The sequence below is a fragment of the Medicago sativa genome, chromosome 7, assembly GCF_051527215.1.
Source record: "Medicago sativa cultivar Bolivia chromosome 7, Bolivia_mono, whole genome shotgun sequence".
NCBI classification, from domain to species: domain Eukaryota; kingdom Viridiplantae; phylum Streptophyta; class Magnoliopsida; order Fabales; family Fabaceae; genus Medicago; species Medicago sativa.
This window is the reverse complement of record NC_140755.1, coordinates 55,216,881-55,279,812: the sequence shown is the minus strand read 5'-3', so window position 1 is coordinate 55,279,812 and position 62,932 is coordinate 55,216,881. Positions and strand designations below refer to the sequence as shown.

The following is a 62,932-nucleotide window of genomic DNA, read 5'->3' as shown; positions in this document are numbered from 1 at the left end:
TCGAAGGTTATAGGTGCCAATCGACCATGCCTTCATCTAACCTTCTGGAGTGGTGAGTTGAAATTCAAAGAAACCACGACCAAGAGAAATCAACTTTCATTGGCCGAAATTCTTCCAAATTGTGTGCAACTTTAAGAAGGAGATAACGCGAGGTTAATGTCCCCTACTCACAATCAATCGACCATGTAAATTGTTCTTGCAACCTTCCATGTCGCGATCATAAACTTCTTGTGTGAGTTTAATGCAAAATGAATCCCCTCTAATGCAGGGCTTCAATAATTGAGTGAAGGCAAGATCATCATAATTAACTAGGGCTTGTGTGAAGGAATGAGGCAAACCTTCTGGTGGTTTTGTGAGTGGAGTTGTGGTAGTAGAAAGAAACTTCGAAGGACATATTGGTGGCGGCATGGTCCTGTTGGGCACGTAAACCCTAACCCTAGTAGAGCGAAAAGAATAGCACCGATTTTCATATTATATTTTAGTCACTTCTTTCAAAAGTGGTGATTCAAGGAGCTAGACTCACCATGTGTTGTGGACTAGAGGTGCAGCGACATGTAATCCCTCCACTGTTAGGAGTAGGAGGTATTTGTTGCTCTGTGAAACCAACCTAGCATTCTAACCCTCCACTGATAAAAGAAATGTTTCACCCCATTCTAATCCTTTATTTTTTTATAAGCCTGGAGAAAAGACAAACATCAAGAGGTAGCACGACATCCCAACTAGGTTGGCATCCCGATGGACCTCCATATGCCGCCAAACTAAAAAAAAAATTATTAAAAAAAGGGGAATTTGTAAAAAAAAATTCAACACAAGAAAGAAAAAGGAAAAGAAAACCAACAGACTAAAGGACTCTGTAATTAGGCAGACCGCATCTGTCCTAAAAGAAATAAAAATTAATACTGATTTATGAGACCAAAATAAATTTTTTAAAGCAACTCTTGTGTTCGAGTTACCAATACTTCTAATTTTTTTTAGTAACTCTTGGGTCCGAGTTACTAATCCTTTGTCAAAGCTCATATATATTATATTAAAAAAGGGGGTAGTGTATGGACCCATCGTCGAAACGATGTCGAGAGGTTGTGAAAACGGCGAAGGCAATGATATAACAATAGGAACAACCGGAGAGAGCATCTAAATTCGCTGAGGGCGCATTGGACGTCGAATCCAAACTCGATGATTTCTTTACAGCCCCCAAACCTACATCTTTGGACACTATAAATAAAAACCTTATTTTTGCATTATAAAAAAAATATTGTGGAAAGACAGACACATTAGTGTTCATCTTTTTTTTTTTTAAGAACGTTAGTGTTCGTCTGGACGAAATATTTTTTTTTAGGGGAAAGAATAAAATATATTATTAATTATAAAATAAACGACAAATATGTATATTATTCTAAAAATATTATATGACAATAATATATTTTAAAAAAACTTTCTTATAGTTTCTCCATGACTAAAAATGATTAAAAACTCATTAATAATAATTGAAAGTAAAAGGCTTAAATGCATTTGTGACCCCGTAACTGTTAAAAAGTTAAGATTTTGGCCCCTAACAAAAAATAACAATTTTACCTCTTAGTTTTACAAAACGATGCAAAGTTGCTGAGATGACGCCACATGTCCCAAAACAGATAGGCAAGATCTCAATTTTTTAAAAGATAAAGGGCCAAAAGAGCTTATTTCCCTAAAGATAGAGGATCAAAAGATCATATTTCACTAAAGTGAGAGGGTCAAAAGAACATATTTCCTTAAAGATAGAGGGTAAAAATTTAATTTTTTTTTTATTAAGGGTCCGTTTGGTTCGAGAATTAGGAGGGGAGGGGAGGGGAGGGGAGGAATTTTAACGGAGGGGAGGGGAGGGGAGATATTTTGATTAAAAGTGTGTTTGGTTCACAAGGGGAGGGAATAGATTTTAAAATTATTTTACTGTTTTACCCTTAAACTTAATTAAATCAATAGCATATATATAAATTAAGGTTTTTTATGCCACATGTCGCTTCCACATTTATTCTTAATATTTTTTTTAAACTAATATTTTATTTAGCATAAATATCTCAACAAACTTCATATATTACTTTGAGATCTTATCAACTAAATATTTTATTTAAATTTTTAATTTATTTTTAATATTTATGTAGCATAAATATCTCAACAAACTACTCTTTATATTTTATCCTTATCATTTGATACATCAACCTACTTTTACTCTTTGGTAACAAAAAGATTCTATTTACAGGAGAGAGCAAATAAATATCAAAAGATTGAAGTGTTTTTGTACCAAAAAATTCCTTTTATATAATTATATTAAACTAACTCTTTTTTTAATTATTTTTTTACTATAAAAAACATTATATATTTTGATTTTTTTTATATATAAAATGTCAACAAAAAACTAAACTATTAAATATAAAAATTATTTTGATTCCAATCTGTAACAAACAGGCTCTATGAAGTTGTTTGTTATAACTTACACAAAATCAATAGTATATATATAAAGTAAGGTTTTTTATGCCACGTGTCACTTCCACATTGATTCTCAATATTTTTATTATTTCTTCTATACAAATATTTTATTTAACAAAAATATCTCAACAAATTTTTGATCTTATGCACTCAGTATTTTTTTTTAATTTTTATTGAATTTCTAATATTTTATGTTGCAGAAATATCTCAATAAACTACACATCAATCAATTAATAGTATATATATAAAGTAAGGTTTTTTATGCCACGTGTCACTTCCACATTCATTCTCAATATTTTTATTATTTTTTCTAATTTTAAAAACCAATATTTTATTTAACATAAATATCTCAACAACATTTTGATCTTATCCACTCAATATTTTCTTTAAATTTTTAATAATTTCTAATATTTTATGTAGCAGAAATATCTCAACAAACTACTCATTATACTTTCAACAAAGTTTACATTTACGATCTTATTTTATGATTAAAAGACTCCAATTTGTTTATTTGTTTTTAGGAAAAGAAGCTTCAATTAGTTATTACTAAAGGTTCGATTAGTTATTATGTTATCTTTTAGCAGCATATTCTAATGCAAATGTTAACTATCAATAAATAAATTTTTGTTAATCACATATTTACATATTTTGAGCACAAGCAGAAACCCCAAACCTTCTTTTCATCTAACATTTTTTCTTATTCACATTTGCCAAACACCAATTTATTATTTCTCATACATATACTTTGATATATATATATATATATATATATATATATATATATATATATATATATATATATATATATTCAACCACTTTCTTTCCTTTCAATCGATTTTTCTCTCTCATACGCATGGGCCAGGAAACAAACCCATGACCACATGTTTAATAAAGGACCCAAAACTCTTACAACTTGGACTAATTCATTATTAATTTTGTTACACTTTTTATTCTTGCATTGGACATTCATCTCATCATTTATATTTATTTTTACGATATTATTATAATTGTAAATTTAAATAAATTTAATCTAATATACTGACACGTGTATTGGTACACCCAAACTTACTTATAAAACTTATTTAATATCTAATCCGGGCAACGTCGGGTCTCTAAACTAGTTATTTAAAGAGCATTGTATCTATTTAATATAGTTATTTTTTTTAAATCAAAAGTATCAATCAATCAATCAATAATGTGTGTGTGTGTCTATATATATATATGTGTGTGTGTGTGTGTGTGTGTATGTATCAATCAATCAATCAGTAGTATATATATAAAATAAGGTTTTTTATGCCACGTGTCACTTCCACGTTTATTCTCAATATTTTTATTATTTTTTTTATATTTTATTTGACATAAATATCTCAACAAACTTTTAATCTTGTCCACTAAATATTTTATTTAATTTTATATTTAATTTCTAATATTTTATGTAGCCAAAATATCTCAACAAACTATATATAATACTTTCAATATTATCCATTAAATCTTCCTTTTTTCTTCTTCTTTTTTTTAGGAAAAGAAGTTTCAATTAGTTATTATATAATCTTTTAGCACCATATTATTCAATTAGTTTTTTCATTGAGGAAAAAAAGGTTTCGGTTTGTTTTTTTTAACTATAAATAAATGAGATTTTGTTAATCACCAAAATCACATATTTTGAGCAGAAATCGAAACTCAAACCTTCTTTTGATCTAAGCTTTTTTTTCTTCATGTTTGACAAACACCTATACTATCGTTTCTTCTACTTATGCTTAGATTTTTATTTTTATATATATAATATAAGATGGAACTAACATCTACGAGTGAGTTTACTGATTGTTTTTTCTTTCTTTCAGGTCCTTGAACTATTGTTTCTGGTATCCATTACAAACACCTACGAGTTTCAGGTCCTTGAACTAACACTTATACTATTGTTTCTGTTTCAGGTCCTTGAACTAACACCTATACTATTGTTTTCTTTTTCTTTTTCCGATTCAATAGTACCGCTCTTCTCTCCATTCTTATTCATAATTCATAATTGAGTTTGTGGCATCCATTCCTATTTTGTATTATTATTATTATTATTATTTTTTTGAAGACATATTATTATTATTATTATTATTATTATTATTATTATTATTATTATTATTATTATTATTTTATTATTATTATTATTTCACCAGTTCCGTAGTTTAGCAATAGGTATTTTTGCTTATGTTCATCTTTTATGTTGTTTTGTGCGTGAACCTAATATAGCGGATATTTATAATTGGTGTGTGCCGTTATAGCAATATGTATTGGCATCCATTCAAAATTGGTGCATGCCAATATAACGGACACCGTGAACCCAATAGTGTTTAGGAACACACAGTCGTTTCTAAATAACAAACCAATCACAGTCGTTTGTATTTCTAAATCTTGGTGCATGCCAATATAACGGACACCGTGAACCCAATAGTGTATAGGAACACACAGTCGCTTCTAAATAACAAACCAATCACAGTCGTTTGAATTTCTAAATCAATAGTATATATATATATATATATATATATAAAGTAAGGTTTTTTATGCCACATGTCACTTCCACATTCATTCTCAATATTTTTATATTTTTTTCTATTTTTAAAAACCAATATTTTATTTAACATAAATATCTCAACAACATTTTGATCTTATCCACTCAATATTTTCTTTAAATTTTTATTGAATTTCTAATATTTTAATATCTCAACAACATTTTGATCTTATCCACTCAATATTTTCTTTAAATTTTTATTGAATTTCTAATATTTTATGTAGCAGAAATATCTCAACAAACTACTCATAATTCTTTCAACAAAGTTTACATATACGATCTTATTTTATGATTAAAAGACTCAAATTTGTTTATTTGTTTTTAGGAAAAGAAGCTTCAATTAGTTATTACTAATCTTTTAGCACTATATCATTCAATTAGTTTTTATGTTTGAGGGAAAAAAAAGGTTCGATTAGTTTTTTTTTGATAAAAAAAAGATTCGATTAGTTTTTTTTTTTTGATAAAAAAAGGTTCGATTAGTTATTATGTTATCTTTTAGCAGCATATTCTAATGCAAATGTTAACTATAAATAAATAAATTTTCGTTAATTACATATTTACATATTTTGAGTACAAGCAGAAACTCCAAACCTTCTTTTCATCTAACATTTTTCCTTCTTCAGGTTTTCCAAACACCAATTTTATTATTACTCATACATATATTTTGATATATATATATATATATATATATATATATATATATGTATATGTATATATATATTTCAACCACTTTCTTCCCTTTCAGTCGATTTTTCTCTCTCATACGCATGGGCCACGAAACAAACCCATGACCACATGTTTAAAGGGACCCAAAACTATTACCACTTGGACTAATTCATTATTGATTTTGTTACACTTTTTATTCTTGCATTGGACATTCATCTCATCATTTATATTCATTTTTATGATATTATTATAATTGTAAATTTAAATAAATTCAATCTAATATACTGACACGTCTATTCGTGCGCACAAACTTATAAAACTTATTTAATATCTAACCCGGGCAACGCCGGGTCTCTAAACTAGTAAGGATAATAAAGAAACGAAACAATAACGATGTAATCGATAACAACATGATGTAGATGATAGAATAATGGATTAATAATAGGTTGTTACAAGGAGTAATGAAAGTTGTTACAAGGAAAAATTGTTAATAATATGGAATAAAAGTTGTTACAAGAAAAAATTGTTAATAATATGGAATAAAAGTTGTTACAAGATAATATAACCTAATAATAGTAAAAGTTGTTTCAAGGATAATATAACATAATAACAATAAATGTTGTTACAAGGATAATATTGAGATTTTAAATTAATATAAGGATAATTTTGACAGTGCAATAAAATTTGCTCATCTCCCCTCCCCTCCCCTTCTAAAAATTGAACCAAACACGTCAAATTAAAAATCTCCCCTCCCCTCCCCTCCAAAACTCTCGAACCAAACAGACCCTAAGGGGCCAAAATCGCAACGATTTGAAACATAAGGGAGGAAAACCACATTTAAGCCAAAGTAAAATTGTGATTTATTTACCTTAAAATTGTATATTTCCATATTTAACAATAAGATTACATATAACCGAATATTAAATAAAACTCTCCCCAATCTCAATTATAAGCAACATTTCACTTTTTAGATTCATTGTATAAATAATGCATATGGTCTACAATTGAGACTACATACATCATTTATTCAATGGATATAAAAGGTGAAAATTGTTTATAATTGAGACCAAAAAGAGTATATAATTTGGAGTGGGTAGACTATCGTCTACAACATGAGATATTAAGATTTAAGTCCTTTGCAGTGAGGTGCCTAAAATTATTGATCGACTGTACCGTGAATAATATTGCCACTAATGGAACCGTAGAGAGTCCATCAACAATGAAATAAATTATAATTTAAATTATAATGTATATTGTAAAAAACATTATTTTATTGAATTTATATTTTAAATTTAAAAATTTTTGACTAAGATTTTTTATTTTTTTGGCAATTTTCTAATTGTGAAAAGATTTTATTTTCAATATAAAAACTAAATTATTAAAATATAATTAAGATTGAATTCAATTTATTGGGTACTTTACAAATAAATAGTAATGATAAAACTTTCAAAAAAATTGACCAAAAAAAAAACTTTTAAAGAAAAACATTAATGATAAAAGAATATAATTTGACTGATATAAAATTAAAAATTAAAAATATTGACCATAATAATCAATATTGACCTTAATTTTTTTTGAAGAATCTAAACTATCACACTCAAATTGACATCACGGAGTATTGAAGATGAGCAAACTCCAAAGTCCCTGATTAACCCCATTAGGTCAACCCAAGTAGGTTAATATTGACCGTAATTAACCATAATTTTTTTCAATCTTATAGTATTTAGTAAAAAATTTGACCATTATTTCAAAAAAAAAAAGTAATAAATTTGACCATATTATACCTTGTATTTTTTTTTTGAAGGAACCTTCTATTATTTTTTATTTTTCAAAATTAACCTCCTATTTTTTATTTTATTTTATAACTATCATTAAATATCGTTGAATATTTTTTTTTAATATGTGGACCATGTAATATTATTATTTTAAAATATAGTATTTACTAAAATTCATTAATAGGATTATCTTTAGTTTTTTTATTAAATACTACAATTAATAAAATAATATATGTATTGCTTTTTTTTTTTCAAGAGACTAGCGGTGAAAACAAATATTGCTCTCTATAAAAGATGGAATGCATTTTCAAACACAAAGCAAATAAAAAACAGTTGATTCCTTGTCTTTTTCCTTGCAATTACATTGCGAAGCCATGACTAGGAAGAAGGTGAAACTCGCCTTTATCTCCAATGATTCAACAAGAAAGGCTTCCTACAAGAAGAGGAAGAAAAGTATCATCGAGAAGGTGAGAGAACTCACTATTCTTTGTGGTATTCCAGCCTGTGCTATAATTTCCGATCCTTTTGATTCTAAAACAGAGGTGTGGCCAAATCTGGAGGAAGCAAAACAGGTGATTGAGAGGTATCAGAACTCATATATGAAAGATGGGAGAAAAAATGTGAACCAGGAAAGTTTCCTTTTGCAACAGATTACTAAAGCTAGGGACCAACTGAGAAAGCAAAGACAAGACAATCATGAAAATGAGCTGAACATTCGTATGAGCTGGTACCTGCAAAACAACACGGTGCCAGATGATATCACTCTTTCTGATTTGAAAGACTTGGATAAGTTAATTGCAAAAAGTATGAGGGAAATTGATGACAAGATGGCTTCACTTAGTTTATCAAACTGATGTTTTCTATAACTTTATGTTGTGATTTTTGTTGATGTTATTTCAATTGGAAAATTCTAATAAAAAGTAAACTTGTCAAAATAAAAGTTATTATATATCACCAGTTTTTCGCTTGTTCTATTTTGTGTGCTTCAATGATTGATCTAACATCATCAATTTTTCTTGTTGATAAATTAAAGAACTGATCTTGAATCTGATCTAGAATTAGGTAGGAAATTGATCTTCTATTTCATTTAAGGTTATCACTTTCATTTCAAACAAACTGAAAATCTTAGAAGATTTTGGTTGACTTGTAAGGTGAGGGCGCAATCAAGTTACTCACCGGTGTATTTTTAATAATATATCATAAGATCTATTAAAGGGTCTAGGTTTGTTGAACAAAAAAAGAGAGCAAAACATACGCCTTGACCCACCCACCCCATTTTTTCCTTCAACAAAACCTTCCATGTTCGATAGTGCGGTTCATCGATGATTCCGCTGAGAGAGAATATAAACCCATCAAGAGGGGGGATATTAAGAATGTTGGATATAGATTGATGCAAAGACCATTATTTAGGATACAAAATGATGGTTTAGGTGTATGAATTCTTATCATATTTCTCTCCAATGTATAAAAATCGATTTTACTGTACTTAACTTTTGCCTTCAAATTTTCCTATTACATGAAATTCTTAGATTTTGGGGATTTGGATCGGTTTCTTGAATATAATTTACGATGATTGTTGATTCAAGATGGTTTTTAGAACAATATCTCTAAAGTTTTGATGATAACAGTGTCTAGAAGAATAATTGGGTACTCTAAAGTAAATTCAAGTGAGCAGGACCATATAATTAAATTATGACTTTGAAGTCAACATTTTGACCCTAAAACACAATGCTCTGAACAAAGAAGAACAACTTTCATGCTCAAGAGAATCTCTTATGACAAAGCTCTGATATGAAGAGGGTCAATGAAAATTAATGCTCTCATCAAGTATTCATAAAGTTGTGAAGACGAAAGCTCTGATCTAAAGTCAATGTTCAACACTCTAATGAACATATGACCAACTTTTGTCTTCTTTTAAAGAAATGTCTCTGTCTGTAGGATAATAGTACTTTTTGTCCAAAATGAATTAAAAAAAGATAAGTTGCAATAACGTACAAATCTCTGTAAGAGAAACGAAATTATGAAGTACTATTCAACATAGTTATCCTTAAGAGAGAATTATTTGAAATCTTAAGGAAACTTCTCAAGGAAGCTTGATGTGCTCACTCTCTTCAAGAAACGACTCTATAAAAGTTTCCTATAAAATGACCTTGGGTGTTCGAAGAAGGATAAACACCTACATGCTTTCAATTGTCCCAAAAATATGACCAATTTAATTTGTAGAGCAATAACACAGAAAAATTTCTTGCAAAGTCTCGTCGTAGAATTTCTTAAGTGTTTAGAAAACTCTTTAGATACAAAATCATTTGTACTGTGCTAAATTTAGTTTACCAATCTTTGAGTCTGAAGTATGAACAAACAACAAATTTTGTAAACTCTTAATCATGTTGGATTAAAGAAAGTTATCAAAAAGAGGTAGGAAATCTTAGACATGGTGTCTAAAGTGTTAAGGTATGGACGTAATCCTTGATTGTGAGGTGAACCACGATAAATATATGTGTTGATTCTTCTCTCTCTTCTGCTTTCTTTTCTTATCTTGTGATATGTTTTAACTTAGAAAATATTTTCAGAAAACAAAAATACAATTCAATTCCCCCATTTCATGTGTTTTTATCAACTTCAATGGCCATAAGAATCGTCTGGATAATTCTTTTATGAATCCTTAACAAAATCAGATTGAAACTGAATAATATGTGTTGCTATTTTTTGTTTAGACAAATCTAGATCCTCAAATAGATCTTAGAATATATTATTAATATTTTACATCAGTGAGGGGGATGATTGCTCCCTTACCTTAGAAGCCACCGAAATTTTGTTTCATTGTATTGTTAAACGTCTCACAAGATATTTTCCTTGTTTCTCTATACACTTGTCGAATAATAATTGTTCTTTGTTAGTTTAGTTGTTATATGTCTTCTAGTTTATGAACTAACCATGTGCAGTTCAACTAATTTTTAGTTTTTCACCCAAATGAGAAACTCATTCAAAAATAAAGTTGAAATTGCATGAAAAATGAGATGGAATTTCTTTAAAAAGCAAAATATGTTAGTTTGTGTTTTTTGGCAAGAGAGATTTATTTATATTATTATTAATAAATAAAAAAATACCAATGAAAAGTCAAGTACATGTAAGATCCATGTAGACATGGCAACACAACCCTCACTCGCCGGGTCCCACCCGCTCCGCCCCGATTTCAACGGGGAAAAGCCGAATTAACTGGGTTCGGGTCCGGTGCGGGGAAAACCCGGAGTTTTAATGCAGAGCCGGGGTCGGGGGATACTCACCCCCGCCCCGCACCCGTATTGTTTTTCTCCAAAAAAATTGGATTTATTTTCATTAATTTTGATTTCAACCCATATTGTTTGTAACAATTCAAAATTTCAAATTTTGAAAGTCAAATAGTGGACCAAAATCAACATTTATTTTAAGATTTCTTAACATATGTGGTCTTTCCGACACTTTTCAATAAGAATATGGTTTAAATCAACAACAATAAATAACAAAAAACACCATGGTAATACTAGGTGTATATAATTGATTTTGTTAAACCGTTTTTTCAAACTTATCCAATGTTGTAGACTTTTTAAGGTGCAATTAATGCACCATTTTATTCAACATAAACTGTGAATTTTAACAGGCTTACTATCAAATTTTTTTTTATTACTACACTTTTCGCGGGTGGGGGCGGGGCCGGGAAACCCGTCCCCGTTGGAGGCGGGTCTGGGGCTGAAGTTTCTTTCCCCGCCGGGTTTGGGGGCGGGGGCAGGGCTGGATACCGTGAAACAGGGGCGGGGCCGGGTATGTTAAAACCCGCCCCCGCCCCGCCCCGTTGCCATGTCTAGATCCATGAGAAGGCGTATGGACATAGTGAATAAATAAAAGTAACAAACCATACATAAGAAACAACTTCTCAACAACATAGCTTTCATAAATTAAAACACTTGTGTCTCAAATGAAGCCAACCTTACATAGAGAAGTTTCTAAAAGAGTTATTATACAAGGACACACGCGAACACGCATGTCAATGACAATCATCTAGTTTTGTGTAAAAACAGGGGTCAATAGCACTGTAATGAGGGTTACTTAATGCCTTTCATAACTCACATCTAAAACATAAAATATTTGTCAATTATTTGCATTTGATTAATTATGTCATTTATGATGATAAAAGACGTGGTTAAGACTAGCATCTTATCAAAACGGTGGGAGAATCTTTGGAAACACCTCCCTGATCTTAAACTAATTTCATTTGAAATCAACAATCTAATGTTTTTTGTTGCATTTGTATCTGGGATTGTGTCATCTTATAGTAAGGGAAAATATCTCTTACATACTCTTGACTTTGATCATCTTTGTTTCTTTCAACAACATAAGATATTCACTGATCTCATAACACATTATTTTTCAAGGTTTATATTTTCATTATCCCAGCTCTCTAACTTTTAAGGTGGAAGGAATCCTTCTTATAACCAACACTACACTCACAAATTTAACCATCGTGGATATAATTTCTTACCCAACTTATAGATATAATTATGTGATATCCACACCAAAATTAATTCCTTACTTCATGTACCATGAATGATAATATCTTAATTTCGAGAGTAGCTAGGAAGTATATCAACTCATTTTAGTACTGTTGTCTTTTATTGAATAATGGACTTAATTTTTTCCCCTTTATATACATGCAATTAAGTAGCTCACAATCTTGATGAATATTGTATTTGGTCTTTTTCACTTTCAATCTTTGTATCATTATTTCTTATAGATATTTTTTTTTATTTTTTTTCTTCGGGGGAGTTGTGAATCTATGACTTGTGATTTAAATTGGCATACTATAGCATTATTTAATGAACCATCAAACTATATAGTTGTGGTATAGTTGATTGTATGAATGTGTTCAATTTGCTAATTTGAAAATATTTTCCAAATTGAAGTTACATTCAAAGTAGGCTATATACCATGCATTGTTGTTGATGAAATTATACCTTATTATTCATATATTTGTTGTCTGGAGTTTTGCAGGTGATGGAAGAATGAGTTTATTTTAACGAAGAGAAGTCTAAAAGTTTTGTCAAGTCTAGTATGTATTTCTATTCATGTTCAAAAAGTGTTATTACAAAGGAACAGTATTTTAAGGAGTTCTTGTGAAAATAATAATGGTCTAAAGGAGAACGATTAGTTTTTCTTCAAATATATTAAGTCTCTAACCAAAATGCGCACAAGGGCATCAAATATAAACAAGCAATACGATACAAAATGGGTTTAATATAAATCAAGCATAAAGTAAAACCATCAATTTATTTCTATCCTGCCGATTCTACTTTCCCTCCTCATTTAGCTTTGATGGAGAATCTTGATTATTCGTCATTGGTGTGGGAGAGCTACTCACCATCAAAAGTGATAGTTTTCTCTTGATAATTGCTTCAAAAAGCTACCAACTAGGAAGAATATGTCTAACAATTTGTCAAAGTAATGGTGTCTAATGAATGGTTGCGGGTAGAGTGGATTCAAGGTGTGTTTAGAGTGCGAAGAAGTAAATGAGTCGAAATCACGTCTTTTTATAACATATGACCTTGCAAGTGCAATTTGGTATGAGTGTTCAACTGGATAGCTGTGATGGTGGTGTTTCTAGATAATCCTAAAACATTGCTTCAATTTTTTGCGGGTTAGGGAAGAAAAGGGAAAGGGTTAAAAGGTTTTCTGTTGATATGGCACACAATTGTGTGACAGATTTGGAAGGTAAGAAATTATTGAATCTTCAACTTAAAATTGACTTTGGAGGGAGAGGCCCCTGATGCAATTAATACCATATATTCTTCTTCTCCTTCTTCCCCTTCTCCTTCCCCTTCTCATTCTCATCCTCCTTTGTAACACCCACACTAGACGTATCTAGAAAGTCTAGCATGTGCATTAGTTTAGTACTGGATACATTAAAAATTTACAAAAATAACTACTTCGAATGAATATATTATACAACCAATGCGTTCGTACATAACAATACAACTCAGCTTTTCTAAAGTATAATAGATGCATCCTTGAATATCCACCTCATCCTGCAGCAGTACGAACGAACGCTTGTCGCAACATCCATTCGCCTACTAGCTTGCTAATCCTTCCTGATATCTGAAACAAATAAGGATTGGGATGAGACATAATGTCTTAGTGATTTCCACCTAATCCTAGGCTATAGGTAACCTCGGGGAAAACCTACGGTCACCACGTGTCTACAATACAACCTGCCAGTTGATTTTACGTGTGTGGGGACTTGTTTCCTTCGACGGTCGTGCATACTAGGGCCGTCATAGCCTCATCTTAACTTATTATAAGCTTCACTTCTATACGTGTCATGGCGGTCAAGGGGAATCTAAAACCGCAATGCCAAGATACTCTCTACGTATCGAGGCATACACATAACATAATCATGACACGACTCTAAACCGGACGATTAGGGGAAACCTAAGATCGTCACCGGCATAACTTTCTCTACTTGCTTCTACTTACTTGAATACGTTGTATCTAACAACATGTCATATCTTATCACAAAGGTGATTCTTGCTATCTTACTAGTTCTTGACGATCTACGTCAAGGCTCCATGAAATAACACACACATGCGCAATAAATATGCATAGATAAATTCATTGATTATGTTAGCGTTTAACAAACAAACATTATCTGAGTTCATTTTACGGATTAGTCCCGGGTGGAGTAACCCCAGAAGTTAATCCCTTACTACCGGTGAAATGCCTAGCTATGGCGTATCGGACTCCCTCAGTGGCGTGCGGGTCCCTTACGGCTTGCCCGTTCCCCTCAGAGAACCCCTTGAATCCATCCTAGGAAGGATTACAAGAGACACGACACCTACTCTTACTTAATGGTCTTGACCATATATGATTCTTGTCTTAAGACTTGCTTAAACTTTCTTGTGAATATGATATTAATCGCATCACATCTTTAACAAAATCTTGGTCTTATGCATGAATGAAGGTTAAACCTAATCAAACTATCTCTTTTACCTCGGATCCTTAAACGATCCCACTAGAGGTAACTATATGCTTACTTAACTTACTTAACTTACTTTGTGAATAGATATCTAATCGATTCACGTCTTGCCATACTCGTATGACACTTAGCTCCTATACGAAGATAATACTCTAATCACTTTGCATCTTGTCAAGCATATCACTAATGTATAACATTCTATTTCTTGACAAACTATGTCAAGGCTCTACTTTCATTCCCTTGCTTAATGATTAATTTGCTACCCGATACTTGTCGTACTATTCTCTCATTTGCCATGCTATATTAACTTGTCAAATACTTGCTTCTTTCTCAAGAAAACTTTGCTAAATATTATCAAATAGGACCTTGGTTTGAGGGGTTTACTTCTATTAAAAGATTGCTCAAAGAAAACCGTTCGTAAAGATGCCAAAGCTGCCGGAAGCGAGCGAACCGTGTGTGACCACACAGTCTGTTTGCTATGGCGAGCAACTTTACTGGGGAGGCGAGTACTTACTCGCCATGGCGAGTAGGAGGCGAGCAGATCATGTGTTCTGTTGCTTCTGCTCGCTGTGGCGAGTAATAGCTCGCCGTATTACTCGCCACGGCGAGTTATGACAGTCCAGAACACCTAAAAATGATGTTTTTGACCCCAAAACCTCAAAACCAAGTGTCTCTATGCATTTTATGACTCTAGTGGTCATAGAAAACCTATAAAACATCTTTATAGCCAGTATTCACATGGTTATCAAGCATGGCATGAAAAAGGGTAACTAAACTCTTATGTAAAAACCCTAGAAATCATAGTTATCTCACACAAGTAAAACACATAATCCCAAGGGTGGGGAACTAACTAAGGAACTCACCTAATCATGATGTGAACTTGATTCCCAAGCTTCCAAGCCCAAGCAAACAAAACCCTAGCTTAATCCACTTGCATCCTTAGCTCAAACCATTCAATCTTGTTGTTCTTACTTGCAAACCAAGCTCCATGATTCTTGCTAGCTCTTCTCCATTCCAACTCAAAGCTTCCTTCACTAAAACCCTAACTCTTGGTTCTTTCGTTGTGATGATAGAGTTGAAGAACAAGCTAATATGAAGCTTCTACTTGTTCCTTGATCTTAAAAGTACCATAACATAAGCTTAATCTTTGAGAGGAATAAGTTTTGGAAGATTGATGAAGAGGAGATGAGAGATGGAGGCGTGGGAGTAGAGAGAGAAGGGGGAGAAGTTCCCAACTTCAACCCTAGAGAGATTAAGTGAAAAGATTATGAAGATATTTTGGTACCAACATCTATAAATATCTCTTATTCATGCAATTACCAAAATACCCTTGCCTTAAGCGTGTTAAATCTGAAATTGATACTTAATCCGTAATAAACTGACATTACGTAATAAATATTCTCCATACTTACTTTCCTTGAATTTTATCCTTTGGCACGATCGACTGGTAATATTCCGATACCGACTGGCGAGATATTACATTTTACTCCCTTAAAGAAATTTTGTCCTCGAAATTTAGAAATCAACTACCAATCATCGCAACTAAAATCTATTTCCTTTGGTTTCAGTTAAATAAAGTCTGAGCATACTCACTCCAAAGAGTTCGAAGCATACTTCCCTCATCAAACCTGTAACTCATTCTTCTTTCTTAATCCACATAAAAACTAATATGGTCTCTTAAATCTTAATATCTTACTCAAAATCACAGAATTGTCTTAGAACATCCTGATTGAAACTTACCTTTGTTACCTGTGGATTGATCGTCTCAGATCCCTTCCTTCTATGCTTAGCAAAAACCATTCATATAAGTAACCTTTCATTAACTAAAACACTCAGGATTTGCCTTTAAATTGGGGTCCTAATGGAATCCAGGTTTGCCCTGCAGTGCTTACTCGTATCTATAACATCTTATCATGCATACATTATCTTTCTTACCGTACTTTGCGACTTATTCTTATTACTTATGTTACTCATCTTGATGGTTCCACACATCTCTTATCTCTTTCAAACTCTTAAGAAACCTTTCTACTAAGCTCATTTGCACTTGTATTGAACACTCTTAGCACCAATCTGTGCATCCCGTATGCTACTGACATCACACGGACATTGTCGCTTCTACATAAACCTTATTTTCCATAGTTTTTGCATACTTTCTAGCACCGTTTCTTGTTAGTTAATAACGATACTTATTCTAACATTTGCTTCTAGAAATCTCTAAACATTGGTACATAGGTTCTTGGAACGAATAGATACGTGACTAGAAAAATATCATTTTAAAACTAAATCTGTAATGGTACTGCAGAACCACTGAATGAGTCTCTATATTTTGATAAAGGTTTTACAACTCGCCCAAACTTGACTAAAACAAGTTGGCCCTGAAGCATGTACGTCTTAAGTGAGCTTGCTTACTTACGACGCACTCCTTTGTTTCAACCATGTGAAATTTCATGTTTTTAAACAACTTCGTTCTCAAGTTCCTTAATACCAATCTTAACTTTAAAAGTTATAAAATCTTGGCTTGACACTATTCTAGCCAGTACCGTTATCACCTAACAAGTTTGGTATAAGAGGGTATGTACTTCGTGCATATCTCATGAATCGTATTCCTTTATCACAGCACATACTCTTCCTGACTAACCAACGCATTCGACATCACCAACTAGGCAACCCGATTACTTCATTTGTGATAACTCTAGTCTTTCTCGTCTTACTTAAGTAAAGATACATTCTTCATACTTTCACCTTATACATTTCTGACTATATAAGAATCAATACTTACTTATCCTGAACATTCTTCACGAAGATTCTTACCACCCAATGCCCTGTTCCATGGTTACTATTAAGAACTTTACTGATTAACTTCCGTTGCGCTACTCTGATTCCCACCGGCTGACTTTAACCAATACCCTAATCTGTTGTGACGAGTGAAACTTCACACCTTTTCTATCATTACATTAATATCTTCTTGAACTCTTCTCAAGACTTTTTATGTTGCAATCAAATCCGCAACCTTGATCTACCCTTCGCTTGTAAGATTAAAACTTACGGTAAACTTATCGTATACTTATAATACTTTACTTGGGGGTAGACCTTACGTTCTTACTGGTCGGGTTTACCTTCTGAAATATATATATATCACACTTAAACTTGTTTCCGAGCAATCTCGACTCATAGTATACACCTTTGTTACTACATACTCTTTATTTCCATGGTAGACTCATCTAACCTTGTATCTTCGCACTCTCTCTTACTATGTTTTGCTCAATCATGCCAATACTCGCTCGTCGGTTTTTCTTTTAAAAAGGAAACTTCATAATTTAGCACACGGGTCATTGACGTTGATGATTTTCCACTATATAAATTTATAAAAAAAATACTAAATCTAGGCCTCAGTCGTTACTCTAGAATCACAGAACCAGTCGATAACACAACCGTGCTATTAAATCTTGGTTCTAGTGAGTTTAGCCCACTCTACGTGAGTCGTAACAGACCAGTACCTACAAAATTTTCGTTTTAATTTCAAAAATATCAACTTCAATCACCCATTTGCGTATATCTTTCTAAAATCTTGTAAACTTTATAATTCAACATCATAACGAGCCTTAGCAAATCACTCAAGCAAAACATAGGTTTGAGGGGTACTCATAACTCCGCAAAATCCAAGAACCTTGTGATTTCATAAAACTCTTCATCACTTTATCTTCTTACTTCATGTCTTCACATCCACGACGTCCATTCCAATTACAGGAACCTCTAAACTCTTGATCTAAGCTCCTCATGACTCTTGACACATTAACTTCCAAGGTTACCTTAAACTGAATCGATTTCGTTAGTGGTTGTCCATACCTTTTCCTTTGGTAACCTTGGGATGTGATATGCATTCGTTACTTGAGGTCATAAAGGTTTTCATCGCGTAAAGATTGTGAAGACAACCCCCCAATAGACACTGTAGACCTCAGAGACGAACTGACAGTTTTCGGAAAAACTGAAAATTTTCTCCTCAGGTTCGCTATTGGCAAGTTTCTTCAGCTCAATTTTCCGAAAAACATTCTTTGCATAAAAATTCTTATTTCTCAAGCAATCCAATGCACATCAGTCATTGCTAACCTCTTAAAATTTTCTATAATATATACTTGGCAACATCAGCTTAATTCGATACAATTCTCGGTACGTCGGAAATTAATGCCTTAGTCCTGATAACATAAAACTTTCACTTAACTCCTTAACTTCTTCAACTACGAGTAACTTACCTCATTACATTGCCGCGTAATGCAACTTCCCGAACACTAGAATCTTGTCCACTTTGAATATACATGATCATAACTTCAATCACATAACGCTATTTCTGAGAGTCTACTAACTCCATCAACATATGTCGACTTCTCCCTATCTTGTAGCCTTGCACTTACGTTCCATAATATAATTCCTTTCTATACCATAAACCCGTTCCAACAACGACTCTTACTGAAGCTTCAGGTACTACTAAGATACTTCATATTCTTCACTTACGGGTATACGAAGTATTACTAACATCTTACCCAACGCTGTCGGAATGTCCCTTCTTAACATTGCCTTACATTCCCGGAGGATTCATACTTCTACTTGCTTAGTTCACCGGCCACCTACTGGCACGATCAACTTCTTACTAATACTCATTCCGAGTTCTTTCTTCTGAGTTCACACTTTCCAGGGCATCTTCATCCCATACTTCGTTCCTCCAGGGTCCTATTCAGCTCTCAGGCATCCGTTCTAATCGTCGAATGCTAAATTGAGTTGATCAAGCTCAACTAAAAACAAAAACTAAAACATTTACCCGAAACCCAATGGTCCCACTACTTTTGTTGTAACTTAATGACCCAAGGCACGGTCTGAATCGACCTGCTCTGATACCAAATGTAACACCCACACTAGACGTATCTAGAAAGTCTAGCATGTGCATTAGTTTAGTACTGAATACATTAAAAATTTACAACAATAACTACTTCGAATGAATATATTATACAACCAATGCGTTCGTACATAACAATACAACTCAACTTTTCTAAAGTTTAATAGATGCATCCTTGAATATCCACCTCATCCTGCAGTGGTACGAACGAACGCTTGTCGCAACATCCATTCGGCTACTAGCTTGCTAATCCTTCCTGATATCTGAAACAAATAAGGATTGGGATGAGACATAATGTCTCAGTGAGTTCCACCTAATCCTAGGCTATAGGTAACCTCGGGGAAAACCTACGGTCACCACATGTCTACAATACAACCTGCCGGTTGATTATACGTGTGTGGGGACTTTCTTCCTTAGACGGTCGTGCATACTAGGGACGTCATAGCCTCATCTTAACTTATGCATGAATGAAGGTTAAACCTAATCATACTATCTCTTTTACCTCTGATCCTTAAACGATTCCACCAGAGGTAACTATATGCTTACTTAACTTACTTAACTTACTTTGTGAATAGATATCTAATTGATTCACATCTTGCCATACTCGTATGACACTTAGCTCCTATACGAAGATAATACTCTAATCACTTTGCGTCTTGCCAAGCATATCACTAATGTATAGCATTCTATTTCTTGACAAACTATGTCAAGGCTCTACTTTCATTCCTTTGCTTAATGATTAACTTGCTACCCGATACTTGCCGTACTATTCTCTCATTTGCCATGCTATATTAACTTGTCAAATACTTGCTTCTTTCTCAAGAAAACTTTGCTAAATATTATCAAATAGGACCTTGGTTTGAGGGGTTTACTTCTATTAAAAGATTGCTCAAAGAAAACCGTTCGTAAAGATGCGAAAGCTGCCGGAAGCGAGCGAACCGTGTGTGACCACACAGTCTGCTTGCTATGGCGAGCAACTTTACTGGGGAGGCGAGTACCTACTCGCCATGGCAAGTAGGAGGCGAGCAGATCATGTGTTCTGTTGCTTCTGCTCGCTGTGGCGAGTAATAGCTCGCCACAGCGAGTTATGACAGTCCAGAACACCTAAAAATGATGTTTTTGACCCCAAAACCTCAAAACCAAGTGTCTCTATGCATTTTATGACTCTAGTGGTCATAGAAAACCTGTAAAACATCTTTATAGAAGGTATTGACATGGTTAGCAAGCATGGCATGAAAAGGGGTAACTAAACTCTTATGTAAAAACCCTAGAAATCATAGTTATCTTACACAAGTAAAACACATAATCCCAAGGGTGGGGAACTAACTAAGGAACTCACCTAATCATGATGTGAACTTGATTCCCAAGCTTCCAAGCCCAAGCAAACAAAACCCTAGCTTAATCCACTTGCATCCTTAGCTCAAACCATTCAATCTTGTTGTTCTTACTTGCAAACCAAGCTCCATGATTCTTTCTAGCTCTTCTCCATTCCAACTCAAAGCTTCCTTCACCAAAACCCTAACTCTTGGTTCTTTCCTGGTGATGATAGAGTTGAAGAACAAGCTAATATGAAGCTTCTACTTGTTCCTTGATCTTAAAAGTACCATAACATAAGCTTAATCTTTGAGAGGAATAAGTTTTGGAAGATTGATGAAGAGGAGATGAAAGATGGAGGCGTGGGAGTAGAGAGAGAAGGGGGGGAAGTTCCCAACTTCAACCCTAGAGAGAGAAAGTGAAAAGATTATGAAGATATTTTGGTACCAACATCTATAAATATCTCTTATTCGTGCAATTACCAAAATACCCTTGCCTTAAGCGTGTTAAATCTGACACTGATACTTAATCCGTAATAAACTGACATTACGTAGTAAATATTCTCCATACTTACTTTCCTTGAATTTTATCCTCTGGCACGACCGACTGGTAATATTCCGATACCGACTGGCGGGATATTACATCCTTCTTCTCCTTCCCCTTCTCCTTCGCATTCTCATCCTCCTCATTCTCCTTCTCCTTCAACTTCCTGAGCTTGGTTTTACAAAAAGAAAAATCAACTGATAAAAGAAATGTTTCACCCCATTCTAATCCTTTGTTTTTGTTATAAGCCTAGAGAAAGGACAGGCTTCAACAACTAGCTCGACATCCCAACTAGGTTGGCATCCCGATGGACCTCCATCCTATGCCGCCAAACTAAAAAAAAAATTACAAAAAAGGGAATTTGTTAAAAAAAACTCAAGACAAGAAAGGAAAAGGAAAAGAAAACCAACAGACTAAAGAAATCTGTAATAAGGCAGACTGCATCTGTCCTGAAAGAAATAAAAATTAATACTGATTTATGAGACCAAAATAATTTTTTAAAGCAACTCTTGTGTTCGAGTTACCAATACCTCTAATTTTTTTTAGTAACTCTTGTGTCCGAGTTACTAATCCTTTGTCAAAGCTCATATATATTATTAAAAGAAGGGGGTAGTGTATGGAACAACTGGAGAGAGCATCTAAATTCGCCGAGGGCGCATTGGACGTCGAATCCAACCTAGACGATTTCTTTACAGTCCCCAAACCTACATCCTTGGACACTAAAAATAAAAACCTAATTTTTTCATTATAAAAAAATATATTGTGGAAAGACAGACACATTAGTGTTCATCATTTTCTTTTTTTTTAAGAACGTTGGTGTTCGTCTTGGCTAAATATTTTTTTTAGGGGAAAGAAAAAATATATTATTAATTATAAAATAAACGACAAATATGTATATTACTCTAAAAATATTATATGGCAATAATATATTTTACAAAAACTTTCTTATAGTTTTTCTATGACTAAAAATGATTAAAAACTCATTAATAATAATTGAAAGTAAAAGGCTTAAATGCATTTTTGACCCCTTAACTTTTAAAAAGTTAAGATTTTGGCCCCCTAACAAAAAAATAACAATTTTAGCTCTTAGTTTTAGAAAACGATGCAAAGCTGCTGAGAAGACGCCACGTGTTCCAAAACAGATAGGCAAGATCTCAATTTTTTAAAAGATAAAGGGCCAAAAGAGCTTATTTTCCTAAAGATAGAGGATCAAAAGATCATATTTCACTAAAGTTGGAGGGTTAAAAGAACATATTTCCCTAAAGATAGAGGGTAAAAATTTAATTTTTTTAAAGAGCCAAAATCGCAACGTTTTGAAACATAAGGGAGGAAAACCACATTTAAGCCAAAGTAAAAATGTGATTCATTACCTTAAAATTGTATATTTCCATATTTAACAATAAGATTACATATAACCGAATATTAAATAAAACTCCCCCCAATTTCAATTATAAGCAACATTTCACTTTTTAGATTCATTGCATAAATAATGTATATGATCTATAATTGAGACTACATACATAATTTATTCAATGGATCTAAAAGGTAAATTGTTTATAATTGAGACCAAAAAGAGTATGTAATTTGGAGTGGGTAGAGTAATCTTCTATAACATGAGATATCATGATTTGAGTGCTTGTAGTGAGGTGCCCAAAATTATTGATCGACTGTACCTTGAATAATATTGCCTCTAATGGAACCGTAGAGAGTCCATCAGCAATGAATTAAATAATAAATTAAATTATAATGTATATTGAGAAAAACATTATTTTTTTGAATTTATATTTTAAATTTAAAAATTTTTGACTAAGATTTTTTATTTTTTTGGCAATTTTCTAATTGTGAAAAGATTTTATTTTCAATATAAAAACTAAATTATAAAAATATAATTAAGATTGAATTCAATTTATTGGGTACTTTACAAATAAATAGTAATGATAAAACTTTCAAAAAAATTGACCAAAAAAAAAACTTTCAAAGAAAAACATTAATGATAAAAGAATATAATTTGACTGATATAAAATTAAAAATTAAAAATATTGACCATAATAATCAATATTGACCTTAATTTTTTTTTGAAGAATCTAAACTATCACACTCAAATTGACATCACGGAGTATTGAAGATGAGCAAACTCCAAAGTCCCTGATTAACAGCATTAGGTCAACCCAAGTAGGTTAATATTGACCGTAATTAACCATAATTTTTTTCAATCTTATAGTATTTAGTAAAAAATTTGACCATTATTTCAAAAAAAAAAGTAATAAATTTGACCATATTATACCTTGTATTTTTTTTTGAAAGAACCTTCTATTATTTTTTATTTTTCAAAATTAACCTCCTATTTTTTATTTTATTTTATAACTATCATTAAATATCGTTGAATATTTTTTTTAATATGTATACCATGTAATATTATTATTTTAAAATATAGTATTTACTAAAATTCATTAATAGGATTATCTTTAGTTTTTTTATTAAATACTACCATTAATAAAATAATATATGTATTGCTCTTTTTTTCAAGAAACTAGCGGTGAAAACAAATACTGCTCTCTATAAAAGCTGGAATACATTTTCAAACACAAAGCAAATAAAAAACAGTTGATTCCTTGTCTTTTTCCTTGCAATTACATTGCGAAGCCATGACTAGGAAGAAGGTGAAACTCGCCTTTATCTCCAATGATTCAACAAGAAAGGCTTCCTACAAGAAGAGGAAGAAAAGTATCATAAAGAAGGTGAGAGAACTCACTATTCTTTGTGGTATTCCAGCCTGTGCTATAATTTCCGATCCTTTTGATTCTAAAACAGAGGTGTGGCCAAATCTGGAGGAAGCAAAACAGGTGATTGAGAGGTATCAGAACTCATATATGAAAGATGGCAGAAAAAATGTGGACCAAGAAAGTTTCCTTTTGCAACAGATAACTAAAGCTAGGGACCAACTGAGAAAGCAAAGACAAGACAATCATGAAAATGAGCTGAACATTCGTATGAGCTGGTACCTGCAAAACAACACGGTGCCAGATGATATCACTTTTTCTGATTTGAAAGACTTGGATAAGTTAATTGCAAAAAGTATGAAGGAAATTGATGACAAGATGGCTTCACTTAGTTTATCAAACTGACGTTTTCTATAACTTTATGTTGTGATTTTTGTTGATGTTATTTCAATTGGAAAATGCTAATAAAAAGTAAACTTGTCAAAATAAAAGTTATTATATATCACCAGTTTTTCGCTTGTTCTATTTTGTGTGCTTCAATGATTGATCTAACATCATCAATTTTTCTTGTTGATAAATTAAAGAACTGATCTTGAATCTGATCTAGAATTAGGTTGGAAATTGATCTTCTATTTCATTTAAGGTTATCACTTTCATTTCAAACAAACTGAAAATCTTAGAAGATTTTGGTTGGCTTGTAAGGTGAGGGAGCAATCAAGTTCCTCACTGGTGTATTTTTAATAATATATCATAAGATCTATTAAAGGGTCTAGGTTTGTTGAACGAAAAAAAAAAACGAAAACATATGCCTTGACCCACCCACCCCATTTTTTTCTTCAACAAAACCTTCCATGTTAGATAGTGAGGTTCATCGATGATTCCGCTGAGAGAGAATATAAATCCATCAAGAAGGGGGATATTAAGAATGTTGGATATAGATTGATGCAAAGAAAGCCATGGAAAACTCTTACTTGTATGAATTGGACAAGACCCTTATTTAGGATTCAAAATGATGGTTTAGGTTTATGAATTCTTGTCATGTTTCTCTCCAACGTATGAAAATCGATTTTATTGTACTTAACTTTTGCCTTCAAATTTTCCTATTACATGAAATTCTTGGATTTTAGGGATTTGGATAAGTTTCTTGAAAATAATTTACGATGATTGTTGGATCAATATGGTTTTTAGAACAATATCTCTAAAGTTTTGATGATAACAGTGTCTAGAAGAATAATTGGGTACTCTAAAGTAAATTCAAGTGAGCAGGACCATATAATTAAACTAGGTTTAATACCCCTTTTGGTCCTGTAATATGAGCGAATTCCTGTTTTAGTCCCTGTAAAAAAAAAGTTTAGATTCTGTCCCTATCATTTGAGATTCTTCCACTTTTGATCCCTCACTAAAACTTGCCAGCAGAATTTGCTGACGTGTCTAGCTGACTGTGTAATTATTTTATTTTTTCATTTTTTTAATTGGAATCATATGCCACTTGGATTAAATTTAATTTTGATTTAAAAATTAAATAAAAACTAAAATCTTAAAATCATTCATCAAGGTTTTTCATCTTCTTCATACTCCTCCACGTTCTTCTTCTTCCATTCAAACCCAAACTCATGAACTTCATCCATCTTCAACTCAAACTCATAAACACTCAAAAAATCATAATAACAAATTCAACAAAACATATTCTCAAATCTTCATCTCTTTATTCCAAATCGAACAAATCTCAACCCACAATTAATTCCACTATCAAGAAAATACCCACAACTAATTCCCAATTATATACAAACTTCAAAACAAAACTCATAACCAGTAATCTCATCATCCTCATTTTCTTCGGTGCTGTTTCAACCTTTCTCTTGCCCACATAAATCTTCATCTCCAAAACAAAACCCATAACCTAAAAAACTGAACTTTAAACAAAAAATGGAAAAGAGTGAGTAGGATGATTGGTTTTCCAGATCTGGAATTGGGAGAGAAAAATCAAAATCCAACACCCATCTATTTTCAGATTTTCAGTTAACCCTGAAACAATAATGAAATAAAAATCATTAGAAAAATCATATCTAGAATTGGGAGAGAAAAAATCGAGAGATGATAATCACGCATCAGAAAAAATTGAATTCGAAGATGAAGGGGAAGGAAGGCAGGAGAGATGATAATGTTGGTGGAGGAAGGCGGGAGAGAAGAGACAAGATGTTTTGAATGGTTATGGTCGAAGATGAAGGTGAAGGAATGGGGGAGATATGAGTTTGAGGTGAAGAACACATGGTCACTGCAAAGCAAGCAATTCTGATGAAGAAATGATAAACACATTTGTTTTTTTCTTCTGTTTTTAAAGATTTTAGTTTTTATTTAACTTTTAAATCAAAATTCAATTTAATCCAAATAACATCTGATTTTAATTACAAAAATGAAAAAAATAAATAAAATAATTACACAGTCAGCTAGACACGTCAGCAAATTCAGCTGACAAGTTTTAGTGAGGGACCAAAAGTGGAAGAATCTCAAATGATAGGGACATAATCTAAACTTTTTTTACAGGGACTAAAACCGGAATTCGCTCATATTACAGGGACTAAAAGAGGTATTAACCCATTAAACTATGACTTTGAAGTCAACATTTTGACCCTAAAACACAATGCTCTGAACAAAGAAGAACAACTTTCTTGCTAAAGAGAATCTCTTATGACATAGCTCTGATATGAAGAGTGTCAATGAAAATTAATGCTCTCATCAAGTATTCATCAAGGTTTGAAGACAAAAGCTCTGATCTAAAGTCAATGTTCAACACTCTAATGAACATCTGACCCACTTTTGTCTTCTTTTAAAGAAGTGTCACTGTCTGTGGGACAATAGTACTTTTTGTCCAAAATGAATTAAAAGAATATAAGTTGCAATAACGTACAAATATCTGCAAGAGACAAAGTGGATGCAACAAATCATTTCCAAAGAAGCAACGAAATTCTAAAGTACTATTCAACATAATTATCCTTAAGAGACAAATATTTGAAATCTTGAGGAAACTTCTCAAGGAAGCTTGATGTGCTGGCACTCTCTTCAAACAACGACTCTATAAAAATTTCCTATAAAATGACCTTGGGTGTTCGAAGAAAGATAAACACCTACATGCTTTCAATTGTCCCAAAAAAATGACCAATTTAATTTCGAGAGCAATAACACAGAAAAATTTCTTACAAAGTCTCGCCGTAGAATTTATTAAGTGTTTAGAAAACTCTTTAGATACAAAATCATTTGAATTGTGCTGAATTTAGTTTACCAATCTTTGAGTCTGAAGTATGAACAAACAACAAATTTTGTAAATTCTTAATCATGTTGGATTAAAGAAAGTTATCAAAAAGAGGTAGGAAATCTTAGACATGGTGTCTAAAGTGTTAAGGTTTGGATGTAATCCTGGATTGTGAGGTGAACCAGGATAAATATATGTGTTGATTCTTCTCTCTCTTCTGCTTTCTTTTATTATCTTGTGATATGTTTTAACTTAGAAAATATTTTCAGAAAACAAAAACACAATTCAAACCCCTCATTTCTTGTGTTTTTCTCAACTTCAATGACCATAAGAATCGTCTGGATAATTCTTTTATGAATCCTAAACAAAATCAGATTGAAACTGAATAGATAAATGAAAAACAATATGTGTTGCTATTTTTTGTTACAACAAATCTAGATCCTCAAATAGATCTTAGGATATATTATTAATATTTTACATCAGTGAGGGGGATGATTGCTCCCTTACCTTAGAAGCCACCTAAATTTTGATTTATAGTTTTGTTAAACGTCTAACAAGATATTTTCCTTGTTTCTCTACACACTTGTCAAATAATAATTGTTCTTTGTTAGTTTAGTTATTATATGTCTTCTAGTTTATGAACTGGCCAGTTCAACTAATTTTTAGTTTTTCACCCAAATGAGAAACTCACCCAAAAATAAAGTTGAAATTGCATGAAAAATGAGATGGAATTTCTTTAAAATGCAAAATATATTAGTTTGTATTTTTTGGCGTGAGAGATTTATTTATATTATTATTAATAAATAATAAAAATACCAAGGAAAAGTCAACTACATGTAAGATCCATGAGAAGGCCGGTGGACATAGTGAATAAATAAAAAGTAACAAACCATACACATAAGAAACAACTTCTCAACAACATAGCTTTCATAAATTAAAACGCTTGTTTCTCGAATGAAGCCAACCTTACATAGAGAAGTTTCTAAGGGAGTTACTGTATTGTCCAAGGACAATCATCTAGTGACAATCATCTAGTTTTGTGTAAAAACAGGGGTCAATGGCACTGTAATGAAGGTTACTTAATGCATTTCATAACTCACATCTAAAACATAAAACAATTGTCAATTATTTGCATTTGATTAATTATGTCATTTATGATGATCAAAGACGTGGTTAAGACTAGCATCTTATCAAAACGGTGGGAGAATATTTGGAAACACCTCCATGATCTTAAACTAATTTCATTTGAAATCAACAATCTAATGTTTTTTGTTGCATTTGTATCTGGGATTGTGTCATCTCATAGTAAGGGAAAATATCTCTTACGTACGTACTCTTGACTTTGATCATCTTTGTTTCTTTCAACATAAGATATTCACTGATCTCATAACACATTATTTTTCAAGGTTTATATTTTCATTATCCCAGCTCTCTAACTTTTAAGGTGGAAGGAATCCTTCTTATAACCAACACTACACTCACAAATTTAACCATATAATTTCTTACCCAACTTATAGATATAATTATGTGATATCCACACCAAAATTAATTCCTTACTTCATGTAACATGAATGATAATATCTTAATTTCGAGCGTAGCTAGGAAGTATATCAACTCATTTTAGTACCGTTGTCTTTCATTGAATAATGGACTTCCTTAATTATTTTCCCCTTTATATACATGCAATTAAGTAGCTCACAATCTTGATGAATATTGTATTTGGTCTTTTTCACTTTCAATTTTTGTATCATTATTTCTTGTAGATATTTTTTTATTTTTTTGCTTCGGGGGAGGTTCTGAATCTATGACTTGTGATTTAAATTGGCATACTATAGCATTATTTAATGAACCATCAAACTAGTTGTTGTATAATTGATTATATGAATGTGTTTAATTTGCTAATTTGAAAATATTTTCAAAATTGCATGCAGTTACATTCAAAGTAGGCTATATACCATGCATTGTTGTTGATGAAATTATATCTTATTATTCATATATTTGTTGTCTGGAATTTTGCAGGTGATGGAAGAATGAGTTTATTTTAACGATGAGATATGTCTAAAAGCTTCATGCATTTGATATATTGCAGAGATATTTTGTCAAATTTAGTATGTATTTCTATTCATGTTCAATAAGTGTTATTACAAAAGAACTGTATTTTAAGGAGTTCTTGTGAAAATAATAATGGTCTAAAGGAGAACGATTTGTTTTTCTTCAAATATTAAGTCTCTAACCAAAATGCGCATTGATGGGTACTGGGAAGTATTTGGGATTACCTTCGATGATTGGTAGAGATAAGGTCCGTTTTTTCTTTTATCAAGGATCGTATCTGGAAACGGATAAATGCGTGGAGGGGACGAGCATTATCGAAGGCGGGTAAGGAGGTTATGATCAAATCTATGTTACAATCTATTCCTTCATACATAATGAGTATTTATCTTCTGCCGAATTCAGTTAAAGATGATATTGAGAAGATGATCAATGCGTTTTGGTGGGGAGGAAGGAGTAGCAATCGAGGGATTAAATGGATGTCATGGGAACGTGTGGCATGCCCCAAAGAGTTTGGTGGAATGAGGTTTAGGAATTTCAAAGCTTTTAATATTGCTATGGTAGCTAAGCAAGGATGGAGTTTTCTGTCTAAACCTGAATCTCTGGTTGCTAGAGTTTTTAAATTGAGGTATTTTCCCCATTCTTCATTTTTTGGGGCTAAACTCGGTTATAACCCGAGCTTTGCTTGGCGGAGTATCTGGAATTCGCGTCAGATACTTTTACATGGATGTAGGTGGACAATAGGAAATGGTCAGCAGGTCAGCGTGATGAATGATCCATGGGTTCAAGGTGTTCAAGGTAGCTGGATTTAATCCCACAAAGCCATGGTGTGCATAGCTTGAGTGTGTCTGATTTGATAACTAATGATGATCGAGTTTGGGACATTGATAAGATTGAATCGTTGTTTCCAAATGATATGGTGCAAGCTATTCTCGACACACCACTGTTTTCGGAAGTTCAGAATGATAGAATAACGTGGATGATGGAACATAATGGGAGGTATACCGTTAAGACTGATTATAAACTGGTTATGATGGAGTTGCTACATACTGATCGATTTCATGTTGAAGGAGATTGGCATAGAATCTGGAAGGTGAATTCCCCTCATAAAGCTCGTAATTTGTTATGGAGGATTTGCAGGGGGTGTATTCCGACGCGTCTCCGATTACAATCATGACATGTACAATATGAGGTGATTTGTCCCTGGTGTGATACAGCTGTTGAGGATTATTGGCATGCTTTTGTGGGTTGTACGGTGGCGCGTGAGAGTTGGTATTGGGCAGGGCTTTCGATGGTGCGGCAATCACGAGTTGGTACTGTGAGCAGTTTGGCAGATTTTGTTTTTGATATATGTCGTTCAGAAAGCCAAGACATTGCTGGTTGGGTGGCTTTACTTCTTTGGCAAATTTGGGCTGCACGTAATGATGTCATTGGGAATGACACTCATTATTCTTCAACAAGCATTGGGAGGACAACACTAGATGCATGGCAACAATGGCAAGATGTTCATAAACAGCCCTCACCATTGGTTGTGCAACACAGGCAGAACAGAGTGATAGGTAACAACTCAGTTTGAGAGAAACCGAGTGAGACATGGTTGAAGTGCAATGTGGATGTCGCGTTCCATGAACGTAACCATATTACAACTTTTGCTTGTTGTGTTAGAGACTCTCGTGGGCAATTTATTCGAGCTCAAACGAAATGGCAGCATGCAAATATGACAGTTTTGGAGGGGGAGGCAGTAGCCTTACTCGAGGCCCTTCATTTTGCGGATGCAAACAGATGGGACCGGGTTGTCTTCGAGTCTGATTCATCTACTCTAGTGCAAGCTCTATCGTCTCCGGGCCGTGGTGATTCGGAATTCTATGCTATTGTTTCTAGTATTATTTATCTGTTATCTTTACATTCCAACTTCGAGGTGAAGTTTGTTAGGAGACAAGCGAACATGGTTGCTCATACTTTAGCTAGAGCGGTCTGTTCTTAGGCTAGTCACCGTATTTTTGATTCTTATCCTTCATGTATTGAACATTGGCTGATTAATGATAATAGTTAACTTTGTTTCGGTAAAAAAAAAAAAAGACCAAAATGCGCACAAGGGCATCAAATATAAACAAGCAATACGATACAAAATGGGTTTCATATAAATCAAGCATAAAGTAAAACCATCAATTTATTTCTATCTTGCCAATTCTACTTTCCCTCCTCATTTAGCTTTGATGGAGAATCTTGATTATTAGTCATTGGTGTGGGAGAGCTACGCACCATCAAAAGTGATAGTTTTCTCTTGATAATTGCTTCAAAAAGCTACCAACTAGGAAGAATATGTCTAAGAATTTGTCAAAGTAATGGTGTCTAACGAACGGTTGCGGGTAGAGTGGATTCAAGGTGTGTTTAGAGTGCGAAGAAGTAAATGAGTCGAAATCACGTCTTTTTTTAACATATGACCTTGCTGGTGCAATTTGGTATGAGTGTTCAAGTGGATAGGTGTGATGGTGGTGTTTCTAGATAATCCTAAAACTTTGCTTCAATTTTTTGCGGGTTAGGAAAGAAAAGGGAAAGGGTTAAAAGGTTTTCTGTTGATATGGCACACAGTTGTGTGGCAGATTTGGAAGGTAAGGAATTATTGAATCTTCAACTTAAAATTGACTTCGGAGGGAGAGGTTCCTGATGCAATTAATACCATATCTTCTTCTCCTCCTTCTTCCCCTTCTCCTTCTCATTTTCATCCTCCTTCTTCTCCTTCTTCCCATTCTTCTCATTCTCATCCTCCTCCACCTTCTCCTTCTCCTTCCAGAAAAGCTTGGTTTTAGAAAAAGAAAAATCAATTGATAAAAGAAATGTTTCACCCCATTCTAATCCTTTGTTTTTTTTTATAAGCCTGGGGAAAGGACAAAGCATCAAGAGGTAGCACGACATCCCAACTAGATTGGCATCCCGATGGATCTCCATCCTATGCCGCCAAACTAAAAAAAAATTATTAAAAAAGGGGAATTTGTAAAAAAAAAAAAAACTCAAGACAAGAAAGAAAAAGGAAAAGAAAACCAACAGACTAAGGGAATCTGTAATTAATTAGGCAGATCGCATCTGTCCCGAAAGAAAAAATTAATACTGATTTATGAGACCAAAATAAATTTTTTAAAGCAACTCTTGTGTTCGAGTTACCAATACCTCTAATTTTTTTTAGTAACTCTTGCGTCCGAGTTACTAATCCTTTGTCAAAGCTCATATATATTATTAAAAAAAGGGGGTAGTGTATGGACCCATTGTCGAAACGATGTCGAGAGGTTGTGAAAAAGGCGAAGGCAATGATATAACAATAGGAACGACTGGGGAGAGCATCTAAATTTGCCGAGGGCGCATTGGACGTCGAATCCAACCTCGACGATTTCTTTACAGCCCCCAAACCTACATCGTTGGACACTATAAATAAAAACCTTATTTTTGCATTATAAAAAAATATATTGTGGAAAGACAGACACATTAGTGTTCCTTTTTTTTTTAAGAACGTTAGTGTTCGTCTTGACTAAATATATTTTTTTATGGGAAAGAATAAAATATATTATTAATTATAAAATAAACGACAAATATGTATATTATTCTAAAAATATTATATGGCAATAATATATTTTAAAGAAACTTCTTATAGTTTTTCGACTAAAATCGATTAAAAACTCATTAATAATAATTGAAATTAAAAGGTTTAAATGGATTTGTGACCCCTTAACTTTTAAAAAGTTAAGATTTTGTCCCCCTAACAAAAAAAAAATAACAATTTTACCTCTTAGTTTTACAAAACGATGCAAAGCTACTGAGAAGACGCCACGTGTCCCAAAACAGATAGGCAAGATCTCAATTTTTTAAAAGATAAAGGACCGAAAGAGCTTATTTCCCTAATGATAGAGGATCAAAAGATCATATTTCACTAAAGTTAGAGGGTCAAAAGAACAAATTTCCCTAAAGATAGAGGGTAAAAATTTAATTTTTTTTATTAAGAGACCAAAATCGCAACGTTTTGAAACATAAGGGAGGAAAACCACATTTAAGCCGAAGTAAAATTGTGATTCATTTACCTTAAAATTGTATATTTCCATATTTAACAATAAGATTACATATAACCGAATATTAAATAAAACTCCCCCCAATCTCAATTATAATCAACATTTCACTTTTTAGATTTATTGTATAAATAATGTATATGGTCTATAATTGAGACTTTATACATCATTTATTCAATGGATCGAAAAGGTGAAAAATTGTTTATAATTGAGACCAAAAAGAGTATATAATTTGGAGTGGGTAGACTAATCTTCTACAACATGAGATATTAAGATTTGAGTCCTTGTAGTGAGGTGCCCAAAATTATTGATCGACTGTACCTTGAATAATATTGCCTCTAATGGAACCGTAAAGAGTCCATCATCAATGAAATAAATAATAAATTAAATTATAATATATATTGAAAAAAAACATTATTTTATTGCATTTATATTTTAAATTTAAAAAATTTTGACTAAGATATTTTATTTTTTTGGCAATTTTCTAATTGTGAAAAGATTTTATTTTCAATATAAAAACTAAATTATAAAACTATAATTAAGATTGAATTCAATTTATTGGGTACTTTACAAATAAATAGTAATGATAAAACTTTCAAAAAATTTGACCAAAAAAAAAACTTTCAAAGAAAAACATTAATGATAAAAGAATATAATATGACTGATATAAATTAAAAATTAAAAATATTGACCATAATAATCAATATTGACCTTAATTTTTTTTGAAGAAGCTAAACTATCACACTCAAATTGACATCAAGGAGTATTGAACTTGAGACATTGAAGATGAGCAAACTCCAAAGTCTCAAGTTAATACCATTAGACCAACCCAAATAGGTTAATATTGACCGTAATTAACCGTAATTTTTTTCAATCGTATAATATTTAGTAATAAATTTGACCATATTATACCTTGTATTTTTTTTTGAAAGAACCTTCTAATATTTTTTTTTTTTATTTTTCAAAATCAACCTCCTAGTTTTTATTTTATTTTATAACTATCATTAAATATCGTTGAATATTTTTTTTAATATCTAGACCATGTAATATTATTATTTTAAAATATAGTATTTACTAAAATTCATTAAAAGGATTATCCTTAGTTTTTTTTTATTAAATACTACAATTAATAAAATAATATATGTATTGATCTTTTTTTCAAGAGACTAGCGATGAAAATAAATATTGCTCACTATAAAAGTTGGAATGCATTTTCAAACACAAAGCAAATAAAAAACAATTGATTCCTTGTCTTTTTCCTTGCAATTACATTGCGAAGCCATGACTAGGAAGAAGGTGAAACTCGCCTTTATCTCCAATGATTCAACAAGAAAGGCTTCCTACAAGAAGAGGAAGAAAAGTATCATCAAGAAGGTTAGAGAACTCACTATTCTTTGTGGTATTCCAGCCTGTGCTATAATTTCCGATCCTTTTGATTCTAAAACAGAGGTGTGGCCAAATCTGGAGGAAGCAAAACAGATGATTGAGAGATATCAGAACTCATATATGAAAGATGGGAGAAAAAATGTGGACCAGGAAAGTTTCCTTTTGCAACAGATTACTAAAGCTAGGGACCAACTGAGAAAGCAAAGACAAGACAATCATGAAAATGAGCTGAACATTCGTATGAGTTGGTACCTGCAAAACAACACGGTGCCAGATGATATGACTGTTTCTGATTTGAATGACTTGGATAAGTTAATTGCAAAAAGTATGAAGGAAATTGATGACAAGATGGCTTCACTTAGTTTATCAAACTGATGTTTTCTATATCTTTATGTTGTGATTTTTGTTGATGTTATTTCAACTGGAAAATTCTAATAAAAAGTAAACTTGTCAAAATAAATGTTATTATATATCACCAGTTTTTCGCTTGTTCTATTTTGTGTGCTTCAATGATTGATCTAACATCATCAATTTTTCTTGTTGATAAATTAAAGAACTGATCTTGAATCTGATCTAAAATTAGGTAGGAAATTGATCTTCTATTTCATTTAAGGTTATCACTTTCATTTCAAACAAACTGAAAATCTTAGAAGATTTTGGTTGGCTTGTAAGGTGAGGAAGCAATCAAGTTCCTCACAAGTGTATTTTTAATAATATATCATAAGATCTATTAAAGGGTCTAGGTTTGTTGAACGAAAAAAAAAGAGCAAAACATATGCCTTGACCCACCCACCTCATTTTTTTCTTCAACAAGACCTTCCATGTTAGAAAGTTAGGTTCATCGATGATTCCGCTGAGAGAGAATATAAACCCATCAAGAGGGGGGATATTAAGAATGTTGGATATCGATTGATGCAAAGAAAGCCATGGAAAACTCTTACTTGTATGAATTGGATGTAACACCCATATATGAAAATATCTAAAATATTCATAAGAATGCTAGAACTGACATTGGATACATTAATTTTACAATATCGGAACAACGTTAAGTCTTGAGTCTTGATACAACAACACTCCAAAGTTCTTATGTTACATTATTACACCAAGATTTTTGTCACAACAAAGTACAAATACAACATATATAAAATATCACAACTCATAATGTAAGATATGCATCCTTAATCTACACCATGGTGGCTCCAAGAGAACACGATCATTCCACGACCTTTTCTTTACCTTTACCTTGCGTAACCTGTGAACCTGAACAAATAAGGAGTTGGATGAGACATAATGCCTCAGTGAGTTCCACCTAGCCCTAGGCTAGTGATAACCTTGGGGAAAACCTACGGTTACCACGTGTCTAAGATACAACTTATCGGTTGATTATACGTGTGTGGACATTTTTGTCTAGACGGATGTGCACACTAGAATCCATCTCAGAACATTCATATCATGTTATAGGCTTACTATTATCATACGTGTCATGGCGGTGAAGGAATCCTAATACCGCTTCGCTAAGATACGTTGAACGCACCGAAGCCTACACTTATAATTCATGACACAACCTATACCGGACGCATAGGGAACCTAAGTTCGTCTTCGGTATAACATCCATTCCATGTTCTATTCCAACACTTGTTCATGTCTAACACAATCATAATCATGCATGTCAAATTCATTAAATCATTATGTTAGCGTGAATCAAACAACATTATCTTGGTTCGTTTTACGGAGAGCCCCGGGTGGAGTAACCCCGAGAACTATCCCATACATGACCGATGTACGTACATCGGACTCCTTCGGTGTCGTGCGGGTCCCTTACGGCTTAAATCGTTCCCCTTAGATCGGGAACCTCTCGTATCCCCCTGACGTGGATAACAAGAGACACGAGCACCTACATCTTATAACTTTCTTGATCAAATGCATACATGTTTATTCTTGTACATAGACATAGAAAATATTCTTAGCATCATAACTCATAGTACCTAGAAAGTAGTATGACATTCTATTCTCGGCAACTATGTCGATTCTCTAGGTTCAAACCCTTCCTTAGAATATCACTACCCCATCATGCTTAACTCTCTTGAGTCATCCTTGTGATACATGTTAAAATTGCCATGTCTTTTGATTCAAAGTTCCATTAACGATTGGTACATCTTTTTATTAATTTCTATGGACCGAAAACGTCATAAACCCAATTATCAAGCCATTTAGAAATTCAATGATTGGTCCAAGTTAAGTTTGTTCCAGTTGTAATATAAGTGAAAACAGCAAAAATATACTTCAAAACGATCGCATCGGACCCCTACTCGACTGGCCCCAAGCACCCGAACACAAAACAACACAAAAGTTGCCCTGTCTGGGGCGCCTGGCGCCAGGATCAGGGCGCCTAGCGCTAGCTCTCTGTGTGTTGGGCGCCTAGCGCCCTTGTACAGGCGCAGCGCTCCGAACCTGCGTTTTTCGGCTGCGGGTTTTTGGCATTTTCGACCCAAAACTCCAAATTTTGATCTCCTAAATGCACCAACTCATTCCAAACATTGTTAACAAGTTTATGTACTTAAAATAGCTTACAAAAACATATACAAGATCATGTTCCATGGCAATTTATCATGTAATCAACAAGGAATGACTTTAGGTTCACTACAATCTCATAGGAGCAAAACTAACACAAAACATGATTATCAAACCCAAAGGTAGGTTACTCTATCTATAGAACTCACCTTGAGAAAGGTTGATGTTGGTTACAAGCCTCTAACCACAAACCCTAGGATCACTACTCTTGATTGAGAAAGGAAAACTAGTTGAAAAGCTTGCTCCACTACACCCAAAGCTCACTTGATCACTTACTCCATGAATCTTGAACAACTTGAGCCAAAAGAATGAAGGATTGGATCGGTTCTAGAGAGGGAAGAGAGAGCAAGAAAAGTTTGCAAACCTAGAGGGAGAAAATTGAATGAAGAATGAAGATTTTGGGCCTAATTTCCTTATATAGTCCTTAAACTCAAATGACTCATATACCCTTATGCTTAAACGTGCGTATTTGTATCGTTTTCAGATATTACGTTAATTCCTAATACGCGGGATGTTACATTCTACCCCCCTTAAAAAAATTTCGTCCTCGAAATTTAGAGAATATCTGAAAACAAATGCGGATACTAGTTCAACATCTCTGACTCAAGTTCCCAAGTAGCTTCCCCGTCTGGTGACCCCTTCCAAACCACTTTCACTATAGGAATCTCTTTGTTCCTGAGAAACTTGACATCCCGGTCAACTATGCTTTCTGGTTCCGGCTGGAACGTCAAATCTGATCTTAACTCAATAGAGTCTAATTCAATTGGTTGAAAAGGATCCGGAATAAACTTCTTCAATTGAGATACATGAAATACATCGTGCAAACCCGACATAGCTGGAGGTAAAGCTAACTGGTAAGTGTTGGAACAAAATGTGTTTAACAATGAACCTTAAAGAGTTTTGATGATAACAAGGTATTAAAAATTGTAAATTGGACTAGCTAATATTTGTTCAAGCGTACAGGACCATAATTATAAAGTTACATCATCATTGGTTCTGAATGAGCAAATAAAGAGCAAAAGAAATGAAGCTTAGATGATTCTGAAGGCAAAGCGCTCCTGAAGTCAAGCTGCTCTTGAAGAAATACCGCTCCTGAAGTAAAGCTGCTCCTGAAGAATAATGCTTCTGAAGACAAGAGGTCCAGAAGCCACATCATCAGAAGCTGCGTCATCAGAAGCTGCAGAAGTCATATCATCAGAAGCTGCATCATCAGAAGCTGCCTCATCAGAAGCTATTTCACCAGAACCTGAATCTCAACTGGATTTGCAAAAGATTCAAGAATTGAAGAATTATCAATGCAAAAGCTGTCCATTGGATTCGAAAACACAAACAAAGGATTAATGGAATTTTGCAACGGTCATTTCAAAGGTGTTTGAAGGCTTGTGCTTGCATTTTGGACGAAAGCGTTGACATTGTACTTTGTACGAATTGTACAACCACGTTCTCCACTACTCTGTTTTGTGTCCACGCTTCAAGACAAGAAAACAGCTCCAGAATACGGTCTCGCCTGCATATATGTTCCTTTGGATAAGGAATGGATTTCAAATTGGTTCTTTATAGGACAACAACCAAATCAGGCAAAAGATCATTGGTGAAAGATCAAGCTTCAACTAACGACTCTTTGGTGTGCTGGCAATTTCACAACGTCTCTTTCACACCTTTATATAAAGGAGTGAAGACCTAGAGATTTGGTAATGCAAGAACGCTGAACGAAAGACTCACAAGATTTTCACAAGTACCAAACCTCTGCTAAAATTGTTCTGCATTCACTTAGAATTTCTGTGTCTCAAAGTCATATCTTAGAAATTCTTAAGTCCATTGAGTCTGTATCTGATTTGTATTGTGAGCACCTCTGATTGTATATCAAGTGTTCAACCTTAAACAATTTTCTGTGTAATTTTGTTTAGTTAGGAAGTCTCTTGCAGTTGTGCTTGAGCAGGAAGTCTCTTAATTGTGTTCTTGAGCAAAGGAAGTCTCTTGCTTGTGTGCTTGAGCATTGGAAGTCTCTTGCTTGTGTGCTTGAGCATTTGTAATCAGATATTACTCATAGTGAAATCTCCTTGGAAGTGCAAGGGGGACTGGACTACTTCCGGATTGTGGAAGGAACCAGTATAATTGCTTTGTGTCGTTCTTCTTCTCTCTCTCTGTTTTGTTCCGCTGCATTTAGATTCTGATTATCACTTCAGAAGCTGTCTCACCTAGCTTCTGATCAGTGTGTTCAGTTTTTAGGAGAAACGAAGATTTTTTCAAAACACAATTCAACCCCCCTTCTTGTGTTTTTCTCACCTTCAATTGGTATCTAGAGCCTTGGTCTGTTGTGTATCACTTAACCGTGCAACAGTCAAAGATCTGAGAAAAACATGTCTACTCCTCCTCCTACTGGTCCTAGTGATACTAGCTATAAACATGTCTCACATGATTATAGTGATAGTAAGAAAACCAGTGTTGGAAAAGTTCCAAAGTTCAATGGAGATGCTGAAGAGTTCTCTTGGTGGAAGACCAACTTTTACAGTTACATCATGAGCCTGGATGAAGAATTATGGGATATTCTGGAAGATGGTGTTGGTGATTTAGTCCTTGATGAAGAAGGAGCTGCTGTGGATAGAAAGAAACATACTCCAGAACTGAGGAAACTTTACAAGAAGCATCATATTATCAGAGGAGCCCTTGTCACTGCCATACCCAAAGCAGAGTATATGAAGATGAGTGACAAATCCACTGCTAAAGCTATGTTTGCTTCTCTCTGTTCAAATTATGAAGGGAGCAAGAAGGTCAAAGAAGCAAAGGCTCTCCTGCTTATACATCAGTATGAGTTATTCAAGATGAAGGATGATGAAACTATTGAGGAGATGTACTCAAGGTTTCAAACCTTAGTTTCTGGGCTACAGATTCTAAAGAAGAGCTATGTTGCTTCTGATCATGTAAGCAAGATACTCAGAAGCTTACCTGCCAGATGGAGACCAAAAGTGACTGCCATTGAGGAAGCTAAAGATTTAAACACTTTAAGTGTCGAAGATCTTGTTAGTTCTCTCAAAGTTCATGAGTTAAGTCTTAATGAACATGAGTCTACTAAGAAGAGTAAATCAATAGCTCTTCCATCCAAAGGCAAGTCATCAAAAGCTCTCAAAGTGATTGAATCTGAAGAGGAAGAACAGTCAAGTTCAGATTCTGAACCAGATGCTGCTGAAATGGCCATGCTCTCAAACAGACTTCAATATCTGGCCAAGAAGAACAGAAAGTTTCTCTCCAGAAGGGGTAACTCCAGAAGCTCAAAGAAAGAAGATCAGAAGGGATGCTTCAATTGTAAGAAGCCTGGACACTTCATTGCTGAATGCCCTGATCTTCAAAGAGAAAAGTCAAAGGACAAGTCAAAGAGGTCTACATTCAAACCAAGCAAACTCAAGAAGCAGATTAAGCAGAGTTTAATGGCAACCTGGGATGATTTGGGTAGTGAATCTGGATCTGATAAAGAGGAAGCTGATGAAGATGCAAAGGTAGCTGTTGGGTTGGTAGCAACAGCAACTTCAGAAGCTGGATCAGATTCAGACTCAGAAGATGAAAACGAGGTATATTCCAAAATTCCCAGAGATGAACTTGTTGAGTCACTTAAAGAACTTCTTACACATTTTGAAGTAAGAACCAATGAGTTGAAGGATTTAAAAGAAAAATATGCTGATTTGGTACAACAGCAAAAATCAACTCTATTGGATCTGAAAGCTTCTGAACAAGGACTTAGGGGCTTTGACTTCATGTGTAAAACATATGAAGATCAGCTCAGGTTCTTATGTCAGAAGCTACAAGAAAAGTGTAATGAAAAACCTTTAAGTAACCATGAAATTGCTCTTGAAGATTTTATTATATCTGGCATTGACAGAAGTAGAGTGGCTTCTATGATTTATAGCATTTACAAGAACAACGGCAGAGGAATTGGTTTTCCAGAAGTGAAACTTGAGAGAACCAATCTAAAATCTTGTTGTCAATGCATCAAGGAAGGTCTGAAAACATTCTTTGTACCAGAAGGGGCTGAGTTGGAAACTGTTGTTCAATCAGAACCTGAAGCTTCTAGTTCTAAGGCTAAAATTACTTCAAAGCCAAAGAACTCTAAGTCAAAGGCTATGATCAAATCTGATTCCAAGACTTCAAAGGTCAGGATCCTGAAAAGATCAGAACCTATTCCTCAGAGTCTGGTGAAACCAAAATCTGGGGTTCTGAAGTCTAAGTTTCAGAAGAAGATAGTTACTGCTTCTGAAGTACCAAAACCTAAGGTGATGGTTAATCAGAAGCAACCCAACTCACAGCACAAGGTACAAGAAGTGAAGAGTAAAGCCTTAAGTACTAACCTTCCAGGACCCATAGAACAATGGGTACCTAAATCTAAAAATGTCAATGATGCAGGTATGTCTAAGAGCAGTGCCAAAGCAAAGATCATGGTACCTAGACAGCGGTTGCTCAAGACACATGACAGGAGACAAGTCCATGTTCCTCAGCCTAACAATGAAAGAGGGAGGAAATGTGAAATTTGGAGGCAACCAGTCAGGCAAGATCATAGGTACAAGAACTATTGGTAATTCCTCTACCTCAATTAATAATGTATGGTTGGTAGATGGTCTTGAACATAACCTTTTGAGCATTAGTCAATTTTGTGATAATGGTTATGATGTGCTTTTTGAAAAACCCAACTGTACAGTAATCAACAAGAAAGACAAATCCATTGTGTTCAAGGGAAAGAGAGTTGACAATGTCTATAAAATCAATTTTTCTGAACTGGCTGATCAGAAGGTGGTCTGCCTACTATCAGTGAATGATAAGAAATGGATGTGGCACAGAAGGTTGGGACATGCTAACTGGAGGTTAATCTCTAAGCTTAGTAAGTTACAACTTGTGAAAGGGCTACCAGACATTGACTATCATTCAGATGCACTCTGTGGTGCATGTCAGAGAGGGAAAATTGTGAAATCATCTTTTAAAACCAAAGACATTGTTTCAACCTCAAGACCTTTAGAATTACTCCATATTGATTTATTTGGACCAGTGAGTACTGCATCCCTATATGGAAGTAGATATGGATTAGTCATTGTTGATGATTACAGCAGATGGACTTGGGTGAAATTCATAAAGAGTAAAGATGTTGCGTGTGATGTATTCAGTAGCTTCTGCACTCAAATTCAATCTGAAAAAGAATCAAAAATTTTGAAAGTCAGAAGTGATCATGGTGGAGAATTTGAAAATGAGCCATTTGAAGCTTTTTGTGAAAAACATGGAATTTTCCATGAGTTCTCTTCTCCTAGAACACCACAACAAAATGGGGTTGTAGAGAGAAAGAATAGAACTTTACAAGAAATGGCCAGAACCATGATTCATGAAAACAATTTACCAAAACATTTTTAGGCAGAAGCAGTGAATAGAGCATGCTATGTTCAAAACAGGATCTATATTAGACCTATTTTGGAGAAAACAGCATATGAACTCTTTAAAGGAAGAAAACCCAATATCTCTTACTTTCATCAATTTGGATGTACATGTTACATTCTGAACAACAAGCTCTACCTAAAGAAATTTGATGCCAAGGCCCAAAGAGGAATCTTTTTAGGTTACTCTGAAAGGTCAAAGGCATACAGAGTATATAATTCAGAAACACTTTGTGTTGAAGAATCTATGCACGTTAAATTTGATGACAAGGAGCTTGAAGATAAAACTTCAAAGCAAGGTGAAAGTTCTGCAGAGATACAGGTTCCTGAAGCTACTCCAGAACCTGATCAGATAGCTGAATCTGAAGATAGTCCAGAAGCTGAACCCACATCAGAAGCACAAGATGAAGCTGCTTCTGATGAAGCACAAGATGGCTCACATCAAGCTGATCCTCCCAGAAACACATTCAAACACAAGTCTTCACATCCTGAGGAGCTAATCATTGGAAACAAAGATAGTCCAAGAAGAACAAGATCACATTTCAGACAAGAAGAGTCAATGATTAGACTAATCTCAATGACTGAACCTACAACAGTTGATGAAGCACTTTCAGATGATGGATGGATCCTAGCTATGCAAGAAGAGTTGAATCAATTTCAAAGAAATGATGTGTGGGATCTGGTACCCAAACCTCAGCACAAGAACATTATTGGAACAAAATGGGTATTCAGAAACAAGCTGAATGAGCAAGGTGAAGTAACAAGAAACAAAGCCAGGCTTGTTGCACAAGGGTATAGTCAACAAGAAGGCATTGATTACACTGAAACGTTTGCTCCAGTTGCAAGATTGGAAGCAATCAGGTTACTTCTTTCCTATGCAGTTAATCATGGCATAATATTATATCAAATGGATGTCAAGAGTGCATTTCTAAATGGTGTCATAGAAGAAGAAGTGTATGTCAAGCAACCTCCTGGATTTGAGGATATTAAATATCCTGACCATGTTTTTAAACTGAAGAAATCACTATATGGCTTTGTCATACCCCAATTTTGGACCAGTCATTTCTTTTTCCAGTCGTTTTTAAAAAAAACATCAAACTCTTTTTCGCCCTATTTACTTAAAGTCATTTAGTCGGCTTTTTTTTTTAAATTTTGAGGCTTTATTTTACAGTTCGAAGTAAATTTCTTTTTGTCCAAGTTTCGTGTAATTTTGCGCGTCAGCTTTTTTAAAAAAATATTTTACACGCTCTTTTTAGTATTTAGCGTCCTATTTTTTATTTTAATTTCCTTTAAAAAGCTTTTAATTCAAAATTTCCTCTGTGTCTGTCTTTAAACCGCTTTAAAAGAATTTTGTTCGCGCGTTAAAACGCCGTGTTTATTTTAGTCCTTTTAGTCAAAATTTCGGCAGAGAGGTATTTTAAAATACCTCATTTAAGATAAAGTTTTTAGTCTTATTATCCTTTTATTATTATCATTAATTTATTATTATTATTACTATTATTTTTATATGGTTATTATTATCATTTTCATTTATTTTAAATTAGTTTTTCCTTTCAAAAAATTTAAGTCACGTAGGTGACTTTTGTTTGTATATCTATCTTTTATTTTATTTTATTATCAAGCTTTAGTCATTTTGAGTCCTTAGTTGTCTACGTGCCTTGTCCTTATTGGTCAATATGAAACTTGGTCCCCAATTTTCGTTTTTGTTGTGCTGGCACTTCTCATCAGAGTCAATTAGGGGCATTTTAGTCTTTTTCACCAGAGTCAGAAACCCTAGTCACACCAGTATAAATACTGCCATTTACTGCACTGCAGTCACCAATCATGAACACTGTGGACGCGTCAGAGAAATTGGCAGCCTCCAAAAATTTCATAAACACCAAAAAACTTTCTCTCTCCAAAATTCAAAATCAAATCATCCAAAAACTCACAAAAATCATGAACTCATGAAGAACATCATGAGCTCAAAAATCCAGTGAACATAAACTCACAAACACGTACCATTTTCGTTTCCTCTTTACATAGCAACAATCACTACAAGATCTGATTCCATCATAATCTCACATAAACGACTCCGAATCGGAATCAACGACAACTAGTGTACATCTCTGTTTCTTTTCGGATCAAGTACAAGCGGTAAACATTCCAAGCTCGGATTCAGGCGAAGCAAGGAGGAAGGAAGGAGCAGCGGCTTGAATTCGTTCTTATTTATTCTCATCTGAACCGTTTTCGCAAGAGGTAATCCTCCTCTCCTTTCTCTGTTTCCGTTCCGTGTTCATAACTTTGTGGTTTTCAAACAAAATTTTCGAAACTTTAGCTTTAGATCTAGGCTGAACCACTCAAGATCTGTAAAATCCAACTTCAAATTCGACATCAGCATGAAAAAGGATTTATGAAAAGCTAAAAAAATTTCGGAAAAAAGTGAAAAATAAATGCCGGCGGCGGCGCCGCCACCTTAGGGTGGTCGGCCGCCGCGCCGGCGATGTTATGCTGACCGGAGAAGAAGATGATTTTGCAGAGCTTCTCTCTCTAGTTCAACTTAGAGAGAGAAGTGTGTGTATGTTGTGATGTTTTTTTGTGAACTGTCCTTTATATAGTACCCGTTTTTTTATGCTCCTATGCATTAGATCTATGGTGTCCAGTACGCCTTCAGTATCTAGACCGTTGGATCTGAGATCCAACGGCCGATGATGATGATGTTAGATGGTCCAATGGTGCCTTGCACTTTATCTTGCGGTACACCTATGTTTTAAACCGTCAGATTTTTGATCTGACGGTCACTGTGGTGTTACTTTTATTTCTTTATTTTGTGTTGTTTTTTTTAGCACCGTTTGATTTATCTAGTGGCTATGATGCATTTTCTGTGATGCAATCTGGACCTTCTGATTCATCAGATGGTCCAGATCATTATTGCTTGAGCCAAGTTATTGACCCACCACTTGTGGATCCGGTTTGACCTATCCAGCTTTTTACGACCCGAACCGGCTCAGTTTTCTGTTTGGGCCTAGAGTATTTAAAAAACACTGTTGCCTTTACTTTTTACACTACTATTTTTACGTTTTATACCTCTATTTCATTTAAAATCCTCCTAAAAATCTCTAAAAATTTTATGTGTTTATTTTACTTTCTATTCATTGTTTTTTTTTACTGTTGATGTTATATTTTCACTTCATTACCATATTTCATAATTTCATATTTCACATTTCTTTCATGCATCTCTTTTTGTAATTTCTTTTCAATTAACATCGCCTCATTCGTTTTTTTAGCATTAATTTCCATGCTTTATTTTATTTTTATTCTTTGCTTTAAAGTTTTATACCATGCATATTGTTAATGTCTTGTCTTATATATATATATATATATATATATATATATATATATATATATATATATATATATATATATATATATATATGTGCACCTTGCTTTAATTCTTGCTTTGCTAGAATTTCCTCAACATTATTGCATTGCATTTTAGTGTTTGATGCTTTTAACTTTCTCATGCTTGCTTTAAATTTTGGTATCTATTCATTTTTTTCTATTGCAAAGCCCCATATTATTTAGTGTGTATAATTAGGGGAATGATGTAATTTGTTGTGGGCTTTGCATTTAGGAATGGTATGTAATAGCTTAGTAATTGCACACACCGACACAAGCACCGACACTACACCATTTTATCCATGCTTGCTTTACTTTTCGCATCGTTACGCCTATTTACCGTTAGTTTAGTAAAACCTTTTTCATTCCAAAAATTAAATAAGCAAAAGTCAAATTATTTTCATAACAAACCTTGGATCCAAATCCAAGTGATTTTCCCTTTATTTTCTTAATCAAATTCCTAATTGAATTTTAATTAAACTTAGACTCAATTTCTTAACTAAAATGAAACAACCTCACTTCTATTTTTATTTCTAGTGCCTTGAGGCCCCTCAATCTCCTTCTTGAAAACCATTTTTCAAAAATAATTAAAATCAACCCAACCCACAAAAATATTTTTATAAGAGTGAACTACGACGGTTTTGATCCCTTTAAGGGTACGTAGGCAGAGGCTTTAATCCTTTCAAATCGATCAAATAAAAATAACAAAAAACTCCTACTTCTTCTCCCTCCATTCTTTCATTTAGACTTTAAGCAAGAAATTTTCAAATAAAAAGTAAAGTTAGAAAGAGGTTCTCACGGAGTACCGTGAACGACGCGGGTGCCTAACACCTTCCCGCATCGTAACCGACCCCCGGATCCAAAAAGGGTTTTTCAATCTCTTTTTCCCTTCCCAAGAATAAAATCGAGCAAGTCCGGTAGATTGAAGGTTCAAGTCCAATCAATGGCTTGACACCCGAAAATCTTGGTCTACAAAAATGGCGACTTCACTGGGGATCCTACGCGGGTTAAGCCCACCTTTCTTTCTTTATTACTTTTGCTTTATCATTTGTATATACTTTGTAAATACTTTTACGTGAGTGGTGAGGCAAAGTCCTATACCCGGACTCGAGTGAAACATAAGATAGGGGTGGTAGACTCATAGTGGCATACCGAGAGTATTCTCGTGTCTTGTCACACGTGAGATAACCACACTTAGCGGAGGAGCTTAAAGTGATATATGTCGGCGGGTGTTGTCACGCTTAGACTCTATTGCTTTTAAGTCTCCGTTGAACGCTAAGGACCTTAGTAACCCTTAACCCATCTTGGCCTTTTTTAGGATGTAGTGCGGTGGCTAAGCCGGGTGATGTCTCGGTATTAGTCTACTTGCGATGCTACACTCGAACTAGACTTTCCTACGAACGTTATTGGACCGGGTGTTGTCACGGTATCCGATAAAGTTCTGTGGCGGTTGTAATTCGGGAACCTTGGTAGAACCCTTGTTACTTGTGCAATTGGAAACCATAGTTCTTACCAAATGGCGTTGTTGTCCCTAAATTGTATACTTTCCATGCATAATCATACATACATGCATCCATTCATAAATAGTTCTTTTCATCCAAAAAAAATCGAAGGACTTACGTAGAAGTTTTTTGTAAACATCGTAGGAAATGGAGGATTTAAGGAGAACTCATAGGTATGAATTCAAGAAACCGGATTTGGAGAGCTTAAGGAAGCTAGCTAGGAGATTAAGGGATCCAGATCATTTTCGAGGACGGTATGGTAATTTGATGGATATTCTCATGGAAAAGGTGGATGAGGGGCTCCTTAATACTTTGGTCCAGTTTTTTGATCCAGTTCATCATGGTTTTACATTCCCAGATTTTCAGCTTTTCCCTACTTTAGAGGAGTATTCTCATTGGGTCGGTTTACCCGTACTCAACCAAGTGCCATTTCAAAATCTTGAACTCACCCCTAAACAAATCCAAGCTCTCGCAAAAACCCTTCACCATGAAATAACCGATCTAAGGAAAAAGTTTGTCCCTAAAGCCGGTCTGCAATGCCTATCCTACGACTTCCTCTACCAAAAAGCCACCGATTGTCTTGATGGATTAAAAATTGACATTGACGCTTTTGAGTCCACCCTTGCTTTACTCATCTATGGTATTGTGCTCTTCCCAAATGTTAATGGCTTTGTCGATATGAATGCCATTCAAGTCTTTCTAACCCAAAACCCGGTTCCTGTTTTGCTTGCTGATACCTATGTTTCCATCCGCGAACGAACCGATAAAGGGAAAGGAACATTCCTTTGTTGTGCACCTCTACTCCACCTGTGGATTACCTCACACTTACCCCGCCCTAAGTTTAGACCAGAGCGTCTCCCTTGGTCTCAGAAGCTTATGACTCTTACCCCTAATGATGTAGTTTGGTTCAACCCAGTTTGTGACCCGGAGTTTATCATCAATAGTTGTGGAGTTTTCAACAATGTACCGCTTCTTGGTACACGGGGAGGAATTTGTTATAGTCCAGTGCTTGCTAGACGTCAGTTTGGATACCCTATGGAGATGAAACCTGTGTACCGCATCCTGGATAAGGAATTTTTCCTCTACAAAGAGGATAAGAAGAACCTAGGAGTACAATTTGAGAAGGCTTGGCATTCCATCATCAGGTTGGATAGGAACCAGTTAGGAAGGAAATCATCCATAACTCATGAAGACTATGTTCAATGGGTCATAAACCGAGCAAAAGAATTGAAGATGCCTTACCCTCGACAAAGGTATGTGTCTGCAACTACTCCCGCCATACCTATGCCTCTGCCCCCTGAGTCCTTGGAAGGGTACCAAAAGCAGTTAGATTTTGAAAGGCGTGAGAAAGCTGCCGTGGAAGGAAAGCTTCGCAAGAAAGGACAAGATTATGAGATAGTGTTGGATATCTTAGAGAAAGAAAATTGGGCAAACCACCAGCTGAAGGTTGAGAATGCCGAACTAAAGAGGATCATCAAAGAAAAGAACGCCATACTTGAGAGGGTTTCAGGGAGTAAGAAGAGGCGCATGGATATGTTTGCTGGCGCACATCCAGATTTCCCGGAGTAGGAGTTTGAGTTTCCCAGTTGCTTTTGTGTTATCTTTGAGGTTTTGCTTATGTACTTTGGAGCCTATCCCTTGGCTCAGTCTGTTTAGAAAGGGAGTTATCTTGTAGTATTTTTATATATTTGGAGTCTATCCCTTGACTCGGTCTGTTTAGAAAGGGATTTATCTTGTAGTATTTTATATTTGTAAGTTTATCCCTTGGCTTGGTTGTTAGAAAGGGAATTATCTTGTAGTACTTTTATCATTAATGTAATGTTTAAATTGTTATGATTACAAAATTACTTCTATAAGTCCTTCGATAAAACTGAAAAAGTGCATACTTTCGCATCTAGCATATCATGCATCATATGCATTCATAAAAGTGTCAAAATCAAGTCTCACACTTCACTCCTTTTCTGCCGCAGTAATTGAAAGTGGCCCGACGAATTCAATACAAGCCTACTCGCATTCATCACACAAGGGCTTACATTAAGAAGAAGATGGCAAATGCGGAACAGGAAAATGTTCAGCTCAGAGCAGATGTTAGTAATCTCAAGGCAGAATTAGAGAAGATGGCACTTATGATGGAAGTCCTGATGACTGAGAGAGAACATGCAGCGGTTTCCGAGCCAGCTCCTACTGTGGTCGCTTCTGCTGCACTTAATGGTACTTCACAGCCGATACCTGCTGTTGTTACATCTGCTGGGCCTACACAGCCTCTCATGGTGGGTTTCTCATCTGATGATATGAACAACCAGAATTTCCGTCCTCCTGGTCCTCATGGTGTTGCTTCCCAATACTACATGCCGCCCGGTTATCCATGGGGCATGCCACAAATGATCAATGACGGTGTTCGTCCTGGTGCTACGGAAATGCCATTTCCTTATGGTCAACAATCACCACCATTTGTTCAGCCTGGCCAGCCAATTCCTCAGGCTACTATGACTCAGGCAGGGCCTATTGTCCATGCGACCCAGCAAGAGGAAGAACAGGTTTATCACTCTGGTAGTGTAATGGGGGATGATCGAGTGGGTAACTTGGAAGAGAAGTTTGATGCAGTACAAAAAGAATTGAGGAGTATCAAGGGTAAGGAGGTATTCGGTCAAAGTGTGCATGATCTCTGCTTGGTTCCAAATGTGGTAATACCGCCTAAGTTTAAGACGCCGGTGTTTGAGAAGTATACAGGAGAAACTTGCCCGCAAATGCATTTAACCACGTATGTGAGAAAAATGACAGCTCATAGAGATAATGAACCTTTGCTTATTTATTGTTTCGAGGACAGTTTGGCTGGCCCCGCGCATACATGGTATATGAATTTGAAGAGTATTACCACTTTTGGGGAACTGGCCGACGCTTTCCTTCAGCAATATAAGTACAACTCCTATCTGGCACCTAATCGGAAAGAGCTGCAATCTATGACACAAGGGGAAAAGGAGTCATTCAAGGAATATGCTCAGCGTTTCATCCAGAAGTCTGCTCAGATCCGCCCAGCTCTGAATGAAAGAGAGTTATCTGATTTATTCTATGAAACTTTGAGCCCTTTTTACTCAGAGAAGATGGTGGCATGTGCTTCGCAAAAGTTCACTGACATGGTGGATACAGGGGTGCGTATCGAAGAGTGGGCCCGAAAAGGACACGTGTCTAAGGATAATGGTTCATCGAATGGTTCTTCGGGTGGCTCATCAAGTGGATCGTCTAATGGTAAAAAGTTTGGAAATGGGTATCCAAGGAAGAACACTCAAGAGGTCGGCATGGTGGCCCATGGCGGATCTCAGCCTGTATACCCAAACTACCCATATGTCGCCAATGTCGCACCACAAACGCCAACCCCACAAAACCCACCTCAACAACAACAACGTCCTCAAGCTCCTCCACCATACTATCCACCATTATACCAACAACCTTACCAACCATACAATCCTCAACCATTCTACCCATACCCATATTATCCTCCACCACCCTCACCACAACAACAACAACAACGTCCTCAAGCTCAACAGCAGCCTCGCCCTCCTAGAAATCAATTCCCTCCCATACCTATGCCATACAAGGATTTGTTGCCTTCTCTCCTTGCCAGAAATTTGGTGCAAACTAGGCCTCAGCCTCGCATGCAAAACCCTTTACCAGCCTGGTATCGTGCCGATCGCACCTGTGAATTCCATCAAGGGGCACCAGGGCATGATATTGAACATTGTCGCGCCCTTAAAGAAGAGGTCCAGAAGTTAATCAATGACAAAGAGCTAACCTTCGCGAACCCTGACCCTGTTGTTCCAAACAACCCTCTGCCGCCACATGGGCCTGCTGTCAATATGATTCAAGGAGACAACTATGTTCTCTATGCAAGTGATATCAAGACTCCTCTGGTCCCGATCCATGTAAAAATGTGTGAGGCCACCCTCTTCAGTCATAATCATGAGGCTTGTGTTGTATGTTCAGTGGATTCTCGCGGGTGTAAGCAAGTCCAGGACGATGTGCAGGGGTTACTGGACAGAAAAGAACTTGTTGTCACTAGAAAGGAGAAAGATAAGAATGTTTGTGTTGTTACTCCAGTTTTCAAGACTCGGGAGCCACTTGTGATAATGGTCAATCGTGCCAAACCAGCCAGTACTCCCCTGGTGATCTGCCCGCCAGAACAGTTGCCTTATTCATCTCAAAAAGCTGTGCCGTATAATTACGAATACTCCATTCTGGAAGATGGAAAAAAGGTACCCCTTGATTCGTCAGTCCATGTAGACAACATTGCGGAAAATAGCAAGATCTTGAGGAGTGGACGGGTGTTCCCGGTTGTTAATCAGAAGGAAGTCAGTGCTCCAGCCGAAGAACCAGTGAAAGGGCGAAATCTTGATAAGGGCAAAGCTATCAGACAGCCCAATGAGATTGTCTATGAAGATAGTGATGAGATCTTGAAACTAATCAAGAGGAGCGAGTATAAGGTAGTGGATCAGTTGCTACAAACTCCTGCCAAAATCTCTATAATGTCTCTCCTATCCAGCTCTGATGCCCACAGAGATGCCTTGAGGAAGGTGCTAGATCAAGCCTATGTGGAATATGATGTGACTCTGGGACAATTTGAAAGTATTGTGGGGAATGTGACTGCCTGCAACAATTTGAGCTTCAGTGACGAAGACCTCCCAGCGGAAGGAAAGAATCACAATCTGGCATTGCTTATCTCCGTCCTCTGCAAATCAGATTCTCTCTCTAACGTCTTGATAGATACTGGGTCCGCTTTAAATGTGATGCCTAAGTCCACGTTGGACCAGCTTTCATATCCAAAAGCTCTCTTGCAGCCCAGCACAGTGACGGTGAGAGCATTTGACGGAACTAGAAGGTCCGTATTTGGGGAAATAAAGTTGCCTATCTCAGTGGGCCCACATGAATTTGAAGTTAAATTCCAAGTTATGGAGATTCAGGCCTCTTTCAGTTGCCTCCTTGGCCGGCCTTGGATCCATGATGCTGGGGCAGTGACATCCACTCTCCACCAGAAGCTGAAGTTTATAAGTCATGGAAAGTTAATAACCGTAAGTGGTGAGACGGCCTTGTTGGTCAGTAATCTGTCGGCTTTCTCTTACATTGGGGGTAGTAGCTCAGAGGGGTCGTCATTCCAGGGTCTCTCCGTTGAAGGGAGTGCAAAGAAAGCTGAGACTAGTATGGCTTCTTTGAAGGACGCTCAGAGGGTTATTCAAGAAGGCAAGACTGAAGCGTGGGGTCAGTTGGTGGAGCTGCACGAGAACAAACGCAAAGAGGGAATTGGTTTCCCGAGTAGCAAGCCTGGGGCATTCAACCCTACTGGTTGTACTTTTTACAGTGCTGGTTTTATCAATGATCCACCGGAGACTAATACGATCATTGAGGATCAATCTGAAGAGGTGGCACCTATCTTCGTAACACCTGGGGGAGTCTGCTGCAATTGGATCGCTGTGGATGTTCCTTCTGTGATACCTCGCTTTAAGTAATATGTTTGTCTTTGTTTTTGTTTTTTCTTTAAGAAAACTCCTTTCGTCCTGCCCCAAACGAAAGTGAAACGTTGTAGGGCCTTATGTTTTGTTTCAAGTACTTTTGGGTTATTAATGAAATCGTCGTTTCTATCACGGCCTTTATTTTACTTTACTTTATTTTATTTTAGTGCTTTTTCTGGAAAAAATGGTAATACATAAAACCAAAGTTGTTTCTCTTTTTCTTTTAAAAATCAAACTCAAAGGTCCTGCATTTACTCATTTAAAATCAATCATAAATCATATGCAGGCTGAACATAAATGAGCCCGTTGATCACAGTAACCCTATGCTTCCTCCCAACTTTGAGGTTCCCGTATATGAGGCTATGGTAGAAGGTGATGAAGAGATTCCTGATGAGATTAGATGGATGTTGGAGCGAGAAGGAAAGGCTATTCAACCTCATCAGGAAGAGATAGAAATTGTCAATCTGGGTACAGAGGAAGACAAGAAAGAAATCAAGATAGGGGCATTGTTGGATGCCACGGTTAAGGAAAGAGTTATTGAGCTTCTCAGAGAGTATGCTGACATTTTCGCATGGTCATACAAGGATATGCCAGGGATAGATGCCGAAGTTGTGGAACATCGTCTGCCTTTGAAACCCGAGTGCCCTCCTGTTAAGCAGAAGTTGAGAAGATCTCATCCCGAGATGGCCCTCAAGATCAAGGAAGAAGTGCGAAAGCAGATTGACGCCGGTTTCCTAATCACATCTGAATACCCTCAATGGTTAGCCAATATAGTACCTGTTCCAAAGAAAGATGGTAAAGTCAGAATGTGTGTGGACTACCGAGATTTGAACAAAGCTAGCCCAAAAGATGATTTCCCTTTACCTCACATCGATGTATTGGTTGATAATACTGCTAAATGCAAAGTGTTCTCCTTCATGGATGGTTTCTCCGGGTATAATCAGATCAAGATGGCTCCTGAAGATAGAGAGAAGACATCTTTCATCACGCCATGGGGCGCTTTTTGCTATAAGGTGATGCCGTTCGGATTGATAAATGCTGGTGCCACTTACCAAAGGGGCATGACTAAGATTTTCCATGATATGATGCACAAAGAGGTCGAGGTTTATGTGGATGATATGATTGTCAAATCAAGTACTGAAGAAGAGCATGTTGAGTATTTATTGAAGATGTTTCAGCGGTTGAGAAAGTATAAGCTCCGTCTAAATCCCAATAAGTGTACTTTCGGCGTCAGATCCGGGAAACTTCTTGGTTTTATCGTTAGTCAGAAGGGTATTGAAGTAGATCCCGACAAAGTCAAAGCTATCAGAGAGATGCCTGTTCCAAAAACCGAGAAACAAGTCAGAGGTTTCCTTGGTAGGCTGAACTACATATCCCGATTCATTTCTCAGATGACCGCTACATGTGGGCCGATATTCAAGTTGCTTCGCAAGGATCAAGGGATTGTGTGGACAGATGAATGCCAAAAAGCCTTCGATAGTATCAAGGAGTATTTGTTAGAACCTCCAATCCTTGTCCCTCCAGTAGACGGAAGGCCTTTGATCATGTATTTGACTGTATTAGAAGATTCCATGGGTTGTGTACTTGGTCAGCAAGATGAAACTGGTAAGAAAGAGCATGCAATTTACTACTTAAGCAAGAAGTTCACTGATTGTGAGACTCGATACTCCGCGCTGGAGAAAACTTGTTGTGCCTTAGTCTGGGCTGCCCGGCGTCTCCGCCACTACATGATTAATCACACTACTTGGTTGATCTCCAGAATGGATCCCATCAAATACCTCTTCGAGAAGCCTGTTCTGAACGGAAGAATCTCTCGTTGGCAGATGTTATTGTCCGAGTATGATATTGTGTACCGCACTCAGAAAGCTATCAAAGGAAGTGCCATTGCTGATCATTTGGCCCATCAACCAATTGAAGATTACCAGCCTATCAAGTTTGACTTCCCAGATGAAGAGATCATGTATTTGAAGATGAAAGATTGTGATGAACCGTTGTTTGGTGAAGGTCTTGATCCTGAATCTGAATGGGGTTTGATATTTGATGGAGCTGTGAATGTCTATGGCAAAGGAATTGGGGCGATTCTCATCAAACCCAATGGCGAGCACATCCCTTTTACTGCAAGGTTACGTTTTGATTGTACAAATAACATTGCAGAGTATGAGGCTTGTATCATGGGTATTGAGGAAGCTATCGATTTGAGAATTAAGAAGATTAAGATATATGGTGATTCAGCTTTGGTGATTAACCAGATTAAGGGAAAGTGGGAAACCCATCATGACGGTTTGATACCTTACAGAGATTACGCCAGACGTCTGTTAACTTTCTTCAACAAAGTGGAATTGAACCACATTCCTAGGGAGGAGAATCAAATGGCAGATGCTTTAGCTACCTTATCCTCCATGATCAAGGTAAATTGCCCCAAAATGGTACCTTTGATTAGTGTCAAGTTCCTTGACAGGCCAGCTTATGTGTTTGCTGCTGAAGCAGTCTTTGATGACAAACCATGGTTTCACGATATCAAGGTTTTCCTTCAAACTCAAGAGTATCCGCCTGGGGCATCTCGCAAAGATAAGAGGACTCTAAGAAGATTGTCTGGTAACTTTTTCTTGAATAGAGATGTGTTGTACAAAAGGAATTTCGATGAGGTTTTGCTCAGATGTATAGATCGGCGTGAGGCAGATTTGTTAATGCATGAGATACATGAAGGCACGTTCGGGACTCACGCTAATGGCTATGCAATGGCTAAGAAGGCGTTGAGGGCAGGCTATTACTGGATAACGATGCATGCTGACTGTTATCACCATGCCAAGAAGTGTCACAAATGTCAGATTTATGCGGATAAGATCCATGTCCCGCCAACTTTGCTCAATGTTATCTCCTCCCCGTGGCCTTTCTCTATGTGGGGCATTGATATGATTGGTCGGATTGAACCAAAAGCTTCCAATGGACATCGTTTCATACTAGTGGCTATTGATTACTTCACCAAGTGGGTTGAAGCGGCATCTTATGCTAATGTGACCAAGCAAGTGGTGGTCCGATTCATCAAGAACAATATCATCTGCAGATATGGTGTCCCTAACAAGATTATCACAGATAATGGTACCAATCTGAATAACAAAATGATGAAGGAATTGTGCGAGGATTTCAAGATTGAACATCATAACTCCTCTCCTTATAGACCACAGATGAATGGTGCAGTTGAAGCTGCAAATAAGAACATCAAGAAGATTGTGCAAAAGATGGTGGTCACTTACAAGGACTGGCATGAAATGTTACCTTATGCTTTATATGGTTATCGTACCTCAGTGCGTACCTCGACAGGGGCAACCCCTTTCTCTCTGGTATATGGTATGGAGGCTGTACTCCCGGTGGAAGTTGAAATCCCATCTTTAAGAGTTTTGAAGGAAGCTGAATTGTCTGAAGCTGAGTGGTGTCAGGATAGGTATGATCAGTTGAATTTGATTGAAGAGAAGCGTATGACAGCTTTGTGTCGTGGACAGCTATATCAGTCAAGAATGAAACAGGCATTTGACAAGAGGGTGCATCCCCGCAAATTTAAAGAAGGAGACCTGGTGGTCAAGAGTATCAAGTCCTTTCAACCAGACCCAAGGGGCAAATGGACACCTAACTATGAAGGTCCCTATGTTGTCAAGAGAGCTTTCTCTGGTGGTGCTTTAATACTTACAAATATGGATGGAGAAGAGTTACCTCGTCCTGTGAATTCTGATGCAGTCAAGAAATACTTTGTCTAGAAAATATAAAACAGCTCGGTAGGTTGAAAACCCGAAAGGGCGGCCTAAACCAAAAGTGAGCAGCTCGGTAGGTTGAAAACCCGAAAGGGCGGCCTAAACCAAAAAAGAGCGTCTCGATGGATTGAAAACCCGAAAGGGCGGTCCATGCAAAAATTAGAGACAAAAAAAAAACAAAAAAAAAAAGAGAAGAATGTTTACCCTGATAGATTGAAAACCCGAAAGGGCGATCTATGCAAAAGTTAAGGGTTTATGACAAGTAACTGCATCAGACTAAGCATCACTCACTTGGGGCACCTTAGTTGTCAGAAGTTCTCCTATATCAGAGCATCATAGCAGTGGATTTCAAAGTTGTTAGGGAATATAGCGGTTATTGTGTTCAATGTACCTTCCATATATTAATTACCATTTTCCAAATTTTGTAATCCGTGGTGCCATGCCTTTGGCCGGTTACCATTTCTAATACATTAATTTGAGCCAGTGCTTTTATTTGGAATTCTTGTTTATTCTATGTGCAAAATTTCTTCCGTTTTTAATATTAGTACTTGAAACAAAAACTTTGAAAAATATTTTTTTTTTTTAAAAAAAAAAAAAAAAATTCATGTTTTCTTTGAAAAAATAAAAAATGACAAACATATTATCTTTACAATTATGTATCATAGAAGCATGTGTCAACATTCGATCTAAAAGCAGGTGGATACAACAATTGGACATAGTCATTGCTGAAAAAAAAAAAAGAGAAAAAGAAAAGGCTCGCTAAGTTGAAAACCTGAAAGGGCGACTTAGGCAAGAATGAGCGTCCTGGTGGATCGAAAACCCGAAAGGGCGGTCCAGGCAAAAATTAAGGACATAGAAAATGCAAAAAAAAAAAGAGAATATATTCCCGATGGATTGAAAACCCGAAAGGGCGATCCAGGCAAAAGTTAGGGATTTCAAAAGATTTGAAAGAAAAATATTCAAAAGAAAGCAATGACTATGTAGAGCATGAATTTGAGAAGGTGCCGCGGTTGAGAAATGTCGATTTCTGCCATTGATTTGTTTGAAGGGTTGTACCCCGGCTTTTGTTTTGGTTCATCCCCAGCAATGTTATCCCCAATGAAGATTACTAAGTGTTGGCTATGTGATGTCGGGCCACTTTCTTTGGACCTGCCCATGCTCGTCTCAATAATCTTTCTGTTAAATCGTCATATAAGTCTCATATGCACTCATTCATCCATGCATAGATAGCATGCATACAAATATCATTCATGCATAGCTGCATTATTTTCCTGCGTCTTACTCCAATACACAAGATGTCAATCCCAAGGTGTTAACCAATCAATTTATGCTCAAGTGGCAGGTCACATCAAATGATCATTTTACCAATGTTAATCAGTTTCCCAGTACCCTGCTTAAAGTACTCCGGTATTATTGATAGACAAGCTTTATCTTCCGTTCTTTCGTCTTTACCACGGGCAGTGGGTAATAGACAAGCTTTAATCAGTATTTTCGTCTTTACCACGGCAGTTGGTAGTAGACAAGCTTTATCTTCCGCATTTTCATCATTTACCACGGGCTGTTGGTAATTGATAAGCTTTACTTTCCACCTCAAGCTTTACTTTTGTCTCAAGCTTTATGTTCAGTCTCAAGCTTTATCTCCCGTCTGAGCTTTATCTTCAGTCCAAGCTTTATCTTCCGCTTTTTCATCATTTACCACGGGCTGTTGGTAATTGATAAGCTTTACTTTCCATCTCAAGCTTTACTTTCCGTCGTAAGCTTTATTTTCCGTCGCAAGCTTTATCTTCCGTCTGAGCTTTATCTTCAATTCAAGCTTTATCTTCCACACTTTCGTCATTTACCACGTGCTGTTGGTAATAGACAAGCTTTATTGTCCATCTCAAGCTTTACGTTCTGTCTTAAGCTTTACTTACCATCTCAAGCTTTACTTCCTGTCCTAAGCTTTATTCTCCGTCTGAGCTTTATCTTCCATCCAAGCTTTATCTTCTGTTCAAGCTTTATCTTCGGTACTTTAGTCTTTATCACGGCAGTTGATAAAAGACAAGCTTTATCTTCGGTACTTTAGTCTTTATCACGGCAGTTGATAAAAGACAAGCTTTATCTTCGGTATTTTAGTCTTTATCACGACAGTTGATAAAAGACAAGCTTTATCGTCCGCATTTTCGCCTTTACCATGACAGTTGGTATTAAACAGGCTTTATCTCCCCAGTGTTACTTATCAGCTTTTGTTCCCCAGTCGGTATATATTTGTCGTCATTCCATTCATAATCACATTGCACGCATGCATACCATAATACTCATGAGCATTGCACTCTTAGCATCTCGACTGGTCCAAAAGTGGTGTACTTAAGTATTTAAGTCTCTTCGACCCATCGATTTAAAAGTTTTCTTTCAAATCTTCGAGACGAAGAAACTTAAATAGGGGCATCTGTCATACCCCAATTTTGGACCAGTCATTTCTTTTTCCAGTCGTTTTTAAAAAAAACATCAAACTCTTTTTCGCCCTATTTACTTAAAGTCATTTAGTCGGCTTTTTTTTTTAAATTTTGAGGCTTTATTTTACAGTTCGAAGTAAATTTCTTTTTGTCCAAGTTTCGTGTAATTTTGCGCGTCAGCTTTTTTAAAAAAATATTTTACACGCTCTTTTTAGTATTTAGCGTCCTATTTTTTATTTTAATTTCCTTTAAAAAGCTTTTAATTCAAAATTTCCTCTGTGTCTGTCTTTAAACCGCTTTAAAAGAATTTTGTTCGCGCGTTAAAACGCCGTGTTTATTTTAGTCCTTTTAGTCAAAATTTCGGCAGAGAGGTATTTTAAAATACCTCATTTAAGATAAAGTTTTTAGTCTTATTATCCTTTTATTATTATCATTAATTTATTATTATTATTACTATTATTTTTATATGGTTATTATTATCATTTTCATTTATTTTAAATTAGTTTTTCCTTTCAAAAAATTTAAGTCACGTAGGTGACTTTTGTTTGTATATCTATCTTTTATTTTATTTTATTATCAAGCTTTAGTCATTTTGAGTCCTTAGTTGTCTACGTGCCTTGTCCTTATTGGTCAATATGAAACTTGGTCCCCAATTTTCGTTTTTGTTGTGCTGGCACTTCTCATCAGAGTCAATTAGGGGCATTTTAGTCTTTTTCACCAGAGTCAGAAACCCTAGTCACACCAGTATAAATACTGCCATTTACTGCACTGCAGTCACCAATCATGAACATTGTGGACGCGTCAGAGAAATTGGCAGCCTCCAAAAATTTCATAAACACCAAAAAACTTTCTCTCTCCAAAATTCAAAATCAAATCATCCAAAAACTCACAAAAATCATGAACTCATGAAGAACATCATGAGCTCAAAAATCCAGTGAACATAAACTCACAAACACGTACCATTTTCGTTTCCTCTTTACATAGCAACAATCACTACAAGATCTGATTCCATCATAATCTCACATAAACGACTCCGAATCGGAATCAACGACAACTAGTGTACATCTCTGTTTCTTTTCGGATCAAGTACAAGCGGTAAACATTCCAAGCTCGGATTCAGGCGAAGCAAGGAGGAAGGAAGGAGCAGCGGCTTGAATTCGTTCTTATTTATTCTCATCTGAACCGTTTTCGCAAGAGGTAATCCTCCTCTCCTTTCTCTGTTTCCGTTCCGTGTTCATAACTTTGTGGTTTTCAAACAAAATTTTCGAAACTTTAGCTTTAGATCTAGGCTGAACCACTCAAGATCTGTAAAATCCAACTTCAAATTCGACATCAGCATGAAAAAGGATTTATGAAAAGCTAAAAAAATTTCGGAAAAAAGTGAAAAATAAATGCCGGCGGCGGCGCCGCCACCTTAGGGTGGTCGGCCGCCGCGCCGGCGATGTTATGCTGACCGGAGAAGAAGATGATTTTGCAGAGCTTCTCTCTCTAGTTCAACTTAGAGAGAGAAGTGTGTGTATGTTGTGATGTTTTTTTGTGAACTGTCCTTTATATAGTACCCGTTTTTTTATGCTCCTATGCATTAGATCTATGGTGTCCAGTACGCCTTCAGTATCTAGACCGTTGGATCTGAGATCCAACGGCCGATGATGATGATGTTAGATGGTCCAATGGTGCCTTGCACTTTATCTTGCGGTACACCTATGTTTTAAACCGTCAGATTTTTGATCTGACGGTCACTGTGGTGTTACTTTTATTTCTTTATTTTGTGTTGTTTTTTTTAGCACCGTTTGATTTATCTAGTGGCTATGATGCATTTTCTGTGATGCAATCTGGACCTTCTGATTCATCAGATGGTCCAGATCATTATTGCTTGAGCCAAGTTATTGACCCACCACTTGTGGATCCGGTTTGACCTATCCAGCTTTTTACGACCCGAACCGGCTCAGTTTTCTGTTTGGGCCTAGAGTATTTAAAAAACACTGTTGCCTTTACTTTTTACACTACTATTTTTACGTTTTATACCTCTATTTCATTTAAAATCCTCCTAAAAATCTCTAAAAATTTTATGTGTTTATTTTACTTTCTATTCATTGTTTTTTTTTACTGTTGATGTTATATTTTCACTTCATTACCATATTTCATAATTTCATATTTCACATTTCTTTCATGCATCTCTTTTTGTAATTTCTTTTCAATTAACATCGCCTCATTCGTTTTTTTAGCATTAATTTCCATGCTTTATTTTATTTTTATTCTTTGCTTTAAAGTTTTATACCATGCATATTGTTAATGTCTTGTCTTTATATATATATATATATATATATATATATATATATATATATATATATATATATATATATATATATATGTGTGTGTGTGTGCACCTTGCTTTAATTCTTGCTTTGCTAGAATTTCCTCAACATTATTGCATTGCATTTTAGTGTTTGATGCTTTTAACTTTCTCATGCTTGCTTTAAATTTTGGTATCTATTCATTTTTTTCTATTGCAAAGCCCCATATTATTTAGTGTGTATAATTAGGGGAATGATGTAATTTGTTGTGGGCTTTGCATTTAGGAATGGTATGTAATAGCTTAGTAATTGCACACACCGACACAAGCACCGACACTACACCATTTTATCCATGCTTGCTTTACTTTTCGCATCGTTACGCCTATTTACCGTTAGTTTAGTAAAACCTTTTTCATTCCAAAAATTAAATAAGCAAAAGTCAAATTATTTTCATAACAAACCTTGGATCCAAATCCAAGTGATTTTCCCTTTATTTTCTTAATCAAATTCCTAATTGAATTTTAATTAAACTTAGACTCAATTTCTTAACTAAAATGAAACAACCTCACTTCTATTTTTATTTCTAGTGCCTTGAGGCCCCTCAATCTCCTTCTTGAAAACCATTTTTCAAAAATAATTAAAATCAACCCAACCCACAAAAATATTTTTATAAGAGTGAACTACGACGGTTTTGATCCCTTTAAGGGTACGTAGGCAGAGGCTTTAATCCTTTCAAATCGATCAAATAAAAATAACAAAAAACTCCTACTTCTTCTCCCTCCATTCTTTCATTTAGACTTTAAGCAAGAAATTTTCAAATAAAAAGTAAAGTTAGAAAGAGGTTCTCACGGAGTACCGTGAACGACGCGGGTGCCTAACACCTTCCCGCATCGTAACCGACCCCCGGATCCAAAAAGGGTTTTTCAATCTCTTTTTCCCTTCCCAAGAATAAAATCGAGCAAGTCCGGTAGATTGAAGGTTCAAGTCCAATCAATGGCTTGACACCCGAAAATCTTGGTCTACAGGCTTGAAACAAGCTCCCAGAGCTTGGTATGATAGACTAAGTAATTTCTTAATCAAAAATGATTTTAAAAGAGGACAGGTTGATACTACACTCTTCAGAAAGACTCTTGAGAAAGATATTCTTGTTGTGCAAATATATGTTGATGATATAATATTTGGTTCTACTAATGCATCTCTTTGCAAGGAATTTTCTGAGTTAATGCAGGATGAATTTGAAATGAGCATGATGGGAGAGCTGAAGTTCTTCCTGGGCATTCAAATCAATCAATGCAAAGATGGAGTCTATGTTCATCAATCAAAGTACACAAAGGAGCTTCTGAAGAAGTTCAAACTTGAAGATTGTAAAGTGATGAACACTCCAATGCACCCTACGTGCACCTTAAGCAAAGAAGATGAAGGAGC

The 62,932-nt window shown here is 35.3% G+C and overlaps 3 protein-coding genes, 1 long non-coding RNA gene and 3 pseudogenes across 4 annotated transcripts; 6 read left to right on the top strand and 1 right to left on the bottom strand.

Annotated features, from left to right (window-relative positions):
- Positions 1 to 7,743: 7,743 nt before the first annotated feature.
- On the top strand, positions 7,744 to 8,409 carry LOC146906878 (agamous-like MADS-box protein AGL80 pseudogene; annotated as a pseudogene).
- A 15,412-nt stretch (positions 8,410 to 23,821) lies between these two features.
- LOC146906877 (agamous-like MADS-box protein AGL80 pseudogene) lies at positions 23,822 to 24,337 on the top strand (annotated as a pseudogene).
- A 5,271-nt stretch (positions 24,338 to 29,608) lies between these two features.
- Positions 29,609 to 31,899, top strand: LOC146906876 (uncharacterized). The gene is made up of 6 exons (XM_085728984.1): positions 29,609 to 29,859; positions 29,965 to 30,029; positions 30,107 to 30,346; positions 30,449 to 30,790; positions 30,899 to 31,111; positions 31,775 to 31,899. The coding sequence occupies exons 1-6, from the start codon at positions 29,609 to 29,611 to the stop codon at positions 31,897 to 31,899; spliced, it is 1,236 nt and encodes a 411-aa protein (XP_085585110.1).
- A 2,612-nt stretch (positions 31,900 to 34,511) lies between these two features.
- On the top strand, positions 34,512 to 35,119 carry LOC146906875 (agamous-like MADS-box protein AGL80 pseudogene; annotated as a pseudogene).
- A 540-nt stretch (positions 35,120 to 35,659) lies between these two features.
- LOC146906874 (uncharacterized) lies at positions 35,660 to 38,046 on the bottom strand. The gene is made up of 2 exons (XR_015018601.1): positions 37,393 to 38,046; positions 35,660 to 35,932 (listed from the first exon to the last, which is right to left on the bottom strand). It is a non-coding gene; the product is annotated as an uncharacterized LOC146906874 (long non-coding RNA).
- Positions 38,047 to 47,678: 9,632 nt separating this feature from the next.
- LOC146906873 (uncharacterized) lies at positions 47,679 to 49,100 on the top strand. The gene has a single exon (XM_085728983.1). It carries the CDS (start codon positions 47,679 to 47,681, stop codon positions 49,098 to 49,100), a length of 1,422 nt encoding a protein of 473 aa, XP_085585109.1.
- A 476-nt stretch (positions 49,101 to 49,576) lies between these two features.
- Positions 49,577 to 56,784, top strand: LOC146906872 (uncharacterized). Its single transcript, XM_085728982.1, has 3 exons — positions 49,577 to 53,025; positions 53,319 to 55,855; positions 56,339 to 56,784. Exons 1-3 carry the CDS (start codon positions 49,577 to 49,579, stop codon positions 56,782 to 56,784), a joined length of 6,432 nt encoding a protein of 2,143 aa, XP_085585108.1.
- Positions 56,785 to 62,932: the final 6,148 nt, after the last annotated feature.

Bases quoted from the DNA above. Each gene is read 5' to 3' on its own strand.
- LOC146906876 (XM_085728984.1), top strand. From the start codon at position 29,609: ATGAGTATTTATCTTCTGCCGAATTCAGTTAAAGATGATATTGAGAAG. The intron at 29,860-29,964 runs GTATTTTCCCCA...ACATGGATGTAG, and splicing joins GCTAGAGTTTTTAAATTGAG to GTGGACAATAGGAAATGGTC. The intron at 30,030-30,106 runs GTAGCTGGATTT...ATGATGATCGAG, and splicing joins ATGGGTTCAAGGTGTTCAAG to TTTGGGACATTGATAAGATT.
- LOC146906873 (XM_085728983.1), top strand. From the start codon at position 47,679: ATGGAGGATTTAAGGAGAACTCATAGGTATGAATTCAAGAAACCGGAT.
- LOC146906872 (XM_085728982.1), top strand. From the start codon at position 49,577: ATGGCAAATGCGGAACAGGAAAATGTTCAGCTCAGAGCAGATGTTAGT. The intron at 53,026-53,318 runs GTAATATGTTTG...AATCATATGCAG, and splicing joins TCTGTGATACCTCGCTTTAA to GCTGAACATAAATGAGCCCG. The intron at 55,856-56,338 runs GTCAGATTTATG...ATCGTACCTCAG, and splicing joins TGCCAAGAAGTGTCACAAAT to TGCGTACCTCGACAGGGGCA.